The 62,840-nt window shown below is 39.7% G+C and overlaps 2 protein-coding genes across 3 annotated transcripts; both read right to left on the bottom strand.

Annotated features, from left to right (window-relative positions):
- Positions 1-23,670: 23,670 nt before the first annotated feature.
- Positions 23,671-41,972, bottom strand: impg2a (interphotoreceptor matrix proteoglycan 2a). Its single transcript, XM_062432274.1, has 20 exons — positions 41,765-41,972; positions 39,965-40,131; positions 39,838-39,863; positions 38,935-38,975; positions 38,514-38,581; positions 38,157-38,312; positions 36,776-36,834; positions 36,642-36,662; positions 34,155-34,366; positions 33,119-33,162; positions 32,947-32,961; positions 31,546-31,738; positions 30,355-31,352; positions 29,109-29,396; positions 28,787-29,006; positions 27,611-27,821; positions 26,096-26,284; positions 24,698-24,899; positions 24,245-24,324; positions 23,671-23,704 (listed from the first exon to the last, which is right to left on the bottom strand). The coding sequence occupies exons 1-20, from the start codon at positions 41,970-41,972 to the stop codon at positions 23,671-23,673; spliced, it is 3,432 nt and encodes a 1,143-aa protein (XP_062288258.1).
- Positions 41,973-43,261: 1,289 nt separating this feature from the next.
- senp7 (SUMO specific peptidase 7) lies at positions 43,262-61,369 on the bottom strand. 2 transcript variants are annotated; one of them, XM_062431995.1, is made up of 23 exons: positions 61,227-61,369; positions 60,326-60,414; positions 59,351-59,416; positions 59,137-59,243; positions 57,159-57,413; positions 55,539-55,663; positions 54,955-55,073; positions 54,391-54,721; positions 52,748-52,908; positions 51,402-51,542; positions 51,269-51,302; positions 49,638-49,859; positions 48,803-49,263; positions 48,515-48,642; positions 48,149-48,265; positions 47,923-48,039; positions 47,726-47,821; positions 47,422-47,636; positions 47,285-47,328; positions 47,137-47,180; positions 46,090-46,158; positions 45,852-46,002; positions 43,262-45,747 (listed from the first exon to the last, which is right to left on the bottom strand). In XM_062431995.1, exons 2-23 carry the CDS (start codon positions 60,380-60,382, stop codon positions 45,610-45,612), a joined length of 3,198 nt encoding a protein of 1,065 aa, XP_062287979.1. In that variant the 5' UTR covers positions 60,383-60,414; positions 61,227-61,369; the 3' UTR covers positions 43,262-45,609. The 2 variants fall into 2 exon arrangements, with proteins under 2 accessions (XP_062287979.1, XP_062287980.1); XM_062431996.1 differs by lacking the exon at positions 59,351-59,416.
- Positions 61,370-62,840: the final 1,471 nt, after the last annotated feature.

The following is a 62,840-nucleotide window of genomic DNA, read 5'->3' as shown; positions in this document are numbered from 1 at the left end:
CACACTTTCTTTTGTCATTTGCAGATATTAGCAGTCTATTATACAGACCCCTCATCATGTTGTTGATAATAAGATAAGAGCATCAATTTCCAAACTGCAGCAATGCCTGGATCCACTCAGAGGATGACTTCATTGCTGATTACTGTAACAGTTGTTGTGGTTGTTGCTGAACAACTAAAACATTACTGGCGTTAAAACTTCACATACTTCCACACACACTCAGAGGAAACAGGTGAACACGTGTATCTTCCCACATATGCTGGCTTTTGGTTTTTTAAAGTTGAAAATGATTCTTGATCGGTATGTTTAAAATGTTCACATTTACACCACAAGCCAGGACTAGTAATTCCTATGGGGGTCGCAAAAATAAGGCCCACAACCACAGTATGATGACTTCTGACAGGCAACTGTTATTGCCAACTACCATGTGGTAATCAGCAAATCTTTTTTCTTTTTTTTTTCTGGAAGCCATGGGGGACAGCAGTGTTGTGGATGATGAAGCAGAAAGATTTAGTGGGACGAGAGGACAGAGAAAAGTGACGGCTGAAAAGACAAATATAATTCATCCATTCTTGTCTCAGAGTGCAGAAAGCTCAATGTGTTTCTAATTTTATGTGCCTTTGTGCGCGTGTGTTTGCGTGTGTTTGTGTGTGTGTGTGTGTGTGTGTGTGTGTGTGTGTGTGTGTGTGTGTGTGTGTGTGTGTGTGTGTGTGTGTGTGTGTGTGTTTTTGTACTACATACTTGTACTATGTATGTGGGTGCGCTTGTCGAGATGGATCCTCCATCTGAAAGATAAATAACCAGATTACATGGAAGGATCAGGCCTGCAGTTTAGAGCTGACAGCTGATAGGATACGAGACAAATCCACAGGCAAGTAAAAAATCTGGCCCTCACATGGCAATTCAAAAACACCCAGATGTAAAAGTCTGTTTTTACAAAAAAAAGTTTTTACACACTTTCTGCAGTGCTATGTCCCAATACTTAAAAAAGAATTGCAATACAATTGTGAGTTATCTGACCTGGCCTACATAGATATGCTCGCTTTCCTTTAAAGAGGACATAATATAGACATTTTCCTGATCTATATTTTTATCCTGGGGCTCTACTGGAATATTTTAGCATGATTTACAGTTAAAATAACTCTTATACGTCCTTTGTATGCAAGCCCTCGGTTCAGCTCCTGTCTCTTTAAGGCCCCCCTCCCGATGAGCCCACTCTGTCCTGATTGGCCAGCTTCTTGAAGTTGCCTCTCAGCAGACATCCAGTGGCTCAGGAGAATAACCAAACGGTAGCAGTAATATTTCACAAATTTTTCTATTCTTCACTTGTCATTTAAAAGCCCAAATTCGATTCAAAATATGCAAGTGGACAATGCAAACAATCCTTGGAACAACCTTAACAACAAAGGCTACAGAACGGACAGCCATTTGTGGATATGCACGAATGATCTGATGTCAGTTCGATGGGGAATGAAAGGTCACTTTACAAACACAGCATTCAGGACAAGCTCAAACCTGGGCTTTTGACTTGAGGGCAGCTTTTTTACATATGTAAACAGCATAACAGTATATGACAGAAAATCACAAAAAGCATGACATGTTCCCTTTAAAACATGGAATGCTTCAACAATACACTTTTTCACTTTTCTGCAGAGATTTAGAGGAAAAGATTGATAATACCCTCCTGTCTGTACAGCTTAGCTAAACAAAAAGACTGGAAGTACCATTAAAGCTTGCTCACTAATTAAAATGTAATATTTTGTTATTTGAATATGTACCAAAACCAAAATATACGCTGTTTCCCGGTTCAGTGACTTTCTCCCTAAACTGTCTTGCATTTTGTTTTTTTTCACCAATTAAACAAATGACGTATTATGTGTACGTTAGTGAGCTGCAGAGCTGCTGGTAGGCAGATTTTGTTACCTTTGGACAGAGTTGCGCAAGATATTTCCCTGTTACCCCAGTTTTTATGCTAAGCTAAGCTTAAAAAATCCTTTTCACACTGTGAATAAGAGAAGAGGTATTCATAACGAAAAAAACAAACATAACTTGAGGCTCAATGAGGTGTGTTATTAACCACTTAACCATTATATATTACTGTGTGGACTGGATTCTCCATGATTCCACAAGTCCATTAAACCGCCAAATGCAAAATACAGGCTTATCAAACAGGGAAGATGGTGCATCCTTGACAATAGTTAAAACAGCAATACTTTACATAACACAATGGAGACTAAAATCACATAGCAGATGTACATCATGCTAAAGTCATTTTTGGGGCCTGACACACTGAAAACCACTCACCTCTGCCTCCTTTGGAGTAAAAATCCAGCATCATATTTAGTTTTAAGGTTGAGAGGCATTCATGAAATAATGTTTTATAGTGGAACATTGGCTGGCTATGAGAGGGCAGTCTTGTATTGTACACGAGTCCTGCAGAAAGGTTCAGTGTGCATATAACGGAGAAAACACGGGAGGACTTCGGCAGCCAACAGATAAATTGTTTAGATGTGTTTGTACACAGTACAGGTCTGCTCCCCTCATTCCTTTCCTGCATTTCATTCTGTGTGTTATTGTGAAGATCACCACTGTACTTTTATGCTCTGAACAATTCTTTCTGTAGAAATAAAACAAACATTGAAAATATATGTTGTCTCACCCCAGAAAATTGTTGGATGATGAAACAGAGTAAACTAAAGTTTTGTGTGTTTTTAATGTTGTCTTTCTGATCACAGTGATATCACCATGCTAATCTGGTTGAGAATCATCTTGTCATTCAATAACAGAAAAATAAATTGGAAGAAAGAGGTTCAGGGAAAGAGGTAGACAGACAGAATAAAGGAGACATAACCTCTGATTGAAGTGAGTTTGTTTTCCTGGCTTGCTGATATGATTGTACTAAATCCCTCTTTGGTCTCAGCTCCGTCTTTGTTCCTCTGGGTGATTAAGACAAATAAACCATGGGATCAAACTAAGACAGGCTCTGGAAGACAGAATGGAGGAAGACAGGAGATATTTGGACATATGTAGTACAGACCAGCTCAGCAGGTGAAAGCAAATAGGATACTAGTGCACTGGACAGTGGAAAATAATCACCCACTCCACATCACAGCATCACATCATTTCACACTTACCGAACAGAATACGAATGCCACAGTTTACAGTAAATTATGTAACAGCCTGAAAATTACTGGTGGGGTCCGGTTTCTAGAGAAACTAATTACACCTGCTTTCCATCTTTCTATCCCTTCATCTATCTGCTGAACCATCTGGTAACTGTGAGTTTTAAAAAGGGGCTTGTCCAAAGAAGAATTTTGCTGGATCTTGACCACAATAAATCAACATATGACAGATGATGAAGAAAGAGACACTATATGGATACACAGCAGTCCTTGATCATCCTTGCAGGAGATACATATAACTCTCAACAGGTGTCTGTGTAGGGTTTCATCTATTTGTCTTCATGTCAAATGGTGTGGATGGTTGGTGCAGCAGCAGAGCTAGATAGTGCATTGTGCGCTGGCACAATATTCATAAAATGATAGATTGAGGAAAATAAAGAGGAAAAGACAGAGAGAATAAAATTGTTCAAGCCATAGAAAACAATAGTTGGAGAAAAATGAATATGTGCCCAATGTGAAACAGGAGAAGTACAGACAGAGGCACATTTTATCAAAGACTGCCTAAAATATGAAAAAAGGGAATCAGATATGAAAATTCCTCCAACTTTGCCTGAAAAATCCCAGATGTACCTTCCCTTACAAAAGAAGAGCTTATTCAATTTCAGCTTGGTGAAACTGTTCATGCGGCAAAACCGTTCATCACAGATATTTTTCCCACATGCCTTTGATCAAATAAAGACGTATGGAAAGATTCCCGTTTATCACAACTTAGGCTCTATTTTCATAGTTTTAAAGTAATTACTCTTTAGAAAAATTAACATTGTGCACACCAAAATAATTCTCGGAAACATGGTGACATTGCAGGGCAAGAAACATGATCAGACAGTTTCTAAATAAGCCAGTGGTTTGACTAAATTATCTAAACCTATTTATCCGAAGGTGAGCACACTGGACATGTTTTGGGTTTTTTTTTAAAGATACTTTATTTGTCACACATACAGTTGTACAGTGAAAATCCATCTCTGCATTTAACCTATCCTAATGTTCAGCACCTGGGGAGGGATTTCAATCCCACATTGCACAGGAAACCTGTAATTACAATCAGTACAATTGGTCAGTTTACAACAGACAATTTGGGAAATATCTATACAGTTTGTTGGTCTTCTTTTTAACAATGTCATCCCAGATGTTATGAGCATGGTATCAATCAATTACTTTATTTGTCCACAAAAGCATATTGGAGCTGTAACACTAAATGGACAACTGTTGTTTTGTCTTATAAACAACAGACGTACTTTTCCGTTGAATACTGGGGATTTTGCTGCAGCCTTTTACCACTCTTATTGGTACATTTTTGAGTCTAACACTGAAAGCAACATACCAACAGATAAGCTCAGATGGCAAATATTAGAAAATCACATTTATTTAAAAACAAAAAAATTACACAATTATACTAACAAACAAACAGCTCCCATTTGCTGTATGGCCCAATTGTTTTGTTTAACCACCTACAGAAATGATGGCCAAAACTAAAAGATAACATCCGTGTTTTATGAAACACTTAATGCAGACTGAGGTCTGGATGTGATGAGCCCAGTCAGCACAGACTCTGCTGCATATTGCCTTAAGTGAAACACTGTGCATCTTCTAGCATGTGAAGTGAATCTTAAACACAGCTGATGATGAGCTGCTGACCAAAAATGTTACTTGAAGCAGCACTCTTGTTGCAGAGAGGCAGAGTTGGACTGGCCATCGGAAGCACCGGGAGAAATCCCGGTGGGCCAGTTGTAATGTGGGCCAGTTGAGCACCATGTGGGCTTCTTGAGCAGCCCATTACATGAAAACAAGAATGAGAGAGATGCGTGATTAGCCCAGCAGTAGCAACAGCACCACCACCCCCGACCTCTCACAACGCTACCCTGTCAGCCAGGCTAACAGTACACCCTGTAAAAACACTCCAGGGCTTTTCTCTTGTCCCAGTCCGACCCTGCAGAGAGGTGTGCTTCCACAACTGGGCCGACTCATGAGCCAATCGTCTCTGGTTGTTTACCATGTTTTCAATCTCCTCTAATAACAAAAACACATTCACATTCATATGGACTCACATGGAGAGTGGATTTTCTGCTCTGCAGGGGACAATTATAAATGATACAAGCTGGGGAAAAGTACTTTTAAGCAAAAAGACAGTCTTGACTTTTTGCTTCTGGAATATATTCAGCATTTAATGATAAGTGCAGCTTCCACCCTGCAGCTCCTACATAAAAGAGCAGTAACAAGTCCTTACACAGAATGTAAATGGATGAGAGACTAATTTACAGCATTCAGGGTTAACCACCATGGTGCTCTGAAATTTACTTTTTTACAGCTGGATTTGTCATGTCACTAGTCGAGATTTTTGTCAACAAGCTGCGGCTGAAGGAAAACAACATCTTCAAAGGGCCTGAAAATACATCAAGGAAAGAAAGGGCGCTCAAGGAAGGGTAAACAGGGACCTCGCATTGATAAGCACTTCCTGAAAAAAATCAAGTCAGTCAAATGAAGTCAAGCGACTGAAGTCTCACCAAAGTTCGCAGAACATCAGCCCCCTGAGGAAGGAAACTCAAACACAGTGATAGAGGCAGCAGAATGTATGGAGCCCATCAAGCCAAGAATACAAACAATGGAGAAGAAGAAGCAAACCCTGGGTGAAATTACTTGGAGCCTTGGAGAAAAAAGAATTGGAGACAAGATGGCAGACATCATTTTTAACTATGGAGCAGAACAATATGGACTAACGAACCAAAAAGAAAAGACAACAGTGTTGGAAAGCATGTCCAGAAGACAAGAGAAGATAGAACACCTGATCCAGGAGCTCAACATTCTCCAGGGAAACATCCAAAGCCATTAAACAACCCTGAGATGAGTAGGGAACTTGCAGAAAAATAAAAAAGAAAGAATGAGCAAGATCACATTTCTTCAAGGACCCCCTCAAGTTTGTGAAATCACTTTTCCCCCAAAAAAGGGAGGAAACCTGAAAACATCAATGCAGGAGCTGGATGAATATGTGTAAAGAATGCATGCAGATGGCAAGAGGTTCCTGCAGACAGTTTTTCCACCAATCAAACAACCAGAACACCAGACGGACATTAATTCTCCAAAGTGGAGGGAGGTGGAGCAGGCAGTAAAGTAGCCAAGAACATCATTAGCCCAGGAGCCTAATGGGGCTGACAATCCATATCGACCCTACAAGAGTGCTCCTAATGTTCTTTGCTTCCTGTGGAGGCTAATGAGAGCGGCTGATCCCGAAAGAGAAGGAATCCACAGATAGAGACACAGCATGGCACTGCATTGTGATTGGTATAACAGCAGGGTATACTATCTCCCCATTGGTTTTCACCATGGCAATGACAGTCATCGTAAGGGCCTCAATGTGGGTTGTGAGTGGCAAGCGGCGGAAGTCTGGAGTCCATCTACCATCCATCAGGGTGTATATGGATGATATGACAACCATGACAACAACGGGACCTTGCACCAGGCAGGTTCTTCAAGAGAACATCACTGGGGCCAGAATGAAATTCAAGCCTTCCAAATCAAGAAACATTTCTACAATCAAAGGTAAACTGGGACCTAACCTATCCCTACTTTGTCAGAGAAGCCAATAAAAGTATCAGGCACATGAGCTTAGGCAAGAAATAATTAAAGGTCTGGAGAACTTTGATATATGCTGCCTGGTAAGCTGTAGATCTGGTGCCTGCAGTTTGGACTACTATCTCACGTTCTGTCGCCAAAATGATTAGGTGTTCAATGCTCAATGCCTGAACAGCATAGGTTTGTATGGTTGGGGGCTATTGCAGCTGCCTCTCTTTAGCCTCACAGAGGAGTTCCAATAGTCTAAAGTGAGGCTAGAAATTTCCATGGCAGAATCAAGGGACACTGTTATCTGAGTATCTGAGCAACATCGTGGGTCAAGTCCAACATGGAAGAAGCAGCTTGGAGCTTGGCGGAAAACAACCTTGCTTTAACAAGACATCCTCATGAGAGTGGTGGAAGTTGGTTGTGACCAAAGTCTTCCAAGAGGAGGAGGTGAATAAGTGTGCCTTTGAGGTAACATCAACTTTAATACTAATGAAGGACCAAAAGATCAGTGGACAAGATGCCAGGTCATCAAGGAAACATCAGGGGTGGCAGAGTAGAGTAGCCGGAGTAGCTCTGGTCAGTGTCATACATGCAAACAAACCAGTGTGCGCAAGTGAATATGTGGGTGGTTCAGTTAACTGGCAAACTGCCTCAGGTGTATTTCCCTATGCAGTTAGCCATAATGCTGCTATAGGCAGCTAGTTCCTGTTATTGTCAGACACGTATAATGACACTCTGAGCCTGGCAGTGGCAAAAACAAGCACTTTTTGTGGATGTACTTAGATGTATGGTATATTTAATGGATGTACTTTGGCAGTTAGCCCCAAGGAGTACACTGTAGCTCATTATGCAGGTGCCAGCTGAAGCAATCTCTCTCAATACTGGACCAATTCCAAACAAATGTATCCCCATTTGTCACCTAGGCCCAAAATGATTGGAAAACAGCGTCCAGATTACCCCTTTAAATTATAAAAGTCAACTTGCAGAGATTTGCTTGAAATGGGTAATCCATCACTAAGAGCATATGTCACCTTTGCAGTATTTCATCCAGGTAATGTTATCATTGGGTCCCTATTCATTAATTTGTAGGTATTTTTAAAGAAATGTTTCTGATTGGTGCAAAAAAATCTTCAGTACAATCCAGACTCACTGGATGTAAGCTGTGGATAATAAGCCTGCTATTGGCCAGCTATTTCAGGTGGCATTCTCCTCCCCTTCCACTACCTGCATGTTACCTTTTTCACAATCCCCACCACTACAGCAAACAATACCACCAACAACCTCTGAGCTAGCAACTTACACACTAGCTGTATTTTGTCAAGGGCACCGTCACTGCATCCTGAGCTTTGCACCGCCCTAGACAATTGTGATTGGTTTAAAGAAATACAAACAAACTAGGGCCTTTTTCCCCTTAGAGCAGATTTAGTGGGTGCAGACAGATCTTTCCCCAGCTCTGGCACAGCGTTGTAGAGATAGGTCTGGCTATGCAAGACTAGCTGCTGCAAAAAAAAGTTTAAATCCAGGAAACAACCAGATTCTATAATCTATTTCACAACGCTTTTGAACGTGATGGTTTTCAGCACCAACATCATCAATTATTAAGACGTAATAAAGTGTTGAGGAGAAGAGAACAAAAGTGAAAACCATCAGACATTCCTGGAACTGGCTAACCTAACCACACCTAAATGTGCACAACCGAATCCAGCAAAGAGCACTTAAATGAATTCAAATACCTAAGTGACTCCCATTGTGTTGTGGAATAGGCTGCTATGAACTGCAGATAACCTGATATCATGTGCAGCATGTGGGAGATATTCTCCATGGCAGAAGTCAGGGCCAGGACTGTAATGACCATGCTAATGCCTGATTGCATTTAATTTGATACAAATGAGCACATTATCCAGCAATTTACCAGGAGCAATTATTACATAATACTTCACTTCATCACCAAACAGGGTATTATGACTGGCATGTCACATGAAACACAAGTGTCAATACTGAACTGGGATCTTTTTTTTTATTTATTTTTTTTAAACCTCTCCTTTGTGGAGAGATGCGCTGCTGGTGAAATAAACTATGATTCCCCGAAAAAACTGCTGAAAGATTCCTGACAGACACAGGCCAACATCTAATTGGTCCTGGAGAAGAGGGAAATCTCGTTTTTTTTATTATCAATCCCTGTGTTTCCCATTAAAATAGTTTCCAACCACTGAAAAGTGGATTTGAAACAGCCAGCCTCAGGTAGTACCTGCTAGAGCATTTGCCAGACAGTTGGGCTGAACTCTAGACACTGATTCTGGTGTTGAATTCTTTCCAATAACTCTCCAACTTTTCAGCTGCCAAACTCTCTAAAGTCTATGCCATTGTTTTATTCAGGATTGTGTCCCACAATACACAGATCACTTTGCATTTAATAGTTATCTGTTTTAGAAAATGAGTGGTAATTGTTGTCAAAATCAGACAACAATGTGAATCATATGTGTCCGTTGTATGGCACAAACCACAGGGCTCATTGCAACACATGGTGAAGATAATAAAATGGTCCATCAGTTCTCTCACTTGAAGCTAGACACTAATAAAGCTTCATTTTTGGGAAGCAGCAAGTCTAATTTTAAGTCGGATTGTTATAGACATTGAACTTCACCTGTTGCATAATTCATCTTTCAGTGACTAAGATCAGACTGATACAGACAGCCATAGTCTCAATGTGCTGTTGGTGAAGTAATTTTGACAGGAGAAAAATGTACACCAAAACTGTTCCATCTGTGGGGGTACATATTGAGCTGGAAAACTTCTGCCTGCTAGAGGAGAATTATGCCTAGGGGACTTTTCTTTATGAAAAACCAGGGGATGGCAATGCAAAAAGCCACTAAGTTTTAGAAAAATAACAGAAGAGAGAGTCAGAAAGACAAACATGGCCACAGTGTTTTAAAAGTATTTAAGGAATTTCTGTGTTTTAAGTGTTTACACTCCAAGTAGGGTACATAATGATGAGAGAACAGTCCGGGAGATAATGAATTAGTAGGTAATGATTAGTTCATGAAAATCTGTGAATCGACATACTGACTACTTTCTTCATTATTCAATAAACTCTGAGCCAGATAGAAACTAGTAACGATTTATTCAATACTGATTACTTAAATATAAGTTACTCTTTTTGTGCACCTTTAAGTAAAGTGATACATTACACTGAGTAGTTACTAAGTCGTCCCTGATTACTTCCTGATCTCTCGTGCTTGCACAATATAATTGGCTGCCCCCTTGCTGTACATTCACACACAACAGACATTCAGAAGTTCGTGTTGCACTATGGCTGCTGACTGGTGAGAGTGAATCCACTCCCAGTAGGCGCAGTGAGCTGTAAATCTTCAAATCTTATTAAAGGAGCAATACTTTCCAAAATGTCCACCAGCACACTAATTAGAGGGCCCAAATTTAGTGATCATCAAGTGGCTGCAAATCTTGACTCAAGACAGACTGTAATAAAAGTCATGTGACTTAAGTCCTCACTTGTGCAATGAAGATGCTTCTTGAGAAAGTTTTTAATGTGTTTTGAAAATCTATGTAGTGCTGTATCTTTGACAGTAAGACTACTGACATGACAGTGGAATTTGTAGGTTTATTTTACTGCCTTGCTTCTAGTCCTTGACATGTGAGAGAGTCCCTGTCTGGACATTGATTGCTGAGGCCATAAGAGGAGAATGGAGCAAAGACATCCAGGTCTAATTGTGAGCAGGTGACCAGCAAGCACACAGTGGATGGACTGGAAAAACTGCCCCCACTTCCAAATGCCACAGTCACCTCAACAAGCCCTTCCCACTCACATGCCTTTTTAATTTTCCATAACATTCCGTACTCTACCTGGCAGACTGAGTGCACAGCATACCCAGACACATGCAAACATACACACACAGACACACACACTTTCACATTCTGCCTCCAAACTTGCATTAAATTCCCAGTAGGTGTGTGTGGGCAGTTTTCACTAACGCATGATGCACGCAAAGCCCACAGTGTGTCAACAAACAATGAAGATTCAACAACAATCAGTGAATGTAGGCCAGCCAGGACACGCAACAGTCTATGTTGCATACACACATACATGTTACACTGTGCATGATACAACATGCAAGACTGGGTTGTTTATCTTCAGTTGACAGGTTGGTGTGTAAGCCACAATCTCTTGATTACACACACTGGTCAAAGCCTTGGTAGATTTGTTTGGGCAAAAGCCCATCTGGTTTCCATATGACTGTCAGAAACAACTCTTACGATTGGCTGGAAACCAAAAAGTATCAGCATTGCTCGGATCAGCATTTGGCCATGGGGGCTCGTCGCTCCCTGAAGAGAACAGAGAGCCCTATGATCTATTAAAAACCCAACACAAAGATGGATGCTTCACACAAGCACTGTTGCACCCAAGACTTAATTTAGAACAAGTTTCAAATGCATATTTCCTTTAAACAGCTAACTCCAAGTACATTCAATCTTATGGGGAAAATACATAGCAAAGAATTGAGTTTAGTCTTGTTTTCTTAAAAGAATTGTCCAATATCTTTGGAAATGTTCTTATTTATTGTCTTGCTGATAGTTAAATGATTGATAACAATATCACAATCTGCCACCCAACACCTCTAAAGTTCACTAATGAACACATCACATCTTTGTTTGTTTAATCCAAGTTTGTTTGTAAAAATCAACAAAGGTTCAGATTAGTTCAGGCACGTCCTTTTTGAGGATTCTTCTGAGCCCTTAGAGATCTAGCCAGATCTGTCCTCCAAGTCATCACAGAGTTCAGCCGTACTGGTCACAGATGTGGATTTAAAATAGTGTCAGCCCAGAATGATATTGGTCGGTAAACCACGGTTTCCTCCACACAGCACCATGTATATAAAACATTATCACTGACAACCGCTGATATGATGAGAAATACTTTGACAGAAGAGCCAAGCAAAACAAAGGGAGGGACTGAAACACAGCAGGGCAGATATAGAAACAGAAACAAAATCTCCTCTCTCTGCATCCAAGATCCTTTGTCATCGTGTTGAAAAAGACAACTGGTATTGATCAGCTGGATGTCTAAATGTCTTCCCTCTGATTTTTGATGGATTAGCATCAGCAACAGCTTGAAGTGGAAAGACGTGGGCTCACATTGAAGCACTCATGAAATGAGTTTTGCATTATGTACCAGCCTTTTTCCAGTCTGTTAGAGGAATAATTTGACATTTTGGTAATACTCTTGTTTGCTTTCTTGCCATTCGTATGTATGTTTGTACAGCAAATATGTAGTTATAGCCATGAGCCAATTAGCTTAGCTTAGCACGAAGACTGAAAGCAGGGGGAAACAGCTATGTCTGAAGGTAACACAATCCAACAATTGTAACTATTATAACTAGTTTGTTTAATCCATACAAAAACTGAAGTGTAAAATTTAAAAGTTGTGGAGTTTACAGGGATTTATGTGCTGGTCTATTTCCTGGCAGGGTGCAGTGACTCCTGTTGAGCTGTCTGACTATGTCTTTAAAAGAGCCTTTCTACATACTCCTCGCTGAAAGTTTAACAGGCTGTTTTTAGGAGACAACCGTTTTGATTATGATGGTATGAGTTTTGTGATATACTGTTGTTTCTGTTTCAATACATGTGGTGTCTGTACTGTTATATGCAGACTTTATACTAAAACCAATTAACTAAAGGAAAAAAGGTGGGATTCCTCACAAGATTGACAAAGGTCTCAGTTATATAATAGTATCATGTTGAGTTATGGTAACTTATGTGTCAGTTTCAAACACCTAAAAAAAATAACCTCTTGAATACTAAGTGAGCACAATTGAAGTAAGAAATATTTGATTCCAGAAAGTTTCAGAGTGCTGTTAGCCAACAGAGATTAAAAGCAGCAGGTAAGAACAGAACAGTCTTTCAGCCAGTGCTGCTGGTGTAACCTATGCATGTCGTTTTCATGTGATCTTTGACAGTGTTTTGCAGATGGCCCCACAGGTTTTATAGCGGCTGTGAGGCCCAGAAGAGCAGCTTGTCCCAGGAGGAGCACGGCGTGACTAACACAACTGAACTGTCTGCTCTTCATCAGTTATATAACACAGTCTTTGAACCTGCCACACAGAGGATAGTCTACCCTCTCTGCTCCCAATAACTCATCTGTGACATAATGATCTGCCATATCTGTTTAAAATAAGATTGTACATTTCAATAAATTGTCCAAACCTGCAGTAAATTTAAGATAGTTTGATGTATATCCCTTTAATGTGTTTAATAAAGTGGTGACCAATACAGATAGTTGTGATGCAGCTGAGCAACCTGGAAGATACAGTGTGTACAATCTGTAGCCAGACCCTAAAGGTGCATTACAGAGTGGTTTTGGCACTTAACTGTTGAACAGAACCATTGGTTTTGTTTGTTTTAGACAAAAAGCTAACAATACTTTACACGACTACTGACCATTCAAGTTTTTAGATTGATGTCCTGCCTTCAGATAGCCACTGATGTCCACAATTTCAGCAGGCTGTGAAAAATAACAAAAAACATTGATCACAGTGAACATTAAACTGACTTCATTTTTGTTAAAATTACATTGAAGCATGATAATGCAGCTGCACGCTGGGAGTGTTTCTGGAACATCTTCCTGTACATTAAAGCAACTTTTGGGGATTTAAAGAAAAGCTGACAAACACAAACCTTTCTTTACTGCAAAACAGCATCTTCTGGTGAGCTTTGACCAGCAGTGATATTTGATTTGAGTGTAATGAATTACCTCAGTTAAAACCACAGGAGTGATCCATGAATGACAGCTTGTGGACTATATGAACTCAGTTATTGACAACAGGATTATACTGCCAGACAAGGAAATTATGTTACCATGCATACGCATGAGGATGGTTGTTTAATGATTTTGGCAAAGTTATGATGGTCATCTGTGGAATGATTTGTATCTACTCATAACATACATTTTCATATTTTATTTAGTGCAACTGTAAACTACATTACGGACTCCCATTTCAGCCAATCATATTTGGCCAATTATCTGCACTTTTGAAACAGTACTTTAAGCACAGTTTGATAATAATAGATCAACTTTTACTTATTTTACTTTGACTTGTGACAGAGTATTATTATATTGTAGTATTGGTACTTGTATTTAAATTGTATTTATTCTCTTTCCATCAGTTAAATATTTGAGCTTCAATCTGTCTTTTTAACAAGGTAATTCATCTTTTTTGTGGGAAAACCATGTTAGACACGGGTTATAATTTCAAGTAGAGTATTTTAATGTCTTAAAACTTGTGTGCAGGTGATCTTTAGAGGATCTAAGTACTTTTTCCACCACTGGTCGGTTCTGCTACTGTCTGGAAGTTACAGCAGACACTCCTCTCTCCATCATGCCTCAGATGAGCAGAGGGCTACCTGGTTTGGAAACCTGAACATTGTCTCAGACTGTCTTCTTTTTTTATACAGCGTATTTCTCATCCACATGTTGCTTTGGTGCTCCTGCCAGCAGGTTGACAGTCACACACACACACACACACACACACACACACACACACACACACACACACACACACACACACACACACACACACACACACACACACACACACACACACACACACACACACACATACAGGGTTAAAAACAATTAGGACATTATTCGAGGGTAGGCTTCATTAAATTATTTTTCACAGGTTATGAACAGCTTGAGTTTGGCTTAGATCATTTGAGTCATTTTTGACGCTGTGATGTCACAGTTAGAAAACACCTGGAAATGATGAGTTTGGGTATTCCACAAAGAAAGCCTTTATGACTTTGATCTAAATGTGTCTAGGATTATGTCTTATCCCTCATGAACAGTGTACATGCAGCACACAATTGTGCAACATAAACAACGAAGACCTCCGGATGATCAGTTATGAGGTCACAAAACTAATATTGTAAAATCATAATCTCATAAACAGAGAGCACATTTATTTATTATGAGGGAGTAAAACTCATTAATTTTCTTGTCACAGCAGAAATCATTTCCAGTATTCAACACTGTGGCCGCTGTAAACCAGTGTGAACGACATCAGACCATGAGCTCAGTGGATATGTGAGCAGAACACACACACAGAAAAGGCATACCTTTCCTATAACGCTGAGGTGTTGATGGGCCAGAGTAGGTTTCCTTACAACAGCCATTTGTTCCCAGCCGCCCCTGCTGAGGACTCCGCTCATAGAAGGTCTGGAAGGAGACAGCTTAGATCATGTTTTTCACACTCTTGATTTAGCAGCTTCAGTGCAGTCACAAATAATGTTGCAGAGTAAATGCTCTTTTACACCCATATAATAACAAAGGAACGTGACTGGAAAAGAGAGGGGAAAAATTGATACTCACTTTGCATATTTTATGTCAGTGGGGACAAATGCCTCATCGCATCAAAGTTTTGGGGGGGTTTTTTTGCACAGACTGTCCCAGCATTTTACTGCGGGTCGAGTGTTTGTACTACACAACAACAATCACCAAAACAGAGGGATGACCGGTTCCAAATATCCAACTGATACTTGCTGATAAATAGCCCACTGGTTAGTGTTGCTGCCAAAGAACCTGGTCTGAATCTGTCCCTGATTAAAGAAGTATGACAGTAAGAGTTATTTCTGACTCTAAGCCTCATCCTGCAGTATAGAAGCACATATCTTACCGTAAAACACATCTTCCTGATTAAAATGCATAATATCAATCACTTTGATAGAGAAGAAACAACTTCTTGCAAGGTGATCTGCTGTTGCGTGATGAGTATGCAGTCTCAGTTCTTTTAAATCATGGCTGAAGACTTTTCTGTTTGCAACTGCTTTTGATTAAACCAAATTTTAGGGTTAATATCTTCTACTGCACTGTAACTGTTTATCCTCCTGTTTTATCTGTCTTATTCTATTTCAACTTAATGTCATTTCCAACTGAACACTTTTGAATTGAATTTAAACATATTTTTATATTGCCATGTATTGCTTTTGTATCCTCCACTAATGTCTTTCATGTTTTAAAAAGTCCATTAACCCAAAAATTATACTCTCACAGAAGACTACATAGACCAGAAAATGTTCACATTTGAGAAGTTTAAATTAGAGAATCTGGGTTTTTTTCTTGAAAAATTACTCAAAACAATGAATTGATTATCAGAAATATACATTTTGTGATGATCGACTAAATCACCAAACCAAACGCATTGAACATTGATAGTTCAACTGCATGAAAAAATATTATAACAACATAAACCTTTATATACTTAAAGGTGTAAAACAACATTAAGCTTTCAATCAATTCAGATGAACACATTTGGAACAAGACGGGTGATGTTAATGAAGGGTTCATCTGTAAGGGGCTGTGACAGTATTCAGACATAAAAGGTTGGGAACCACTGATACAGCATTTGCCTTTTCTGACTGTCATAGTCAAGAATATGGAACCAAATTCTCAAAAGGGGAAAAAACAAGTAGGAAAGCTCTTTTCATTACAATGCCATAGGACCTTAAGTATTTCGCCTGCAGACTACATTGGACAGTTCTGTGTCAAGCTAATGGCATTACAGTCTTCACACAGACACAGACACAACCTACTTCCCAACAGGATAACTGCTCATCCCAGAACATCTGTGTGGTATAAATCACCCTCAAGGAGGTTACCTCACAAACCACCAAGCCTCAGAGTGACAGAGAAAGAAGCCTTTGGCAGGGACTGCCAAGCAAGAGAAAAGAATTTAACTATCACAAACTGCAATACGTCATTTTTTAATTGCCAAAACACTAAAATGATGCTCAGAGGGGGATTTGGAACTAGAGGTAGAGGCTGAAAATGGGGTGATGCAACAGCAAGCTAAAATCAACACTGCACTGTGCTAAATGTATCTCCAGAAGTGCATGTCCAAGGCACTCTGTAGATGTTAACCTGTCTGCCTTGGATACTGCTGCACTAGTATGGATTATATGATGCAAATAGGTAGCCCAAATACACTTCCTTGTTGTGTCTAGATACCAGCACTGAAATTCTGTGGTCGGAGAAATAAGAACAGAATTGGCTAAAGATTTACACTGAAGATGAAAACTTTCACTTAAGAATGATCTGAAGAGGTATTTGCTGAAAATAAGACATTTATCAAGCAGTCAGGTGTATCCATTTGACTGCACTCTGCAATGTCACTGCTAGATGCCACTAAATTCTACACGCAGGTCCTTTAATATCCCCAGTGGCAATTATGGTGTGAAATTAACAACCATATAATATTTATAATCTATAGATATTTAAATAGGGATCAAATATCATTAGCTGAAATAGAAACTGGGGGAGGAAAGAAATTCTGCTGCTGGTAGATAAGCACAGAATAATACACATATAATAATACATATATATATATATATATATAATATAATAATACATATATATATATATAACACACACACACACACAAACAAGGAAAGATAAATGCCAATTTTATTCTTGTTGTTTTTAGTCATGATAATGTTTTTTAAATGGCTGTAACAGCTTATAAAGACTAAAACTGAGAGCATCTTACTTGTCTAATACACTTACATCGAAAATGTAACTTTAAGCAGTTTGATAAATAGTGTTAAATACTGGGCAGATTTGGACATGTGTCAATGTCTTATCAGAGTGGTAGAACTTGAGAAGAGCTAATGATGACTTGCACACTCCTATCAGCCAATGAACTCTTGTTCACCCATTACATGCACAACACTGCTGTGCTGGTTAGGCACGTGGGCAGAAAAGAGAGCCGAAATCCAGCCATGTGCCTTTTCTGATTCTTTCTCTCTCAATCCTATTCGCTCTCCCCTTCTGTCTTTCTCTCCCGACACACCCCCCTCAGAAAACATACTGGAGACATTAATGGCTCCACATCAGGCTGAGAAAGAAAATACAGGCTCATGAGATATATACAGGAATGATGGGAGGTGTGAGGAAGAGAGGGGTGAGAGGAGGGTGTGGTTTGAATGCAGCAGAGACTAAAGGAAAAAGTTCTAATTTAAATGGCAAATAGAAATGAAAGTGGGTATACATATGATCACTAATCGCTTCCATGAAGCAATCTGCCATGTTCCATTACTTGGTACAGTAAAACATGTCATTGATTAAAGCATATTTGCTGGTCACAGCAATGAATGAAAGTCTTGCTAGTAGATAGGGTCACATTCAGAGACACCAGCCTAACACTGCATGTGAAGTTATCTTCCACAGTAAAGGGAAACTCTTTCATGCTCAGGTCCAGGAGATAAACTCCATAGTTTTTTGTGCAGTGTTTCACAGCCAGCTGGTGAGGGCCCAGGATGCACTTCCCGCTCGTTCCGTCATTTATCTGCCCATAAATCAGCAGACTTTTATAAGACATTTTACAAGAGTCCGCATGAACACAAGGAAATGAGCTGCAGACTTATTGAGATATCAAATAACACCTTTGCAGGCTTATCAGTATAATTACCTGCTGTTGTTGAAGCAGAGGAAGGAGGTCAGGAAAATATCTGTTCACTAACAGAATGATATTATTACCTTCATGATGAAGCTAGGAGTAATTACAGTATTCCTGTTAAAAGGGAGTTTTTTCTTGCCATTGTCGCTAAATGCTTGCTCATGTGGGAATGTTGGGTCTCTTTATAAATTAAAACTTGAAGAGTACGGTTTAGAACCTGCTCTATGTGTAAAGTGCCTTGAGATAACTTTGTTGTGATTTGGCGCTATACAAATAAAGATTGATTGATTGATTGATTGTTGCTATGATCATTGGTAACATCCATCACAAGGCGTATTCATTCCCAATCACTCCTCCAAACTAGATTCATTTCTAGTCTTGAGACATCAGCCAAAATCTTAAAACCATTGACAGACAAATTGAACAAGATTGATTATGTTGGTAAAATGGCACCTGTTAAGGAGTGGGAGATATTAGGTAGCAAATCAGTTTATGAAGTCGATGTGTTGGAAGCAGGAAAAACGAGCAAGCATAAAGATCTGAACAACTTCTTCACAATATGCAGTGGTCAGTAGGCCTACCTACCAAGAGTGGAAGGACAACTGGTGAACCTGCGACAGGGTCATGAGCAGCCAAGGGTCACTGCAATGTGTGGAGACCGAAATCGAGCCCATCTGGTCCAATCTCACAGAAAAGCTATTGTAGATCAAATTGCTGAAGAAGTTAAGGTTGGCTATGATAGACAGCTGTCAGAACACACACTGCATTGCAACTTGCTGCGTATGGGGCTGTGTAGCTGCAGATTGTCCCTGCTGACCCCTGTCCACCACTGAAAATGCCTGCAATTCACACATGAGTGTCAGAACTGAACCATAGAGAAATGCAAGAAGGTGGCCTGGTCTGATGAACACATTTTCTTTTACATCATGTAAGCGGTCAATTGCATATGCATCATTTACCCGGGGAATAGATGGCACTAGGGTGCAGTATGGAAAGAAGATAAGCAGGCGGAGGCAGTATGATGCTCTGAGCAATCTTCCGCTGGGAAACCAGGGCATACCAGAGGACACCTTCAGAGGTCTTTTGGAGTCCATGCATCAACAGGTCAGAGCTGTTTTGGTGGCAAAAGGTGGACCTACACAATTTTTGGCAGGTAATTTTAATATGTTGGCTTATCGGTGTATACACACACTTCTCTTATGAAAATTTTAAAAAAGGTCAAACTAAAATGTCTCTAAATAGATTTAAAAATGCGTTCACTGGCCTGCTGCGATATACACTGTGTATTTTACAGTCAGTTTCAAATCAATACAAAAGTTGAATTTGATTGAGCTGAGACTGATGAAGCGTTCAGTTAAATGACAAACAGATACATGGCCCTCTTGTGGTTGCACTGGATACAGAGGCTTCACTTTAAAAAAGCATCAAATGTATCTCTGTGTTTCCTTTGAAAAACATAAACCCTTTTGTAACTTTGCACATTTGGAAGATCTGCAATTTCCCATTCGGTAAACTCCCACAGAATCCCATAAATGGAATATAAAACTGTCCTCATGAATACTGATCCCCAGATGTCTTCATTAAATTATTAATTCCTTTGAAGGAACTTTTGGTTCAGTTACAAAAAAAATCAGAAACAGCTAAACACTAAAATGTGACATCAAAGCTCAAAACATTACAAAAACTGTCAGTATTCATAATCAATATAAAAGAAAATGTGTTGTTATTGTAAATTACAGATGCAAATGAGAGGAGTAAAACACAAAGAGACTCTTTGTACTGTAACCACTAATGTTCTGTTTGCAGTCCTGGAGACCCTGACTCTATTTAACAGCTCAAAAAACATACTTAACATTGTTTTACCACCTTCTTTTAGTTTGCTTATGAACTTGATTTTCAACCCATGGCATGTCTCAGAAGTCTGGAAAACATTACTTCAGTTTTCTCCACAGCAGGGAGACACCAGCTATTAAAAATGGTTAAATACAATGAATATTTATACTGTATGCTCTATACGTTCATGTGTGATCTGTGCTGCCAGTACGTTTTATTCACTGTCTGTTCCAAATCCCAAATAAGTTTATTTGGATTTCTGTTATTGACATTGTATACTGTTTTTCATGAGAGCTCTAACAGTTGGTTAAAGCTCTCTGATATCGTTTCCTGTGAATGACTTTCTGGCAAACAAAAGGAAATGAATGTACAGTTGGATCCACAAGTCTGAGACCACTAATAAAGATACTTCTATTTTGCATTTGTTTCAAATATAATATTCGTTTTTTCATTACGAATGATAGAATCAGTTTAACTATTCACAGCAGTCACACCCTAATTCTTCATCACCACAGTGATTGTGATCTTATAATATTAAATTAAATGACGCCATCACTGGCCACCAACACATATCTGACTTCACCAAACCGCACCAAATATAATCCAAAACTCTGGAACAATACTAAAAAAATGGGCAGCTGGATCCAATTTTTTCAACACAATGACACGTCAGTTTGGGCTTGTTCACAGTTGTATTGTTTCACCAGGCTATTGCTATGTTTACACAACGTCTTTTACTGTTGCACGGGCGTTCAATTACCAAGCCAGTTCCAGGCACATGCGCATATGTGTGTGACACAGGCCGATTACTGGTACACGCTCTTAGAAACAGTCACGGCCACAGACGAGCCTAATCCATACCTGCTGCGCTGGGGATAATCTGCTTTTTGGATTAAGTGGGAGAAGCTAAACACCTGGCCCAACTAGCAGAGTGGAAGAAGTCAATATGTCAGTGACTCCAAGAGAGAAGGCAAGTCTGAGAGGAGACTGCATTTTATAGAAAACACTTTATTTTTGTACACATTACAATTTCTTATAGTAATTTAAACAGCTGCACGGTGTGGTAACACTGTTAAAATGGTGACACAGTCATCAGTAAAAAAAAGAAAAAGAAAAAAGAAGTATATCTTCATATATTGAAACATTTGAGACACGAGATTTACATCAATGCAACTGTTAGTCATCTCATCAATGTTATTTACATGACAGAACACTATATGGGATAATTGGCTGTTTGTCCAGGTGGCAGGTGGAGGACACTGACAAAAACTGTATGCATGCACAAAAATGCATGCGTGTAAAAAAATAGAACTGAACACACAGATCGCAAAAGGCATGACACCGTCACAACAGCCTGCTTCGCAGGTGTTGATCGCTTGAGTAGACCTCTAGAAGACAAGAAGTGTGTGATGTAAACAAGAAGCTAGCACGTGATCTACGTGTCTGATTCTGACCACCTAAGAGAGCTGATCGGTCACACTGGCCGACAACAAACAGAAAACCTACAGATTGTAATCAGCTGCAGATGTGAGGGTCCGCTCAAAGGACATGAAAGGTCAAGCACAACAAATCCAGGGAGGAATGTCTGAGAATACCAAAGAAAACACTGGAATTAGTCTGTCACAAGGTTTCAGGTGGAGGAGCAGGATTGTGGCCAAACAAGTAGTCACGGGGCAGGATGTCTTTTTAAGAGTTGCTGGTAACCTTAAAGTTTTCTCAACAGGCAACGCAGCTTGAGCTTGTCTTTCCAATGAGCACATGTTTTTATCAGCTTACTTATTCCTGTTCTTTCAGTTGCATTACATACGACATCTGAAAGCAGACCATTTGATCAAATCCCTGGGCCGCCTGCCCCGGAGCATTTTTCCACTGAAACGTGTTTTCACTTATTTCTGAATCCCAGAGCTGGACCGGGTTCATGCTCTGTGCCTTTCTCCATCACCACTTTTTTTCACTCTCTTGTGTCTGCCATGCCATATATTTACAAACAAACACCACAGTTTCTGATCGGTGGAGCCCTTAAAAAGGTAGAGGAAGCCCCCGCCAGGAGAAGTAGCTGGAATCACCTTCCACTCGTAGTTCAGACAGTGAAAGGCTGCTTTTACAGAGCTGAACAGTACAACACACACACTACAACTGTATTTGGCCACCTTAATGTATAGTAGTACTCTAATATACAGAGTTAATCCACTGGTGTCACTTTTGTAAAATGAGTCATTATAGACCACTACATTACAAAAATACTTTAAATCAATATAGCACCATTGACTAAAGAAAAGCAGCTCTCTCAGTGTCTCCATCTTAAAGCAATGCCTCACTTGGAGTTTTGGAGAGACCAAAAAAGAAGAGACAGCTGTTAAAATATAATCCTCACTAGTAAACATTCTAATAAATATAATATACACATATTTACAGTTTGATGTTCTTCCCTTTAGGAGTGGACAAGTAGGATATGATGAAACTAAACCACTAAAAACACAGATCAAAAGTACTACACAGTATTGTTATGTGTCCAAAAACATTTCAAGTAACAGGATGTGGTCCAGTTTTCCCCAAAGGGAGACGTCCAGTTAGTGAGCAGCAAACACGTCCCCTGATGTCACAGCCAGCTCACCCGATCAAGAGAAGGCACCGAGGAAGAAGGAAGAACAGTCGACACCACTTCCCACACAGGTGGGGACAGACGCAGACACAGGAAGTTTGTGCGAATTGAGATTATAAAAGTAGTGTGCTAAATGACAGTCCAACTTTAACAGTGCAGTCCGGGCTTTTGTAATGCAGAGGCTTGGTTCTGTGAAGCAGAACAAGTGTGTCAGCATGCAAGTATCAACTTTTACAAAAAATATATTACACATATCAAACTACACAGTCATCTATTGTAAGGTTTTGATTGATTGAGTAGTATGAATATCGTCATCCAGGTCTAAGTAAGAAAGGTACTAAGCAAATTTCTTCAAATGTTGAATCGTAGGTATATGCAAAACCATTTTAAATGTTAAGCTCCCTTTTGCAAATGAAGAGTTGAATATCTTCTGATTTTTAGACTGTTAATTGAAAAAAAGATCACACAATTTATTGAGAAAATAATCAGCAATCCATTATGAAATTAGTTCCATGGGCTTGTGTTAATTGAACAGAGATTAGATAGTGAGGGATCACCAATCATGCATTAACTTGTGTTTTATATTTAGGTGTTTACCAACCAATTAAAAGCTTTAGTTATGCTGACCTATAACAATACTTCAAAACTGGAAGTGCTTAACCACCCTTTGTCCATTTTTAGCTGTAGGGCTTTGTTAGGGGTTTTTCCTTGCCCGTATGGATTCAGATAATAATTAGTCCCCTTTCCCATAACTGTTGACCTAATTTTTCTATAGACATTCATTGAAAATGCATTTGACTTAATTGCATTTGACTTAAAGTAAAACTTTTCCATTTATAAATATCTGCTATAATTTTCATTCTGAGAGATCCACCATTAGCTTGTGCTAACTTAAGAGTTTGGAATATACATACATATGCATCCCTAAATACATGTTACAAAGATCTTGAGGAGGATTGCAATTGAAATTCAGAACCCACTGCTACAGTCTTTAAAAGAAGAAGAAATACCTTGTGTTCTGGATGTTTCATGTCTATGTTGAGGAGCTCTCTCGCGTATCCAGAACACTGCAGCACATACACAAACATGCAGACACATTAGATTTCATGCTTCTAGGAGAATCAGTTATTATATGTACAAACAAGCGCTCACGACATTAAACTAACACAGCTCTATCTAGCATGAAGGATATCCACAGCACACATACTGGTGAGCTCCAGCCAGATGTGACTTAGAAACAGTAACCACCTTTACACGTGCACACATACACACACCTACACACACACACACACACACACACACACACTGCTGCTGCCAGACTGCTGGCAGACAAAGGAGCGTCTGTGTTTCTGTCTCATTGTATCAGCTCTGTGTCTGGCTGGTGAAGATTTAGGAACGATCTGTTTCCACACTGGTTTGGCATGACTTTAACTCTTTGTCTCCTCCAGCTCTTCACAGACAAACGAATCATTTTTTGCTGCAATCTTGCCAGCCTCATGTATCTCAAACTCATTTCCCTTTTTTCCTCATATCGTGGTTTGTCTGCCACATGCCCATGTGTTTATCTCGTCGCAGTCTGAAAAGGGGAAAACAGGAGAGGTACTCACGCTTGATGATGCCGCACAAAATCTGCAAACTGCCGATCCTTAGCGTAGAGCTCAATGATGCGTATCCTGTCTTGGATTTCCTGTAGAAACACATGATATCAGTCAGGGGGGAACATAACATTACATCACATGCAGATAAACAGTAAACCCAACTTGCTGAGGCTCAATGAAAATGTGACATTTCACTCAAAAAACAATAACTTTCTCAGTATAGGGTGTAAAACCCAGTTGGTGAGCCAGAGACAAGTTTGCAGTTTCCAATTTGAATCCTTTTCAGGTAATATTTGGATGTGGGAACAGCAACGCAACCGTATGAATGACTGTGTGTGAAACAACTGCAGAAATGTCAAACAGGCACTTGGATTTAGCTGGAAGAAGAAGCTAATCGAGTTTTTTTTTTAAACCAGGCTTCTTAATGAGGCTGTACCAATGAACAGTGGCACACAAACACACCTCCTTGGTCAGTTCACTGTTCTCATAAATGTGTCGTATCTCCTCGCTGCTAAAGTCAGTGGAGGCTTCAGCGCTGGCACTGCTGTAGACAGGAGCCTCGGGATAGCGGCGGTAGTAGTTGCTGTAGCCTGTGGTGGCCTCGCTCTCAAACATGGGGTTGTACTTGGTCGCCCTCTCTAGAGATGGGAGAGACTCTGCTCGCCTGCAGAAAGAACATAGTCACAATGATGAAGACTGATAAACACATCGTCTTGCAGGCCAAAAAGGAAAATTAAACTACAGCGAGCAAGACTTTAGTGTTGATTAACCTTTGTTAACCTTAGATAATTCCTTTCATTTATGCCTGAGTCAGTCTCTAGATGATCAGAAAGCCTATTGTGTTAGGTGTTTAAGGCTTTTTGGAAATAGCTCAACACCATAACCGATCGGTTAATTGGCTGAGGTTAACACAGTTTTTCTCCACAGGCTGTTCTGGGAATCATGCCAGACACACACAAACACACACACTATGATGGATGGAGGACAGATACTTTTTGTGAAAAGGGCAAAGGAGGACAGGAGGAAAGCGACATCCAGACAGAGGGAAAGGGTGTGGCCACACCTCAGAGAGTTGAGAAGAGTAAGGGGTGGCGCAGTGGAGAATTGTTGGCTGACTAACAGAGGATACAGTCATGGGATGTCTCAACTCACTTGATCCCCTTAAGAAAATTACCAGACTCCTTTAATCCAAAGCCGATCACGTGGAGGAGAGAAAGTCCTTAAACTCACTAAATGTAAGCATCTCTGTTCACTATCAAGTGTAGTTTGTTTATATGCAGGTACAGTTAACAGCTTTTGCAGACTAATTTAGCAGCTTTATGTAGGTTAAAGGTATTTTTGATTTATTAACCCTATACGTCTTAATTATTTCATTTAAATTCTGTCAGTATAACATATATTTCAGTTTCAGGGTTACATATTTTCCATGTCGTTGCAGCTGTATTAAAGCAAAATGTTTTTAGCCTGAAGTATTTGGTATCCATAAAAACATTTAGCATCTCCACAAATAGTTCTGTAACTTGGTAAAAGTCAGTAAAGATAGATCTGTATATTATAAGAAGTCAAAGAACAGTATATCTGATCGATACATTTTGTTGTCAGCACAATTATTTCTTTTGAGAACATATTCATTCTCCTTTTTATTCATTGCTGTGTCACTTACTGATAAGCATTTTTTTTTTTAAGTATAAAAACTATGTAGCAACACTGTGAAAATGACCTATACATTGTATATGGCATATAAACATGCCTCATAACAATAAACCCTTATGACAGTATGGCAGTCATAAAAAGGCACAAATATGCCCTCCATCTGTCACATTTAACTGTACTCATATTTGTCAAATAAGAATCCCTCACCGAATAGGGTCCTCTGACTCATCCTTGTCATACTGATCTCGTAACGTCCTGGCGAGGAAGAAGATCACACCAGAGGCCACCAATAGGAATCCAGCTACAGAGGCGATTGCTATACCGACCACGAGTGGCTCGGACACGTACTCCTCACAGTGCTCTCCTCGGTACCACCAGTTCTCCCCAACCCGACACCTGCAATGACGATGGAAATCTGTCATGAAATCACTCACTCAGGGGTGATGAAAAAAAAAACTGACTGATGGTGCTGCGTTTTAAATTGATTAAGTATTCAAAGAACAGCAGGAGAACAAAATGTTTCAGAACTTATTCTTCACCGTTCTTCTGTTTTTTTTTTACATTCTGAAATGATTTCAGAATGTAAAATAGCATGACTACATCCGCAACCGTGTCTGTTTTTTGTCCTGTCATAAGTAATAACATGTCAGCAATTATTACATTCAGTATGTGTCATTAAATCATTAATGCCTTATTTTGGATTTAAACCTTTCAGATGTTTGTATCCTGTCTCCATGCAACACTTCTGGTTGGACGACGTGAAGTAAACAACTATCCAAGAGCATCTGGAGTTGCCTGCGTGTTTCATGATGTCGTAGTGGGTGTGAAACAAAGGTCACCTTGGCACACAATCTCTGTATGTGTCTGTTCATAATCACTCTGCTGAAAGCATACCACGTACAACCTTCTCAGCAGAACCAGCGGATATGTCCCTGTCACTGGTCTGGAGTATTGACACATAAACTTACTCGCATGTATTCATGCTCCAGTACAAAAAAAGGCAAGTTCAAATGTCTGTTTCAACATGAAAACACATGCATGGACACCAGGAACTAACACACACACATTCAAATTGTTTACAAGTAGGCTACTCCTTAGACATTTTTAGATAATCACCAGAAAGTGTAGAAAAAGAGGGCTTTCATTAATTGATTTCAAAACAATATTTCACTAAACAAAAATGTGATAATATGCATCCTGGGGTTGGAAAATGGATCATAATTTTAATCAGGTTTAATCTTTGCAATTATGCCTCCACAAATGGTACTCGTTGTTTTGATGCATGTACAGTAAATTAATTGCCAGAGGGGGCAATTAAATTAACATAGTAAACTGCCACATGTTTGAGTGCTGGCTCAAATTGTTAAATATATTTATTGTAAGATGGTTAATTAGTATTAGCAGCCAACTAATTCATTAAAAAAAGCTTTATTCAATTGAGTGGTTTATGATTATATTTCATCAGGCCAGAACACACTGGGAAGTACTTTTACCTCTAAACCATGAGATCGACATGTTTGGACGGCTTTGTCTCTTTTCACTACATGATCAAAGTGGAGCCAAACAGACTAAAATGTACAACTAGCAGGAATGATTCTGCCCCTTCATGAGGTGAATTTGAAAAAACAGTTTAGTGCTCTGAGGCGCTTTACCAGCCTCGCAAACCTGCACACTCACACTCTTGACCGCACAGGCAGATCATTTCCCCTAATCCCCACCCACCTGCAGATGGCTCCCTGGCCTGGGATGACGTCACACTTGCCGTCATTGAGGCAAAAGTCGTTCCTGAGCTCACAAATACTCTGACAGGGTAGGCTATCCACGCTGAAGTAACCAGGGTTACAGACGCACTCTGCCTCCCCCGACCACTTGTTCACCTTACACTCTGCGTACTCGTTGCACGCCTGGAATTTACAGGGGTCTGCCTTGTCTCCTGTAAATGAAAGAACCATAGGAGTGTTATTATGTGTATATGTGTAGTGGTATTAGGAGAAAAGCAAGGTTGATTACAACATTTTAGATTAGTCAACTAATCGATGAGTCAAACGGCCGAAAATTCATCAGCAACTATTTGAATAATAATCCATTGAGCAATTTTTTTTTTCTTGCAAATATGCCAACAAATATGAAGCTATAGCTGACAGGCAGTTAGCTTAGCTTAGCACAAAGACCAGAAACAGGTGGGAACAGCTAGCCTAGCTCTGTGCAAAAGTAACAATTTCCCCTACCAGTATCACTACAGCAGATTAAAAAAAACGGGATGTAACATGTTTGTTAATGAGTTTTATAACTGTTGTTAGACAGAGACAGGCTAGCTGTTTCCCTCTGCTATAGTCTGTGACATACAAACACCATTCTTCTTCCCTTGCTAATGGAACATCTGCCATTATGCATGCTGAGATCCAGGATTATGACTTAAACAGATTATGACTGTAAACACAAACATGACTCACTGATATCATGAACAGCCGATTACGAGCCGACTGATAATGTCACACAGTAGCTTTGACCACATGAGGAAATTAATAAATGTGCATATGAGATGTCATGTTGAATTCATAATTGACCCATTTATAATAATAAAAATCAAAGCAATATAATACACACTGTGTAACACCAGATCAGCATACTGTAATTACTCCGTCAGTGTTGTTAATGATAACTTGGTTGTTGTCCAGAGAAGCCCTGATTATGTCATAGTGACATTTGCCTCTTCTGGCCAAGAAGTGTCACAATAGTAATTCAATACTTGCTTTGCCAGACATTTTCAAAGTCAAATACATTTTTCTATCATGATTTACTGCAGTTATTGTACCAAACAATGTTCTGATGTTAGACTGATTAAGAAACATCTGGCATACTACACAGATGCATCACTTTACTTTAGTGAGTACCTACCTGACTCAACATCCAGCGAGTACTTATCGATGGCCAGGTTCATGGTCTGGTAGGCTGTGTTACAGAAGTCTTCCAGGATCAGATAGACAGCTGTGGTGACGCCTTGAGGAACAGGTTTGCCAAATTTCATCCGGCTATTGACCACAATGCTCCCGTTCCTAAAGTTCAGGATCTCCAGGTTCTGAAAGTTGGTCAGGTTGGACTGCAGGTAGGGCACAAGCTGGGAAAAGATTGATGAATGTACAATGTGATGTCAAAAACCAGAGGCGTCAACACAACAGTGGGAATAATGATAACTGCAAGTAAAATATAAGATGCCTACCAGTTCTATGAAGCGTTGCTCCAAAGCTTTGTACTCTGGGGAACTCTTGTTAAAGAGATCGTCTGAGAAGATCATGTTGGTCACCCTCAAGCTGAAGAACACCATCAGTGCTCGTCCTGGATTTACAGGCATAGCGATACTGGCCTGGTCTGTGCCATGTCCCACACTGATTGGAAATCCAGTGCTGCCCTCCTCTGTGTGGTTGATCAAACCATAACCATAATGAACCACATCAAAGCCCTGGTCTTCAAGGGAGGCATCATCCAAATCTTCGTCAAGGGTCTGAATCTGGAGGATAAAAATAGTAGATGGGTTTTGAAATTAAACTTTTATCCTAAAGTGGGTTACAACAATGTTTACTTTGATTTATACATCTGCTTTATAAATAATTATTAATTCACAGTTGAACTCAAATTAAAAGAAACAGGCACATATCTGTTGTGGTGTTTGTTTTGACTTGTACTTATTAGGTTATTCTATTATACAAAAAGGAGAGATTTGAAGTTTCATTTATTTTTCTGAAATCATATCACCCCCAGCGGGAGTGAATTTTTGCTACCAATTGACAATATGGTGCAGTGATATTTGATAGGTGCAATATCTGTATGGGCTGGGACTTGGCTCATAACATTTCTTCAGTTGGCCACACAGGCATTTAACCAGCTTGTGAGCCGATGTTGTAAGCCATTACTTTGTCCCATCTGTGATTTGAGCACTCACTACATTACTCTTTGACTCCGTACGTTGCTGAGTTTACAGTGCTTTGTCATCAGTATAATGTGAGATGAACAGAACTGTGTAAGAACTGCCAATAAGTCAGGTGTTGAAATAACATGAACAAAAAGTAACATCTAGTGGGAATTAGTGCTACAGTAATGTTAGTTAGTTAGCTAGGCTAACTAGCTTCCAGTTTCTGAGTAGAATACAAACTTAACAACACGATGTGTCGTCCCAAAAACAATGTTGTAAATGTTTGATACTAACACCATGTGCTTGAAAATGGGGAAAGTAACAACTTATATCAATATTTGAAAGCTGCCATGGTGAAACATTATGCATAATAGTTGCAGTGTCATTATAGCTCATATTTCATTACACAAAAGTCAGAACAATTCAAATTTCAGTTTGACTATAAACATTAAAAGGAAAGGTAACATGATTTTTCTATTTTAAAACCTCAAATTGTGCATTTGGTTATATTTTTTGCAACGTAAACATTTAATCCTGTATCATTCTTTTGCTTTACCTCCACCAGTGTAGGAATGATGATGTCAGGTTGCCCATCGGAGGCAGGATTAACGTCAGATATACGGGTAAAAGGCGACTCCTTCTCTGGAGACAGGACAGTTGGTTGGATAGGACTTAGAGAATCTGTCACTGGTGGTTCTTGTTCATCCTGGTTGACTATTAGGATCTCATCCTCTGTAAGATCCTCAGTTGAGATCTGTGGAGCTTCTGGGCCCCCTTCCACTACAGCTGGAGCTTCAGGTGGAGTCTCTTCAATCACCTCTTGTCTCTCGCTCTCTGTCGGTGCCTCCATGCCACCCTCTTCTAACACAGGTTCCTCAGGATAGGACAAAACCACATTACTGTCTTCCTCAGGCTGTTCAGTATTAACTTCCTCATCTACAAGTAGAACATCTGTGAGGTTTGAATCTTCTACTGACTCCACTGAGTCTTCGCCAACAGGAAGCAGAGTAGTTTCTGCTGCCTCTGGCTCTGATGCTTCACTCACTACATCTACAGCATCTGGGGTCGGGAGTACTGCAGTCAGACCTTCTCCTTCTGTGGTCTCATTTGAAATTGTGGAGATCTCAAGCTCCTCTGGACTCTCTGCCTCATTAACAACAACCTCATCCAGATGCTCCTCTTCTGGAGCTTCCACGTCTTCTGCAGTATGCTCCTCTTCCACTACTGCAACCTCAACCTCAACCTCCTCCATTTCCTTGTCAGAGATATCACCTGCATCTATGCCGACATCTTCTGGTATCAACACATCTTCTGAAGCTGTCTCGTCAAGAGAAATGTCTTCCTCTGCTACTGTTGGTGTAGATGGAGGGAGCAGGTCGTCCAGGTCCCCTGTGCCTGAGCCAGAGGCCTCGATCTCCACTGGCGGTTCAGGCAGTGTGATGACCTCTGGCAGCTCAGGAGGGGGGAGCTCAGCTGGAAGCTCCTCTTCTGGGGAGATCTCTACATCAGCAGTCTGCAGAGTCTCCTCCAGCAGCAGACCTTCCTCCTCAATACCTGAAAAACACAAAGACAAAGGAAAATCAGTTCGGCTATCTCTTTCCGGCACTAATTGACAAACAAGACAAACCCTCTTTTTAAGATTTAAGATCAACAAACCGAGAACTGAGATATACAGAAAATTATAAAGCAGTAGGAAGTTTTTATATGGTATGCTGTGTGTGATTATGAATTCAGGATAAACACTCACTGCCAGCTTCAGGTGCCTCGGTGGTCAGGACAGGAGCAGCGGGTATAACAGCACTCTCCTCCAGAACAATGACATCATTTTCTGCTGTTGTCGCTGTGTTGCTTTCAGGCAACTCAGGCAGGAATTCGTCGTTGACATCCTCTGTGTCCTCCTCCAGGATCAAGACCTCTGGTGGCTCATCAGCAACACTGACCTGCATCACGGACACAATTCATTATCTAAACCTTTCGGCACAAGTCAACTTCTGCACAAACTCTCCTTCAATATAGAGCCTGGAGTGTGTGTGTGTGTGTGTGTGTGTGTGTGTGTGTGTGTGTGTGTGTGTGTGTGTGTGTGTGTGTGTGTGTGTGTGTGTGTGTGTGTGTGTGTGTGTGTGTGTGTGTGTGTGTGTGTGTGTGTGTGTGTGTGTATTTCTTTACTTATACAGTATACCTTGTTCCTGTAGGTCTTTAAAGTTATCACAAAACCAAAACTGGAATTTGATAAGCAGACACAAAGTATCAAAAAGTGTTTTGCAATACCATTTCCATTGCAATTTTAAATTTCAAAAATGAATACATTAAAAGACCAACTTAATAATTTGCTAAAAAGTTTTGCTACACTGACATCTTTCACTGCTGAGTATGTTTTGAGGTGTGCTCTCTAACACCTGTAAGCACACCCAGCAGTGATGTCACAGCATATTGACACAATATGGAGTACATTTCTACATCACTGCAGCAAAATGAGGACTTACAAGAGGTCAGCAAAAACAAGATTTTCAGATGGTGTTAATTTGCTCTTTAAAGACAGAATAAGGACATGGAATTAATTATTGCTATTTTTGTAACTTAGAGCTCATTAATGAATCATTTATTTGCTAATTTAATTCATGCATTTATAATATATCATTTTATATTTAGCAATGTATTAATTTTACGTTTTTGTCTTGGTGGCACACTTCTGGCCTTACAATTCTGATATCAACTCAAAAACCAGCAGCTGAATCTAAAATGTTCCAAATCCAAAGTGCTTTGGTGGCACAGTAGCTCTTTGCTCTTGCCCGTAAATCAACTACTGATGAGGAATTTGCCAAACTCTCCCAATTCACATAATGAGTCAAATTAATCACTTAGGGTGCTGAGCTATAAAGTGAAGCAGCAGACACATTTAGTGCAACCCAAACTGTGATTACCATCAAAGAGTGCACTCAACCACCTGACAGCACAAATAAAGACAGACTATAGATTACTCGTCTGAATGAACTCATATGTGCCGTCTCTCCTTACAGTGCACCACACCACAGCGGGTGGTGTGGTGCACTGTAACCCTTGCCCCAGAATAGCAGTGGATTATTAGAGCAAAGAGCCAAACTAATCTTCAAAGCTGCAGTTCATCCTTGCTGGTGAGCTCATCCCCTACCTGAACTGGTGTGGCCTGTATAACATCACAAGCCAGTTACAGGTTATCGCAACATCAGTCAAGCTCGAAGCATCAGCTTCCACAAATAAAAGTGACATGTCAGCTCTGTGGAGATCAAAACAGCTGAATGTCTTGGAGAAAGACATAGTTGTGGAGGTAACTTTTTACTCACCGTGGCTCCGTCTGCAGTATTGACAGACACAGGGATCTCAGACACTGTGGAACCAGTGGAGAAACAAATATTAATACAAAGTGACACATAAAAGTCAAACGTGCCAAATAGTCCAAATAATCCTGCCTGCCAGAGTCTACAAAATACTTTTACCTTCCCAGCAGTGACAGCCTTATTTCTGACAACGTTACTTTTAGGGGGTAAATAGCTACAAATCAGTGCTAAAGTCTGGAGAGAAGATCAGATGCTGTGGGCCAAGGCTATTACTGCACTACCCCCAAAGCTAAATAACAAAGCCACGCTGTGCCTTAAACTTCCCAGCCACACGTTGGCCACATGAGAGTGTTTAGTCATCATTTCACATGTCCCGGCCTATAACTAATGTCAACATGAGGTGGCATCCATCTCAAGAGGGGCCTTCCTGGCACAGTAATCTAATGACACACTCTCTCTCGGAAACATGGTCAGGGAGAAATCTCACAGGAGGAGGTGATAGAGGCATTATCACATCCTTCAATTTCTGGAAAGGGTTTCTGGTCAAAATTAAGACGCAGCCTTACAGACAGAAGAAGTGTGTGTGCATTAGCGGTGTGAATTAACTGTAAGACCTGCTGGCTGAAAGCCAAAGTAAAAGACTAAAGCGAGGCAAAAAAACCTTGGACTCTCTGGATTTCAAGTCCTGTTTTGCAGACCATTTAATGACAAAGATTTAACCACAGCGCAGAGTAAAAACACAGAGTAAAAATCCTATAACTGATGACTCTGTTATTTTTTCATTAAAATGGCCCACTTTTTAAAATTTCTGCTAAATCTGTCTCCTTCTTCTTTGACAGAAAAAGCCAACAAATAAGAAACAGATGAGACTATTAGAACCCTGGAATGTTTTCTCGAGTGGTGTAGCGTGTGTTAAGTGTTGGGTTTACTGCCTCTCTATTTGATATGACATTTGGAGGTTTGCCAATTAAATACATAGCAATAATGACGGCATGTGTGTTCTGTTACAGTGCAGGCTATAGTGCACAGGACAACGTCATACCGCTCTCCTCCAACTCGTCCTTATGCAGGGCTTCAGTGCCAACGTTTTTAAACTCGGTGATGGTGTAGATCACTGTAGGAATTTCTTTGACCTCATGGTATGAGTTCTCCACCAGGTTAGACTGCAGGGTCAGGTAGTCCAGTTGTTCAGTGCTCACACCAGCACCATCCACCACCACTGTTACGGCATAGTCCACCACAATGCCATCCAGCCTGGAGACACATGTATGTAGTGGTTACAGCCAGTCAACACACAGAACAATCTCAGAGCTGGGCAATGATTTTAATATGATCATGTATTGACTTTTGTTAGACTGTGATAAAAATATATTGTGTTATTGTTCAATTTATGATGCCAAGTGAATTATAATTAAAAATAAAATGTTTTTAAGGGTTTTGTTTAACTTGTGTGAACAGTTTGGAAAAGAGAGACACACTTAAATGCCATTAACAATCATTTGCTTATTTTGTATGTAATTTTCCATGTTTGCCCTACTGAGATTTATATAGATATCAAAAAATATTTGTATTTCCCATAAGGCCATAATTCTGCAAACAGTTTATGTAAACCAATGATTATATATTTACATCTCCCACATATGTCCACAAACTACAAGTAAGATTGTTTTGTTTACTGAAATCAAAGTTTACAAAGTCAAGAATTAAGTTTTAATTTAAATTCTTATTCATACAGTGATACTGATTTCAGATGGCTCTTTTTCTATCAACGTCCTCTGCTTGTGGTCATTGTGCAGCTACATTAGAGCAATGGAGGACAGGAACGCCTTGCTCACCTTGATAGAAGTTGTTAAGTAACGTTAAGTGAACATATTTCTATTAAATTTTTCTAATGAAAACTTTGCAAGGTAATTTCTAAGTCAATGCAAACTGTACCTGAGCACCAATTTACATGTGGTTTCTACACATTTACAATAAGAAAGTAGAAAATTATGTGTTTTGGATGAGAGAGCAGTTCTCTAAGAGGATGAAAATCGCTCAGGCATTAGCTTGATTTAACGTCAAACCTCTTAAAAGAGTTGTAGGGGGCTCACAGATGACTGATGACTCGAGTGATTTACACCAGCCTGGAATGCAGAGCACTACTGTATAGGCCAAACGCAGCCGAGTCAGCAGAATGATCAATATCATCATAATAAACATGGAAACCTCACACGACATTCCAGGCCATGGAAAAAAGCTATCTATCAACCTTCATTTGACTACTGGGAGCCCCCCACTCTGACCTAGTTTGCTGGATTTCTGGCAGACAGCTAAGCACGTGCCGGTCCACAGTAAGACCCATTTAAAAGGAGATCCATTTTTTCTCTCTTTAGTTTCACACTAAGGCAGACGGCGCTCTTCTCCTGCTGTGCCTCGAAATCTGCACAACATCACTGTGGTGTAAGTATATTCCTCTGTGTGCTTAATGTATATACAGTATGTTTGCATAATTATGGCCATAAGTTATACAAGGTACAGTTGACAATTACGTTTAAATAAAGCAGAACGTGTGTCTAAAACATCTTTACTTCTAGCACGCAACAGAGGAATGTTACCAGATGCATTTACAATTTTGAGATTGTTGTACTTTAATTACCTACCAGTTTTACTTCTACATTATCTGCTACTTTTATTCCACTAATTTCATTTCAGAGGCTAATTTTTTTTACTCGACTGAATTTTATCTCATCGATGTAATTCCTCAATACTTTGCAGATTAAGATTTTACATGCAAAACATATGATCATCATGTTCAAATTAAAATGCATTATAACTGGTTCCATCTCGACCAGTTATCTCGTTAAAACGCACCTACATATTTAAGCATCAGTAATATTGTTCCTTTATTAAAATATGTAATAATAAAACCATGACAGGGACCATGCTGCTACGTAATGAGTACTTCTACTTTTCTTTATCTCAAGTAAAACTTTGAATATAACATTTGAACTTGTAATAGAGTATTTTTACACTGTGGGTTGGCTCCATATTTAAGTTAAGTATCTAGATACTTTTTGCACCACCGTAAATGCAGTAGCACCTACTTAGTTCCTACTTCTCCACCTCCATTCCCTTGTGTCTTTTCTAGTTCATCTCCTTTGCTCTTTCTCACCTTCGCTCCACCCATACACATAATATCTGTCTGTCCTCCTCTCCATCCCTCAACCAGGGGCTGATTAGTGAGGTCATAAAGCCCCGATAATCGTCTCTATATAAGAGCACCTGCTCATTTGGTTGGACCAATCCTGATCCCACTTAACAGGTGAGTGACCGCACTAAGACCATTAACACAGGAAACTAGTGACACACCTTAACACGTGCCCACGCTCAAAGGTGACTTCTCCCATTCACTCAGCTCTGGCTAAGTAATGGTTGATAGGGATCTGTGGACTTAAATGCAGGACGGGTGGGGGGGGGGGGGGGGGGGGGGCAACAGCAATGCTTTCGAGAGCTTGTCAAACCACCACAGCCTGTACTAGTGACTCACCCTTGGACATCCTTTTGGGGCCTGCATGAGACAAGAAGCAGCTGTTAAACCTCTGCAGAGAACTCAAATGTAGTTAATGTTACAAGTTCTTGTGGGTCTTTTGTCCAGAACCAGTATTACAAAATGTCACTGACCTGAAGTCCAGCACGGACACAGTCTTAAATCCAGGAAGCCCCACCAACGCATCCTCTATCTGCAAAGACAAAAATAATCAGGCCTAATAAACAAGCAGCGGCTCAAGTTGGTTTCATATTTGAAGGGTTACAATGAACTTGTTTGGAAAAATAAATCTGATTTATTATTCCAACGGGGCAAATTTAGTTAAAAGCAGTTGAAAGGTCTTGGGGTCTTTTGTGCACTGGCCCAGATTTGTATCCTCTGGAGGCGGACTACAGCATCATGGTGAACTCACAAGAAATTATTTTTATGGGTCTACAAGGCCTTCTGTGCTAAAACAATACATAGACTCACTGACCCAGTTTATTTAATCCATCAGAAAAGGAGGATACAAGAAATGTCTCCAGGGTCTGTTGTCACTTCTCTACTCCCTCCTTTTCTATGCTCGTTTACTACCTACTGTAGGAGTTTGCAGTCCCTGTTCTCCCCTCCACTTTCTCCACACAGACTTTTAATCTCTTCAAAGCACGACAGCTTGTGTGTGCACAGGGTGTGTGTGTGTGTGTGTGTGTGTGTGTGTGTGTGTGTGTGTGTGTGTGTGTGTGTGTGTGTGTGTGTGTGTGTGTGTGTGTGTGTGTGTGTGTGTGTGTGTGTTGGTCTATATCTGAGGCTACGCAGAGATCTCCACAGAGAATACAAAACGGGTTAGCAATTAAGAGATATGGCTTCCTTTGAAAACTCAGTCATCACAAGGACACAAAATACATACAAAGACACAAAATCCTATGCGTGTGCATGTGTGTGCGTGTGTGTGTGTATGTATGTGTGTGTGTGTGTGTGTGTGTGTGTGTGTGTGTGTGTGTGTGTGTGTGTGTGTGTGTGTGTGTGTGTGTGTGTGTGTGTGTGTGTGTGTGTGTAAATACACTCATGAAAATGTACCAAATTGTATTCACAATGTTATTTACAAGTTATGTGTGTATACGTGTGCCCATTACATTTGTGTGTCAAGCTGACTGCCAAACAAAAAAGCCCATGGACAAATTTACTGATTTTTCCAAGTACCTGTAAAACTAGTGAAGTAGCTTCCAAAGGTGAATATGTGTGCATACACATTCATACACAGAGGCTGATCCATTCCCAAGAACATCATAAAGCTGTACTTTCAGCACATTGTTATTTCACCAAAAACAAATGTGTACCATAAGATCTGTGTGTTTTTTGAACTCCTGCCTAACACTTTGTTTTTCACTATTGCTGCTGTTATTAAAACTAACAATGCATCTTCACAGACCATAAACCTGGAGATAAAGCAGGTCCAGGCGGAGGTAAGATACAGTAGCACTAAGGGAGTCATAAAGAGGGAAAACAAGCCAGAGCAAGACAGAAAAAGAGGCAAACCCTTTCAGCAAGCTGTCTGCTCAGTGTTTGGTACTGCAGGCTGGCTGGATTGCCAAGGTCATCGCTATACATCTGTCCATTCAGGTGGATGCTCAGCTCCACTACCTGCTCCAGCACTGGGGGAGTGGGAGGCTGCAGGCCGATGTCATTGTCCAGCTGTGACGTGAGAAATAAATTCACAATTGATTTAAAGTGAATGTCAATATATATGTAAATACAAATCTGTAAACATCTAAAGTGTGTGTGTGTGTGTGTGTGTGTGTGTGTGTGTGTGTGTGTGTGTGTGTGTGTGTGTGTGTGTGTGTGTGTGTGTGTGTGTGTGTGTGTGTGTGTGTGTGTGTGTGTGTGTACACTCACTGGACTCTCCTCAACCTCTGGGACAACAGCAGCTGCTTCCCCCTCTTCTTCTCCATCAGCTTTGTGTTCTGGATGTTTCAGTTCAGGTGCAAAAAAGGGATTGTTTGTTTAAGTGGGCATGAGTTTAAATCTCTGGCAAAGGCTGTGATTCAACATGGCTGTATGTATGGATTACTCAGTCCAGACTCTGACTGCTTTCTAAATCTCAGTCTGAGCTGGCCTAAAGCCAAGCAGAAAAATACTCAGACAAAACATACTGCATAAAAAGTTATAGTAGCAACCAAGGTTTCAGTAGGTATGTGTGCATGAAAACACACGCTGCAGTCTGACACAGAAAAAAGCAATACTTGTGCAGAGGTGCAGATATGGAAGAGTGTTTATATGAGAGCAGAGACATCACGGTCCTACAGCTGACACTGACCTTGCTCAGGAGCAGCTTCCGGTGTAGCTGGTGTCGGAGCACTGTGAAACAGGAAAGGATCATTTCAACAAAAATAATGTCACTTTACCAAATTAAATTAAAAATAAAAAGGATAAACACCACAATGATATGAGTTGGGTTTTAAAGAATAAGGCTGGGTTGTTTTGTTTTTTTTATCTTTTCATTTTTTATCAACAAATCCTCGGAAGAGACCAAAACCAACAATGGATTAATTCTGCTACGTATTGTGTTAGCCAGTGTGCCATTACAGCCCTGTGTCATTGTTTGTGTCACACAGCCATACAGTTACATTGAGGTACATATGTAGTTTATTTTCAAACAACTCCATTTTCAGGCTTTATGTTGGGTAGTTGCAATGAACATACTCAAAGACACTGTTCAGTGTTGAGAGGAATAAACTACAGCAGCAATAGTGATGAAGAAATATGCAACAATATATTATGTACTTATAATATACTGTTGCAATACCGCAAAAGTATAAGCTGTTTCAGGCTGTGGCTGTGCACACAAAACCTATTAGTTGGATTAAAGCAAGCAAGAATTCATTTGTTAGTTTTGGTCTTTTCAGGGGATTTGTTGAAAGTAATAAAAGATAAATAATATCACTGAGGTAATGCAAATACACAACACACAAATGAAACAGGAAAATAAAGAAATGCAATCAAATGAACATGACACATGTGAAGTTATGTGTATGTGTAACTGATGTGCAGGAATATGAACAGGTAAGGTTGAAGAGTCTTGACAACCTTACCTGCACATATGTTGCCAGGACCTGGTGGGCTCACTACAGATGGTGGGAAGAATGACACGTTTACAAAACACAGACTTAATGTTCAGATCAGAATTATGTGATTTAAAGATGACGATAGTTTATTTTACCTTTTCAAACCTGTCCGTGACATTCTCTGGAAATGAAAAAGAAAATGTTAATTACAGTATCAGTCACCTGCAGAGTCAGTTATCAAGTCTTTAGTCGCTTTTTTTAAATCACTGTTCATCCACTAACCTTTTTAACCAGAGCCTGGTGCTCTTCTGATTGGCTGAAGTAGCTGCCAATATCTTTTGCCATGACTGTTCCCTCCTGGCACTGGTTCATCCAGCTTTGGTACTCTTCTTGCTCTGGGAGGCGGTCCCAGAAGATCTTGAAAGCCTCCCATATGGTCTCCTGGCACACTAGTCAGATCAGAAAGAGATGCCATCCACTTAATGCAAACTTACAGAACTCAGTGTCCAAAGAAGCTGGTCTTATTGTATTGTATGGTATGTGGGGCGGCGTAGCTTACTGCACGTTTCTACTTTTGCGCATATGTCCTTTATGTTTGCACTGGTGTTGTATGTGATTGTTATAGCTATTCCATCTGTAATGTGGTTAATTCTCCCAGTTGAGCCTTGTGGTAATAAAAGAAAAAGAAAAGAAAAGAAAGAAACTCACATCTGCATAAATGATTTCCAAGTTACTTTCCTTGAGGTCTGTTATCATCAACAACTGCACAGCCTGTTGCACAAATTTAATATACGATGTCCGCTACAAAGACCACTCTGCTGGCTCATTAGAAAGGGAATGTTACAATCTTTACTTTACTAAAACATATTAGACCTTTTACAAAACTAGGTACAAAACTAGGTACTAATAGCCCAGAGAATTTCAAAAGAACCTGGGCCCAAATCTGCCGTTAACTTCATAACTCCATTTCATGAGTCAACGCAGTGCACAGACATATGTTCTAATCTTTACTAATCAAAGCTGTGTGTGAAGACTTAAACACAAGTGATCACCTCTAAATACTACAAAAAAAGCTTCCATAACAAATCTTAATATTTCAGCAGATACAGCAGACTGTCTCCTAGCACCAGGTAGTGTGTCTTTCTAAGAGTCTAGCGCCCCAAGAGTTTAATGACAGGAAACACACGTTGATCTCTGCCCACTCTTTCACACACATTACAGATTTCTCAAGCAAGAACAGATCCAACAATCTCTTCCCTTGTCTGCACATTAGATCCTCAACTCCTGGTCAACTGCAGCCCTCCTTGCAGCTGCATCCTTGAGGTGTCAATTCACCCAAATTCCAAGCATAAAAACGCAAAATCTCTTACCCCTTGTGGTATTTCACTGTGCTGTTGTGGTAGTTTTGGATCTGTGTACCCAGGTCATTGTATCACCCTGAGATTTTTGCCGCCAACCCTACGATGCGAGTGACAGAAATTCTACTTGTGGTTCAGTTTAATGCGGAAAATCCAGACATTTTTTGTTAACTGTTTTCTTTGGAAGTACTTTCTGCCACAGCAACTGTTCCTATGAAAATTCGCCACAGGATATTATCTCGTGAAAGACATACTGCTGTTTTTTCAATGCTTTGAGAAGCACAAATAAGATTTTATTAACCCCAAAACACTGGTGGCACCAGAGGTTTTACAGCAGATATTTCAGGACGTGTGGCTAGATACCAGTAGTGAGAAACTGTTTTTGAAATTTCGGTTAACTGACCTTGTAGGGAAGCACGTGTATCTGTTGGCTTGAATGTAAATCTCATGAGGCCTAAATGCAACAAGTATCCACACCAGATGTCAACTGACATACTTCTGATTGACCCATGTGCCTCCTTGCTAAGATGGTTAACACCCGTGCCTATTGGATAGTTCAATGCCAGCTCAGGTGGAGGTATTGTGAGGGGAATGGAAGGTAGTGAGACAGGAAACCATGATGAGGATCTCCAGTCAACAACCAACAGAAGGTTCTTTGTGTCCTAACCCTTTCTTCGGCCCAGTGGCCACAGCATTATTTTTATCTACAGTGATTCAGTCTTACCTCTGAGATGAAAGTAGCTCAGATGGTTTGCAACCACCTGCTGAACTGTCTCTTGTGCGCACAGTTTGACTCCACTTGGAAATAGGATGTTCCTTTTCCGTCGAGTGATAGCCACATGGCCTTCCTGAGATACCTTGGCATCAGATACCTGAACGATGCGTGGAAACACCACAGGCTCTGGACTATAAGGCAGATCTAGGTAACCCATAGAGGATCCTTCCAATGTTGCATCTGTGGTACCACAAACAAACACATTTTAAGCTTACTATACTTTGGATAAGGACTGAGTAAGAAATATAAAGGTTAACTATTGATACATACCTGCCCTTATGTCCAAAAAAATGACCACAAAACTAAATACAACAGAATAAAAAACACATCTCCAAAATACGATGCACATGATAAATCCGTGACTGTGCTTAAATCCGTAGACTTGGAAAAGGATCAAGTAGATATGTACTTCCTCTTAAGTCATGTGACAGCAACGTAAACAGCGTCTTACAAGTTTGCATAGTTCAGAATTCTCCAGGTTCAGAAGAATGACAGAAACCCCGCACAGAAATCATTTGACGGTGCAATCTCATACTGTTTTCCTGCTTTCCTCCACAGCTGAAGAGAGGTGTGTCCCATGGTGCTGAAAAGACAGCTCCTGGCTCAGGTAGATAGGCAGATGGCTCTTGGAGAGAGGCAGATTTTTTTAATGCTCTCTAATCCTGTTTACTCTAAGCCTTAGAGGAGCTCGCCAAGAAGTTACTAGAGCAACACTAGGAAGGGAGGGCGCTTAGCGTGGAGGAAACGTGGACAGAGAGAAGGCGACAAAAGCCACGGAATCAACAGCAAGCACAGATGTATTTATATGTGCCGATATTTAAAGGAATAGAATTAATTTTCAATCTGAACTTTGGTTGGATTTTATGACATTTGAGAGTTGCCAGTTCAAGAATTGCTTAACCTCATAAGTCTCTATTACTGGAAAGCAGATACTTGAAAACAATGTTATTTTAAAGAAATCCCACCATACCCTTACTCATCCGCACACAAAAATACAATGCTTAACTGTCAGGTTGGTTGAGAAGCTGAGGAGCAGCAACTGAAATCCTCTCAGTATGTATATTCACCGCAGTGAGAGTTATGGGCTTAGTCTGGACTGACCTTCAACACCAAACTGTATCTACAGGGTTTATCCTGTTTTTAAAAAGGGAAGTCTGCCTCATCTTATCTTTAAGCAGCTTTATTACATATGTGAAAATGAAACAGGTTAACACTGCCACAACACTGTATATACATTAAAACAGTAACCAGCGCTCACACAGCAGACATTAGATACATTAGATAAAACATTTCATCAGCATTTTAAGGTACAGCCCAAGTGCACACAGATAACGATATGCAAGTAAAATGCTAGTTTTAAAATGCATCTCCTCTTATATGCTCAGGCAGAGGTGCTTCAGTAAATTTAATTGGCCTAATGGCCTTCTTCATGGTGCAGACATCTGGCAAAAAACTTAAGACAGTCATGTCTATTTTGCAGCAGATGGCTGAACATTGTTTGACTATGTAAGGTCTAACAAGTGCCTGATCCTGTAACCTGAGTTCCTGGACAAGGGGCCCAAGTAGGCCTAAACAGCAGTGACTCCCTTCTGCCAGTTCACTTACTGTGCTGCATCTGTACATTCCTGGATGAAAGGTGTCAATAGTGTTATGTCAAGCAATCATTTGTGCCTAATGTCATAATTTCAAACACTGCATAAAGGCAGTTATGTGTGCAGACAATCGACAGGACATCCATGAACTTTTGGTAACTGAGGCTGTGTAAGGCAAGTGGCTGCAGCACACTGTACACCAGTGTTACTCAAGAGTCACACAGCGAGGGGATCTGACAGACTGATACAATTAAAACACCTAAGCCGACCATGTAACCCTCTGAACAGATAATATCGGCAAGCATTTTACAGTACAAACATTTTCAAATGAAGACTTTTGGACATGAGCAAGAAAGTTGGCTACTTTGGTCATGAGAAAAGAATTATAAAAAGGTTATTGACATATGTGTGTGCAAAGTCAAGGAAAACTTGTGATACGTAAACAGAAATTAGTCAATTCTTACATAACACTGGCACTTAGTCTTTGTTTTAGTTACTAACCTATAATCCTCGTCTTGTTATGAAAAATAAGGGCAAAGTAGGACAAGAGGTCAGAAGTCATGTAGTACGTCATCAAGGACACGCTAGGCATGTTCGGTACAACTATATCTAGGTTTATGGTTCCAGATGGAAAAACAACAGAATAACAAGATTCATTTGGTCTATAAGTTTTAATAAGCTATCAAAACAAAAGATATTTTGGAATCAGCTCCTGTACATTCATCCAAAACAATATCTAAAAAGACATGGCTTCAAGGACGTCATGAAGTGTTAAAAGAAATATCTGAACAAAAAGGGAGAAAACTAGAAGACTATCAAGACTGATCTCTGCCAAGAATAATTTAGGCAACAGTAGTGATGCACTGCAATGTCCTTTATGGGTCTAGTAGGTTTTACCTTTGAGATTATACTGTTACACACGCCAATGAATGTGCACCCCTGAACCTTCTGCAAGTTGTATTCTCATTAAAAGATTTAATTAATGAGTCAGACTTCTTACAGGATGAACATAAGTAATCTAAATTGTTGGTGGAAAAAGAAAGTGCTTCACGTAAAACACAAAACACAGCAACTGAACTGCATGAAGATTTTTCCTATCAACTTACACAGCTCAGCAACGCCAAATTTGGTCAAATAACGAGCTTCAGTGCTTGAACAGTATCAACAAACACTCAGTAACAGTATCCTAAACATTCATTAGAAATATATGTATACAAATTAACAATATGAAGTTGGATGCATTGATTAATTAACATTTAGATTTGCTCTATTTTTGTTCATTTGTGTAAGTAAAGCTGGTAGCTGGTACCATCTCTGTATTCCGATATGATTTAAGGGTCTAGTTTAGATTGATACAAAGAGAGACACACAGTGTCACAGACACATGTAGGTTCAACAGTTCAGTTCAAGAGGAGGTGAGTGAATGACCGTAGTTAATCGTTATCTGTAGACACTGCCATGTCTCCTATCTGGCAATGAGAGGCTAACAGGATAACTGAGTGACTAAAAAACTCTTTTTCTTGTTCCATGCATCCAGCAAGGGACCACATGATGGGGTGGCTCTTTAATACTGGACAAATCCCAGTTCCTGAGGCTTCAATGGCATAACATTTTTAATTAAATGAAGGAAATTTAGCAAGGAAACTCCCACACATTTCACACTAAGTCTAGGAATTAACGTCTCACATAAATCTCAGCCAGTAAAGAATTCAGAATCAAAACTATGTTGATTTAAAACCAACTGGCAGCAAAGCAAATAAACCCAACTGAAACAATGCATGTGTTTACAGTTTCACTGTACAAACTATGTTTTACAATTGTTAGACTCACAATTTCTCATGATTCTACGTAAAAAACTAAATACAAATACTTCCTTTTATAAAATAACTTGCGGCATTAAAAACAATCAGTAAAAAGTCAAGGGGTGTACAAACATTTGCATGTTTACATATAATCTACTTTCAAACTCTTTCTGGTGTGATGGACAGTTGTTGACTTTGAATTAACTGATGCCTCCATATTCACTCACAAGACCCACAAATAGTCAAAGGTTTACATGTTTTGTTCAATGCATTAAACAATAACATAATAATATAATTCCACTGAAATACTTTCAGTTCATGTTGAAATGTCCATCGCTCAGTATGAGCAGTGATTTATAATGGGTACAGGAATGTGATGCACTGAACAGCAGAGGTGTGTCTATCTGTTATTGTCCAGATTCTGATGTCGATAAAGGTTAAGTACCAGATCTCTGATTTGGTCTCGTTTTCTCCGCACCTGCTGCCGTGGAAACCAATGCTCTAGGTGTAAAGGGAGGTCAAAGTGCACCACAGGGTCCTGAAAGCAGAAGGAGGTGCAAAAACAATTCCTCATTACTCTGTGCATGCAAAACATGTCAGACTATATGAACACTAGAAAAAAAATGCTGACAAGTAGTTTACCTTCAAAAAACTCTCAACATATTGCAGCAGGTAGAGTCCACAGTCGCTGCTATTGTCCTGAAGGGGAACTTTGCAATATGAGCTTTTCATCTGATCAGGACTAAAATCCCTTGATGATCCACGACGGGCCTCCCATTCTGACTGCAAGTACCTGAGGGACAAATACATGCTGTCGTATGTACATTCGTACAACACAAAGACACAGCTACTCACAGATGGTCTCAAGTGTCATACTTACTCGCGCAAGAGTTTGAAGACTCGTTCATGAAAAGAAAGTCTGAGGGAATCCATGATAAGAATACACGGCCTACGGAGAGGAGAGGCACATCTGTCATTTGTGTTTAAATCCACATCAGCCATGTATTTTCCCTCATTTACAGGGGAGTGTGATGCAAAAGCAAACCAACCACACTGAAAGACCACTCCGTAATATGTTTCATATTTTGCATACACAAAGACAAACCTCCAAAACACAGCCAGTCTCTAAACATAGCTGAATTTTTCTGTGTACCTGTATTCAGTCTGCAAATAACCCTCAAGTTCCTCTTATTTAGCCGTACAGCCAAACTTAAACAGCTCATCTGTTTAACAGCACTTGCAGTTTCTCACAGATAAAATCAATGAACAAAAAAATTTTAAAAAACGATGTGAAGTGTTCATTCAAGACTATTACACCAGATATATACTGCAATCCATCTCAGTTGAACGCAGATAATGTGGACATACAGTATCCAGATCCAGGTCTAAACGTGCTTTCTGACTGTACTGTATCCATGTTTGTAGTATCTGTGAACATAGTATTGCAGTAGTATTTAATCATTTCTGATTGTCGCTGCAGATTGTGTGATGTAAATGTGTACCTGTACTAAATACATTGTGTATGGAGGACTGAAGAAAATTATAATAAATATTCCAAATAAAGCACTTTGTACACACACTGAAGCAAGCAGTGGACCAAGTTACTCATAAATAGTACTTGCACTGTGAATGCATAGTTTACCACTTTTATATGGACTTTTTTTTTACTTTATCACTGAGGATCAGGTTGACTGTGTTTGTGTGGAAGCACTTTTGAATCATGCAAAAACTAACTCTGAACACATCTGAGGGACCTCATTTGAAAAACTGTACCAATTCTCCTTCTCATACAGTATCAGTCAAAAGTTTGGACACACTTTCCCTTTCACATCAATGAGAAAGTGTGTCCAAACTTTTGACTGGTACTGTACATCAGACAGTCACTTGTGCCACAGAGTAGCATAACTCAGTGTACCCAAGCACTCACCTCTTGCAAACAGTGTTCTTCTTGTATGTTCGCTCTGTGCAGCTCTATAAACAAACAAAAAAAGATCAGCCAGAGCAGATTTAGAAGAACAAAAAGAATTAAAATTGGTTTACAAAATGTCTGAACACAAAACTGAATTTTTTCTTACCACTGGACCAGGCAGAGTTTCTTTGGTGGAATCTTGAGTATTTTCTAAAACATGAAAACATCCACAACTTTGAGCTTTGCCATCATTTCTACGGTAAAAACATAAATCAAAGTCTTAAAAAAAAAGTCACCACACACCATTCGTTGTACCTGTCCCTGTGTCCAGGTTGTCATTACGGTTTGATGTAGTCTCCGTTTTATCATTTGAGCATTTTGATCCTTGAGCCTCCTCTTGATCCTGTAACTTGCTTGTCCCGCTGTGACTGTTTCCTGTCGAGTCTGGGCCAGTCCAGGCTTCAAATGTTGGTTCTTCCAGTCCAGGAAAGCAAATGACAACTAAATACCAATGAGCCCTAAACAGACAACAGAGTAATGCAATATGTTCAACAGCATACCAAAAACATGTATGAACCATATTCATGTTCATGTATGTGTAACTTACTCCTGATTGACAGGCACAAATAGGAAGTCCTTTTTGAAGATGTCCACGTGACGCGTCCACGTCTTCACCCGTTGATGCCGCCTCTGCCTCTGACAGCTGGTTGCACACCAAAAATTTAAAAAACAAACAAACATGGATACAAGTTTTTACAGAGTTTCAAACATCGTCAAATATACAAAATGTCTCTAGTCACTTACGAGTCACTGGTGCCACCTTCACTGGCATTGTCCCTTCGTGTCAGCTGCTTATAGAAGAAGCTGCTGAAGATGTGAGAGCGCTCGACCACAGCATCAGAGGCATTCTGGAGGAGGTATCTGTTTAAGAGACGCATCAACACAATCTATTCAAGCGTGGCTCTCCTCCACAAACACACAAGAAACCCGAATACACCTGAGGCCTTTTGTTTCACACTGTGTCACTTACTTGAGGTAAAAATCTATGATAACATCATTGAGGAACTGTCCATTGTCAAGGCACTGCAGGTCCTCCATTGTAACAGTGATTCCTCCTTTTAGTGGTGGAGGAGGAAACTGGATCAACCTGAACAGAGGTGAAAGAAAGAAGAATGAGTCAACATACAGCAGATAACAGTTCATCCATTAGTGACGTCAAAGATGTAATGATAGCTGTCCATTCAAGGAGCAACCACCGATTTACATATGATCATGCAGTGGTCGGTAGCCTGTAACAGCCTTAATATGGTTTATTATTTTTATATTCCTACGAGGACTCTGCAGTTCTACATCTACCCCTGCTGCATGAGTAGCTGGACACATCCAGGTTACTTGCCTGCGGGCCAGCCCCTGATGTTTATATTTAGTCCAGCTGGAGTCTGCTTTGCACAGGGACACAGAGTATGATCCTTTGGTTCTACGATGGCACAGTGTGTAGTCAGGAGTGGGTTCTTTTCTGCTCTTCTGTGGGAGGAAATTTATATAATTGGAGCATGTCATTCAAAGTTTACACTGTAGTCATTCACCACTGGTAGATCACAATGACCACAAATATACACTGTTTCCTTTTACAGGGTTACAAGCCAAGAAACCAGTTCCATAGTTCCAAAGACAGACAATTTACCTCAGGGGGATGTTCGAGTTCTTGTTCTTTCTGATCCTCATCTGGTTTCGGTTGCATCCCTGTGTCCTCCTCTGGTGCTGTCTCCAGCTCTAGTTCTGTCTCTTTCTGTGACTCAACCTCCAGTTCAATGTGTGGTGACGCAGTGCTGTCTCTGTCAGAATATGCACTGTCCTGGTCTGTGTTAGTTCCAGGGTCAGTGTTCTCCAGACCAAACAGGGACAACAAGTGGGGGTCTAATCCAGTTCTTCTAATAAGCTCCAAGCTATCATCCAGAGAGAGAGTAGGAGAATGGATGTCCTCCAAATCACTGGCTCCATCTATATTGTGTATTACAAATGAATAAAATGTTTCATGTCCCAGATTTTTGAGACAATCGATGTCCAAGAGGGAGCGAAATAGAGCTCCCTCCATTCCCTTCAGAGGATCTCTCAGAGTCAGCAGGATGAAGGGGCTGGATTTGCCTATTAAAATAAAAGACATAACAAAATCATGTACCACACAGATTTGTGTTGACGATAAAGTGACACATCAAAAAAATACTGAAAATGATATCTGAAATGATTAACAAAAACTTTCTCAACTTTATTTTTATTTGTGAACTGTAAAACCACAAAAATGGAAACATCTGGTAAAGCTGGCAATCTCTTGATGACTGACACTTCCCTGAATATAAGCCATGATATTGTCCTACATAAACATACTGCTTCTCACAAAAATACAGGCAATGAGATTTGCAGTAAAGAGATCCCTAAAGGCCACAGTTCCAAAAACATTTCGCAATATGAGTTTGAGGTACTGACTCCATATGTGTATTGTGAACTTTCAGCAGTCTCACCGGTGTCTGTGGTTCCATCCTGTTGGACACACAGCTTACGGAGGTCCCACTGTATAGCAGCTGCAGCAGTTTCTGACACACAAAACAAAAGAACAGCAGGAGGCAGCTCCTCGCCCTCACAGTGAAGCCCCCGGTCCTCCAGTTCCTCCTGCTCCCAAACACTGTACCTCCTCAGCTCTTCACGCTCCAAGGCTAACATCACTTCCACCTGTTCACTAGTGTCTGAGGACAAGAAAACAGGCTAACTCAGCATCTCACGGAGTTGGAATAAAATTGTTTGAGCTATAATTTCTTGACAGAGCTACACGTAGCGTGCCCATCTGCTGTATGATTTGAGATTTATGTTTCTCTCTGTCTGTGTTCCAGTGGTCCCACTGCAGATGTCTACATCGGTTTTAGAGCTTCTCTGACAAACATCCCACAAACATTCTCTTCTTCTTTTAGTGTGACAGAGGTCAGTTCAGACTAAGACTTAACAATACTTGCTGTACTTAGGCATAGAAGTGCTTTGAAATAAATGTTAACATGTTAACATGCTCACAGTGACAAAGTTAACATGCAGTTTAGCAGGTATAATGTTTACTGTGTTCACCATCTTAATTTGCTTATGAGCCCAAAACACAATGTAGAGCTTGATGGGAATTTAAGTTTTCCTAATATGTGGTCAAAGGGAAACTTTGACCTGATGGAAAAGTCAGGGAGTGACCAATGTTGTTAGAACTCATCCTCTGCCCACCATGGACCTGTGCCAAGTTTCATGGCAAGGCATCCAATAGTTATTGAGATGTTTGAATGTCAGTCTGATGGTGGCACTACAGGAAAGGTCAGGGGGTCACTAAAGGCAACAGGCTTCAACTACTGGTGATCGTGATAATCCATACAAAGATATTTCAGTCTGGACCAAATGCAGTGAACTGGCAGACCAACAGACAGACATGCATTATTATAGTTTCTGCAATATAATATTATTATTATGCTGTGAAAAAAAACAGTTGTGTTGCAGAGCTTGACTGTTGAAATTGTCCTGAAATTCTTCTATTCTGCGGTTATTTAGTGTTTTACTAGGCATGATTTGTTTTTCGGAAACAAACATGTGCTTTCTGTTTTAGAAAATATGTCTACACAAGAACGGTACCCAGTTTGTCCAAAATGTTTACACAACTAATATGCAACGCATTTTTCTTAACAGACAGATTTCCTACTCACACAATCTCATGGAATAACCACCTTAACTCCATGAAGGGCCGATTTCAGAGGCTCAGAGGTGAAAGTGCATTAGGGCCTAAAGGGGTCTAATCCAGCAATGCACAAAGACACTTTTTACTGGCAGAAATAGACCGCTAAGCTGGTGGAGGATGGTGTGCAGACAGCATGACCAAAACAAGATGATATGGGTTACTCTTGGGTCTGAGTTTATACAACCCAGACCAAAGGTCGTGAGCGGGCTACAGTGGTCTTAACCGTCTACAAACAGTATGTTCAGACAAGCGGATCAAGAAATATTTTCTCTGCGGTTTAAGAGACAGGAAAAATTTTAGAGGAGACCAGGAACCACTGGGAACCAATCCAGAAACTCTGGTGCTGTCGTATGAGCATTTTAAACGGCTCAGTACTTGTTATCACAACATTACCTTTTAATGGGATGATGATTTTTTGGTCTGCGATCTGTGAAGGGAGAGCAAACATCTGTTACACTTGATGTCCAGAGGCAATGATATGATTAATGAATGTGAAATGTTCGTGTTTGTAGTTTATGTAGCTTACCATGATGTCTCCATTCGCCTTCCCTCGGTAACCTCCACAGTGCAGTGAGGAAAAGGCCACACTCATGATAGAGTGGTCTTCAGTGGGGATGTGAGAGACAGGCACAGAATCAGGAACATCCTCTAAAACAACACGCAGCAGCTGCAACACACAAACATATATTTTGTAGAAAACAGTGCAAAGAGACTGGTTTGACAGTATGACAAGACAGACAAAACAGTAATTACTGTTCAATAACTAACACAGTGCGATGAGACTTAACTGTAAATCCTAACCCTTAAGTGATATGGTTGAAACCAGAATCACAACATGCTAAGGTTATTTTTCTGATTTAAATATTTTAAAGCTGCTATGTATAGTATTTGAACACTGCTTTCTTTGGTACCATCTAGTGGTAACTGCAACAACTGCACTGTGGTTGACAGCAGTGCACAGAGCTACCTTTTTTTTTTATCACAAGAAAAGTATCGTATTAAAATGTTTTATAATACTGAGCAAACCCTCATATAAATATCTTGTTAGGATGAAAAAAATTGTTACAGCAGCAACTTTTGACAAGAAGACTTTTGACAACTACTGCAGATTCGGATAATGCAGATTTGATCTGTTGAGTTTCAGAAAAATCATAACTATTTTCACATTAGTAAAATATATCAGTGGCCCTTTGCAGGTTTTGCAAATAAGACAGACTTTTCTGTTTTTCTCTTTTTCAGTTTTACCAAATAACATTGCCTATGTCACCTATTATCATTATCTTCTTCCTCTGGCACTGAAGTCAATTTCTCACTCATGTGAAAGACAAAAATAAACTCTCTGTAAATTAGTTGTTGTATTCTGTCTTCTGAACTCATTGTAACATTAAGTATGCAGTTGTGGTCATCATCATCAATGCGAAATTATACAACCAATCATTATGAAAGTAAGCCTAGAAAAATACTACATAGGTTGAGAATAACCTTTATATCCCAAAATTCTTCTCTTACGTGACTCTCCCTGTCCCAGACACTAGACTAAGTCATCACACAGGTGATTATTCCTGTTTGTTCCATTTAACTAGCAGGTCGTAATCAAGACCCCCTGGAGTTCAGTAAAACCTTCGACTCTGCATGATGTCTCTAAAACACTCTTTGTGATGTCATGGTAATCTGGGCATTAACTCAGCTCAATTTAGGAACTGTGAGGTTGCTTTTTGTGTTCAACATGCAGCGCAACGGAATCCATGTAAAATTGAGAAAACTATTATTTTAGGCTGCAACATAAAAAAAAATGTGTGAGGCTCTAAAATAGACTTGAGATTATTTTTAGAGTTATGGATGAAATATGAAACAAGGACACAATCAACCAACCTGCATATCCTGCATGTCAGAATCCTCTTGCTGTTTGGCCACAGCTTCCTGTGAGGATTGTCCTCGTATAACTGTGCCTTCCAAACTGACCAGTGTTTGGACCGCTGGCCTACAGCGTCGAGAAACATCACTACTCTCCTCATCATCACTGGACAGCACAACTAAAATACAAGCATACAGAAAGCATTACGCACATATGGATTTTGTTTGATTATTGTGCTACTGTGTTCCTCTCAAAGACAAGCACACAACTACACACATGCATGTCCTTATTTGACACTGCATGAAAGAAGCATAATGGGCTTTGAAGAAGAACAGGGACAGTAGTAATCCTAGAAAAGACACCTTGAAATAGCTTTTAAGATGCAGGGCAGACACACACAGCAAAAAGAAAATATTCAAGACAGAGAAAAGATAAAAGTGTCAAACAAAAACACTTATTTAGGACACCTAAATCAATTAGTTTACTTTGTTAGCTCATCAAACAGTTGCAGATTCTTAAAGTTGCTGTACACAGTATAAAGGACCCACTACACATGCGCTAGAAAAACCAAATGATCACTGTTTCATGTACTGTGGCGCATGTGTTGTATCTCGCATTCTTGGCTCAATTCTCATTAAGCAGTTGCACCATTTCCTGTTTTAACATTTTCTTGTTGCTATACCAAATCCAACAAGCAAGGGAGCTCTTCTTCTGGCTTTCATGAGGTTGCCATCTTGATTCCTGGTGTACACATACACAGACACTTTCCACACATGGAAAGTGTCTGTGTTTGCATAGCCCTGATTATATAAAGGCCATGAATTGGCCTTAAGACTATGAGATGTGATTGAAAGCTCAGGGAAAAGCTAATGAGTGCCCCTTGAGTTATATATGTTTAGTTTTCAGTTGCACAGACTGTTGTTGTTTTTTACAGAGAACAGTATATCAACTTTGCTAAGGTGGTAACTATTCCATGGCTGTATGGCTGAGTGGTGTCTGCATGCCACAACACTAACTCACATACAGAAAGTTTACAACAATAACATTATGTGTTTTTGATCAACAGAGAGCATTTCAAAGTAAATGTTTAAACTGTAAGTGTCCCATTCAGTACATGTCCCACTCACAATTCTTTAATAACCACATTTAAGCAGTCCTTTAAAAAGTGTATGCTAAACATTTGTGTAAAAATATATATATCTGTGGATATATTGTCCAATTATTGTACTCTCAAATATCAATTCCGTATCAGCCTAAAACATCCAGTATTACTCTGAAACGAGTCTGGAGTACACAGCTGCTTTCTATCTCATAAAGTTTGTATTTTGGGGCATTTGAATAGTGTGATTGGGAGACCTGATGTATCAGCTGGAAGAAAATGTAATAATATGATAGAATATATAATTATGCTTGATCTTCCAAACTGTCTGGTTTCAGAAACAGTGGACAGAAGCCGAGTGCTTAGCTTTAAAATCAGATGCTTCCTGTGGTTCTGTTTGTGTACTGATTAATGCTCAAACACACAACTTGCAGAACGGTATTAGGCTGTTTGAGCCAGTGTTTCCGTGATGATACATTCAAAAAATGATTCAGCTGCAGACTACAGCTATCAGGTTTAGAAGATTATCTGGCATCACTCATCCTGGCTCGATGTACTCACTAGGTTCAGTGGGACTGGTCTTGGTTGTGTCGTCCTGGCTGGACGATCGACTGCGTCTGGGGGTTCCAATAACGTCCGTGACCTCCAAATTAGGATTAATGATTGGGAGTAGAACATCTGTTCTCTCATCTGCTCCCACTGTGAACTGTACAATGCTACGGTCCAGGCTTTCCAAGTCCAAGTCTTCTCCACTTTCTTCAAAACAAATACGTGCCTGGGCAGGTCCTCCCTTTCTTCCGTCTTCCCCAGTGAGGCGAAGCACGCTTTCACGATGGCGTTTGGGACTACCTGTTCCGTTACACTGAGAGCCTGTATCCCTTATTTTCCTCTTCTGTGGAGACAGTATAGAACACATTATATTTCTGGCTTCTATTATTAGTAAAATTAAAGCTTTTGGGCTTTAAAACATACAGTAGGTCACTGCCATATAAATGTTCTGCGATTAATTTATTCAAACATGACAGAGCCATCAAGAGTCACATTGCTTGCATTTTATTTGACACTCGTAGGTTTGGTGACATTTTGAATTTTGCAACCTCGCCTGTGACACTGTACGGTACCCACCAAGCTTTGTTGGACCTCATTTGCCGGATCAGTCCACCTGTCCTTGATGCTATTTGGGGAAAACTCATCACAACTTCCATTATCTTCGGCAGGCTCCCAGCTCACTGACAACCCACAGTCTGTAGACAAAGACACACTGATCAACCCGTTACACTGAAATAAACACAAAACTGACAACTTCACTAAAAGACATTCCCTGTCCACAAAGAAGAGAAGAAAGTGAAAACACAAATGCACACAATGTCAATCATTGCCAAGACTTGGTGCCTACATTACCGACAACGCAATTCTACTTGATTCACTCAACTGTACGGATACACGACGCTAGTACCGGCCAATGTAGCCAAGATGAGGAGTGGACTACTTGTAGTCTTCAACCCTAAACCTGGTTGGATCTTGTGAAAACAAAAATAATTTATCAGACTTTGTGCAGCCCCCTCTGGAGACACTTTAATGTGTTAAATCAGCGGACATTCCCTTTAAATCAAAGGGACATCTGAAAAAAAGCCTCCAGGGAATTCAAGACTTAAACCAACATTAGATCAATAACAGTAAAATACAGTGTTAATGTTGTGTATACCCACCTACAACTTCAGCAAATTTATAGTCTTCTCCGTTTTCTTTGCCGATTATCACCTCGTCTATATCTTTACTTTCTTCTGTGTCTTCGTCGTTGTCAGCAGTCTGTAACCTTCTCCTGATTCTTGACCTGAAGATAAAAAATGAATAAAACGTATGGGTTAGGATTAGTTTGTACGCATTATTCTTGTTTTAAGCCAAGTCACACACAATAGTATACAAGTTTAGCCCCAGGACTTTTATATATTAAAATTGTCCTTAATCAGAAAACATCCGAGACAACCGTGTACATAAAAGACAAATGCAGAAACACTTATTTGAACCAGAATCTCAAGTTTTAAAATTCCTCCGTGTGGTATTATACTCCACATAAAATCTCCATGTTTTCTGCCTGGAAAATAATGTAGAGCCAAGGATGTAAACAGCTGAGCCAAACTTTATTAAAAAGGTAATTCCTCCTTAAACTAATCGAAAACAAATAGAACAAATTACCACCATAAAAAATACCCCCTACTGGTTTAGTCTAATAATTCATTGAAGGATTAAAAGGCTTTATTAACATATGCAGAAATAAACAAGTTATCAATGCAATGAAATTCTTGGTTCCCTATGTCTATACCTGGTGCCGCAAATTACTGTATTAAATATATATTATAATAACAATGTTTAATAAAGTTTTCAAAATATATTTGTAGCAACACACACATACACACCCACCACTCACATATACATAAACATACCAAGGTAGGCAAGGTGATAACAGCTAAGAACGGTATAAAAAAATATATAGTATGCGCAAAATGACAAACAACGTGTGCAAATTATTCAGTGTGTATTACTTTGTTTGGTTTTGTCCTTGTCTTGAGGTCCTGCATTTCAGACTCCTGTACTGTCATCAAATGTCTGTGTGAAAAACCACCGCACTATGACTATGACCTTTCAAGTTTTAAGTAATAAACAGCAGTACCATTCTCAAGATGTTATTATGTATGCGAGCAGTCGATCAGGCTCAGCCAGAGAAAGACACTAACGAGCAGGATTTATGGTGACCAAAGCAGGAAGAGGGAGAAACTGTTTCAGCATCTGCACTGAGTGAGCAGCTTTGACTGAAGTAAATAGGCTGCCATGTTGGGACTCTTCATCTATTGTTGAGAGTGTTGTGGGTTTGAAAAACACAGAATGATGAAGGGTTAAGAGTCAAACAATTTCTTGGCCTGGCACAGTTACTTCTTAAAGTCTCTGCTGGTTGCCTGGCAACCTCACGGCGATGACAAGACTCCAGAAATCAACTGCTCCGGGCCAAGAAACAGTCTGGCACATAACTAGCCGCAAAGCCGAAACTTCACATTTTTACATGTCAGTTTTTGTAAAGGATTAAACTAATGAGTTATAATGAGGTAAGTAGTGAGCTTTATATGGGCTGGTACGCAAATTTTGTTACCCTTGGACGGAGCCAGCATAGCCGTTTCCCTCTATTTCAGTCTTCAGCTAAGCTAACCAGACGCTGGTTGTTGCAATGTATTTACCGAACAGATGTAAGAGTGGTATCAATGTTCTCATTTAACTCTCAGCAAGACAGGAAAAGGCACAGTTCCTACAGTGCCAAACTTTAGGTGTCCTCCTACCTTTTAGCAGATAAGGGGGGGGTCTTCTGGTTGCATTTTGGTGTCATGGTCTTGTTCTCATCATTCCTAGTTTCTCTCTGAGCAGACCTCGTTTCTCTGCGGATCAGGGATTCCTCTCTGCACCGGCCGCTGTCCTTTCGCGTACTTGCCACTTGTTCTCCATTTCCCAAGGAGGGATTTCGTTTTATCCTTTCCATGTACACTTTCCCCGGTTCTGTCTTGAGGACATCTGTCAAGATCAAACAGGGCTTCCTGCTACAGGACAGAACAGATAAGGAATTATTCACGATCGCACTAGAGCTGCGTCTTCTGTGCAACATCGTTCCCCGTCAAGGTATTCTAACTTATCGCTCATATACCATTTCAGATCAGACTTTTCATATGCTGGATGACTGACAGGGAGGGTTTGGCAAGTCTACTGGTGTAGATAAGCAATGTGTGCAGCCATGATAAGCTTGGCCACAGAGCACTGTGCAAAACAGATGCTGTCCACACAGTCCAGGGACAACTTCCGGATAGTTTTATGAGGCATAAACAAATATAGTACACATTAAACTGGCCCACTCATTAGCTTAAATAATTTTAGTATTATAGTAATTGAACTGTCATCAGGAATGACGTGTAGTGCAATTGATTGGTCCAACAGGTTTGTAAATGGTAATTAGAGGAGTGAGAATTTGCCACTTTTGTTACATTGATTAACTTAACTATAATTAAGCATAATTGCTGTTATACAAACTTACCATTGATTTCATAACACTAAAGATTTTAAAACAAAGCAACAAGCCCAACAGTAAAAAGTTCAGGAGCAGTTAACCCACATTCAGCATTATAAAAGGACAACTGCTGTGTAATTACATATCATGCTGCCAATAGTTTTATGCACTCAATAATATTTTCAAATGTAAGTTATCGTGTTACTTCTTGGTCAAAAGCAGCATTAACAAAAAATAAAGCCTATTAGGAAGATTTATAATCAAGCAATTAAAAATGTAACTCCACTGCCATGTTCTTAACTTTTGATACTTTTATTAATGTGATAACCTTAAACTAAGCTATAAATGTGTAAATAAGCAGGCTCCTCAGATGCTCAGGGACCTGGTGGTACCTTGCAGGGTTTCTGGCTCACTAACACAAGGTGTGTCTCCTGGGAATTGTAAGGTGCCCTTTCGTAAATCCTCACTTGGACTGGCAGCTTTTTCCGTTTGGGGAAATCAACATGTGGAACTCTTTACCTACAGAACTGAAAATGGGCCGTGAACGGGAACATTTTAAACTCAAACTGAATCTGTGTTTAAAGAGGGATCAGTCATGTAGTCATGAGCGATCTGGTGCTTATTGTTTTATGAAACTTTTATGATATGTTGGCTTATGAGTTGCTTGTGTTATGTGTTGTTGTGTATGTATTTAGTTGTCCAGGTTTGTGTTGCAATGTTTGCATAGGTATTGTTGAGTTTTGTGTTCAAAATGTTTGTATATGTAATATTGAGTCTTGTGCAGTTTCATATGTATTTTACTGTTGAGTTTTATGTATTTTAAAAGCCCATCTGGGCTTTGGACAGGCATAGCAAAATAGCAGAGGCTATAAATGCTCTAGTATGTGGCATAAATTCATGCTATATATTTGTCCGAATAAAAATAAACATTAAATAGATACATTCACATGAGCTAAATAATAAATAATGTTTACAAATGTTGTATTTTTATATAAAAGGATAATGAATTAAATTGCACTGCTTCAGATGTGAAACTGTTTCAGAAATGTTTAGTTCTGCACGGTCAGAGGACCACTGTGATCACAGCTGAGTCTTAATATTCAGGGTAAGTGCCCCATCTTGTGAAAGTTGAAGAAACTGCAGTGAATTACATAAAATAACTGAACACACCCCAGATCAGTATAGAAAACAGAACATATGTCACTTTTAACTGATGGACAGTCGATAACCTAAAAAATGTGTATGTCTTTGTGTGTGCTTACTTGGCCATTCCATACATGACTGCGTGGTTGTGCTCAAACAGCATGGACACATTTTTTTGTTGTGAGCTGTGTCTGAGTTTGCAACCTGCAATTGTAGTCCAGGGAACCTGTTAAAGTCAAGGAAACAGTATGAGTCTCAAGTATCAAGAGCAACCATGTTACATTCATAAGGTTTGTTCACACAGTCAGACAGAGAGCAAAGATATTGCTGTACCTGTCTTTCAAACCTTCCACAGTCTGATGAAAGACATGTCATGGGGATTCTGAGAGGGTTTTCCATCTAAAATTCACAGGGTGGTTAGTTACCATGCTGGTAAAAAAAAATAAACCACATGCAATGGCCAGAGGCTTCTTTCTAGATGCATATTTAGAGAAAGCGCTTGTGCAAAGCTTGAAACTTTGACGTGTAATCCATTATGTCAAAATTATTTGTTATGTGTAGCAAGCATGAGGTCTCAGCTGTTTTATCAAATGTTATGCATTAAATCAGCGAACATAAGTTAGCAACTACAAATATTTCAAATGTGCTTATTTGTAGCAGCTGCAGCTGAAATGTTTAATCAATTAATCTATTAGTCGACTGACTGATAATCAGTTTGATAACTGATTTAATGATTGATTAATCATTAGAGCTCAGTTTCAGGAAAAGCAACACTCTCCAGTTGCAGTTTCATAAACTTCACATAAACTTTGACTTCAATGAAGTATATTCTATTTTTAGCATTTTGTGGACCAAACAAATGTTACCTATTACCTAGAGAACAATCAGCATAATGAAAACAATTATTAATTGCAGCCCTGGTAGCAGCTTATTGGAGCAACTGCAGAATAGTAGCAGAATGGAGGCAGCGTTGAACACAATATGCATAAATATGTTGATTGCAGTTGCACATGATTAAGCTGCTTTGTGTCCTGCCCACCTGCCCCAACCTCTTCAACAACGTCAGAGTGTGTTTACTGATCAACAGACTCTAGTCATAACAGCGGTCAAAAGAGAAAGCCTGCATGTAAGAGCATGAAGCCATTAAACAGTCCAAGATCACTGTGTGCTTGTGGTCAGCACCCAATTAGCAGCCACGCAGAAATGATCACTACAGTTAGGATCAGGGCAGGTGCATACTGAAAGCTCACAAGTTAACATGTAACGCTGCTCATATGAATTTGAATATAAAACACGTGTCACACATACCAACTTATCCTTGTCAACATTAAATGGAAGAGTTAAGGCTCTCCGTCGCTCCGTCATGATCCACAGTTTGATAAGGCACAGCAAGAACACTAGGAGAAACACAAATAAAACATTCATGATGAATCTATCTCTGTCCCAAATAGACAAACCCTGAATGAAAAGATGGTCTTTGACATCCAGAGTGACTATAAAACCAAAAATATAAATCTATCACTAGTAAATAACATTTTGATAAGTGATATGGGCTTTGTGGGTGGATTATCAATTCATATATTTCATATTTTTATTATTGATATTTCAAACTGTGGCTATTGTATCCCCAGGAAGACATGCAACAAAATGTTGTTAATAACAGTCACGACAAACAAAATGGATAGGCTGTTCCTTAAAACAAGAAATACTGGGTGAGACACTTAAAGGCAGACCACGATTGAGGAAGCAAACACACACAAACACGAAACCGTGCAGGTGCACAATGAGGCACATTTAACAACAGTGATCATCAGGACAAATACATTTGCAACGGTTACTAGTTTTTAATATATCATTAATCAGTCACACTGTTTTTTGCACCATCAGATCCTTGTTATGAATCGTATATTAACTTTATCACAGATCAGTCTGAAAGAAGACGAAAGCAAAACGGCGTTGTTGCACGTTGAATGAAAGACTTGCAACAAACCGAAAGTCACCCACAATAACGTAAACATGCAGGACTCAGGATGCTTCCTTTTTGCTTTGACCCTGAAGTTTATGTTGCAGTAAAAGAGAACAAGTGGATTTCCTCCTGTAAGTTGCTCGAGGAGAACAGAAAGTAAGAAAGCTGCTGAGCTAGCGCTAGCTATCAGAGCTAGCCACGTTATTGTAGTGGTGTGGTTAAACGAGGAGGGCTACAGCTTACCTCAAGCCAGGGCTCCCCTAGAAACACAGCATACAAGAACATTAAAGGCAATTATTTTCCTCTGGTTGTTTCCACCAGCACCGCCAAAGACCGGTCGGCACACATTTTTTCCTGGAGACGCTTTTGTAAATAACAGAGCTACAATATTCCTTAGCAACATCCGGTGAACAGCGGAAGTTTATCGGGAACCAAAAAATCGAGGAACACGGAGTTGTTTTTTTTTATTCTTTATTTATAAAACACATTTACATTAACAGTACATACACACACACACTCACACCTGTCCACACCAGAGGTATATAATAAATACAAAGTATTATATAATACAAGATAAAAGAATAAATAATGTATCATTGGTGAATCATAAATGAATTAAAAACACAGTTATTTTTAATTGCCTTATTATTCTTTAGGTTTATCATCATGGCGCCATGTTGATGCAGTTCTTGATTTTAAAAATGTCCCAAATTTGGTTTGAAGTTTGCCCATCACGTCTGATGAATGTGGAATTTTCTCAATAATAAAAATTAACTTCACCAACAAAAAAAATCTTAGTCCTTCTCATTACCTTCAAAACATATCAAATGTCTTTATCCAGAAATTGGACTGTTTGCCCAGTTTTCCTTCTTATGTAAGTACAATTGTACATATTGTTCCAAGTCCTGTGTCAGTAGGGTCCTGATGTGGTAGTCTTTGTGGCCCTCTTGTGGACAAAGGACCAAAATCTAGTTTTGTTATTATTTTTAGTTCACTTGGGGCACACTTGCACATTTTCCTAAGTAAAGTTGTGTTCCATCAAAATATCCTACTACAAAATAACTGACACACAGAAAACAGGTCAAGGGCATAGATTCAGTTATCATTTTTTGTAAAGACTTTTTTTGACAGCCAAAATGAACAACAGTGTATGTGCACTTAGTAGTTTCTATGCACACATAACGTTTCAGATTTTAGACTAATCATATCTTACTGGTTTAAATCACTATAAATCTGACACAAAACCTAATATTTATATAATAGTATTTGTTGACACAGATTTTTGCAAAAACTGTTACAAGAAACTAAATGTTTAAAAAAAGCCTGTAGGTAATGTGCTGCTGTTTAAAACAACTATGAGCTACAAACCGTTTTCTAAACCTCACCTGAGATTCTGCAGCTGCGTCCTTCTGTCAGTTTGTTGATTGATATCTTCAATTCACCTAAAAAACTCCAACTTGTATTATTTTTCATTAAATTCCTAAAGATCTTTTATAATGTCATCAGAGCTCACCTGAGAGGCTGCAGCTCATCTTTCTGTGTGTCTCTGTGCTGCTCAGGTTGCTGCTGACAGGATTTTCTTAATAAAATGATGCCTGACTTTACCAACTTACCTTTTTAATAATGTCATGCTAAATAAATAAACCTTTTTTTTATCGCTGACAATTTGACTTAATTTCAGGAAAAGCACACATGTAATTTATAACAATGATAAGGCTGTTAGGTGTTCTCTGGCGTGGTTTACTAGGACGCTTGAATGGAATCAAATCATCATTAATATTGTTAGTTACACCTCTGTGTTTTTTGCTATGACAAATCAAATCTAAAGCAAACCTCAATGGAGCTTAGTCATTGTTT

Source organism: Scomber scombrus, chromosome 13 (assembly GCF_963691925.1).
Source record: "Scomber scombrus chromosome 13, fScoSco1.1, whole genome shotgun sequence".
In the NCBI taxonomy this organism is placed as follows: domain Eukaryota; kingdom Metazoa; phylum Chordata; class Actinopteri; order Scombriformes; family Scombridae; genus Scomber; species Scomber scombrus.
This window is presented reverse-complemented; position numbering and strand designations above follow the sequence as displayed.

What these genes read in the sequence shown, in the direction of transcription:
- impg2a (XM_062432274.1), bottom strand. Translation starts at nt 41,972, where the DNA reads ATGGGTTACCTAGATCTGCCTTATAGTCCAGAGCCTGTGGTGTTTCCA. An exon ending in TCACGGACAGGTTTGAAAAG is followed by an intron (nt 38,976 to 39,837) that starts GTAAAATAAACT and finishes CCTGTTTCACAG; the next exon opens with TGCTCCGACACCAGCTACAC. An exon ending in GAGTCAGAGGACCCTATTCG is followed by an intron (nt 24,900 to 26,095) that starts GTGAGGGATTCT and finishes TTCTTTCTGCAG; the next exon opens with GCGAGCAGAGTCTCTCCCAT.
- senp7 (XM_062431995.1), bottom strand. Translation starts at nt 60,382, where the DNA reads ATGACGGAGCGACGGAGAGCCTTAACTCTTCCATTTAATGTTGACAAG. An exon ending in GTGGAAGGTTTGAAAGACAG is followed by an intron (nt 59,244 to 59,350) that starts GTACAGCAATAT and finishes TGACTTTAACAG; the next exon opens with GTTCCCTGGACTACAATTGC. An exon ending in AACTCGAACATCCCCCTGAG is followed by an intron (nt 48,643 to 48,802) that starts GTAAATTGTCTG and finishes TTCCTCCCACAG; the next exon opens with AAGAGCAGAAAAGAACCCAC.